The following is a 55,991-nucleotide window of genomic DNA, read 5'->3' as shown; positions in this document are numbered from 1 at the left end:
TTAAAATGATACATTATTTTAAATAGACCCTCACAGAGTGGTAGAAATGTCACAACCCTGCCCAGTACGCCCACAGTCCCTGGCCCCTGTTGTTCCTCACTGCCTTGTGTTCGGCTGCTGCTGCTGCTGCTGCACAGGGACAGGCAGGAGAGGGGTGGTAACTGATGAAATGCCAGGGAATCCCGTGATGTCCGTAGGGACCCAGAGGAATAATGTGGCCCTTGGTTATGGCAACTCAAGCAGCTCTGCAAAGTGCAGTCATTTCTTCTCTCTAAGAGCTGTACCAGCGGTCAGCTCGAGCCACGGGTCTCCTCCGAAACCCCGCTGGACTCCTGAGGTGCAGCGCCGGGATGAGGCTGGGATCGCTGAGCATCCCTCCTCCTCCCAGGCCAACAGTCCTCAGGGCAGCCGGTGGTAGTATCTCACGGACCTGCCTGTTTCAGTAATGGGTCTTCAACTCTTCAGCCCTCCTCTGGATGACTGTGGACCTCCTCTGCTCACAGCAAGCTGCTCTTTAAGACTTTAAATTCTTGTTATTTAATCAAAGCTCTCTCTATGAAAAGATACAGGAAAACCCCTTCCTAGCTGTTTCTCCTACTTTCCCTTCCCATATTTCCTAAGTCCATGATTTCTCACTGTTTTGCTGGGAAGAGCTCATGTTTTCCAGGCAGTGCTACTTGTCTGTTGGAAAATTCTGAGCCTGCACATCCCATGCTCACTAATCACTGCGCTGCAGTCTCACTGTCTTAACTGTTTACACAAAGGATTGAACCTCTCTCCCGTACTCCACGCAAGTCTTGGGAGCTAATCAAACAGGAGCCTTTGTCCAAAGGTGTCCTTCTCTCGTGCCAAATAATCAAAATCCTCTTTCCTTGCCTCGCCAACAGGGTATGTCCAAGCGTGTCGAGCACTGATGATCGCTGCCTCTGTCCTGGGTCTTCCCGCTATCTTCTTGCTGATAACGGTCTTGCCCTGCATCCGGATGGGTCATGAGCCTGGAGCTGCCAAGTACCGGCGTTCCCAGCTGGGAGGGATCCTCATCATCCTCCTGGGTAAGGCGCCCGCCGCGTGTGGAGAGCTGGAGCTCTTCCTCTGCTCCAGGACGGCACGGTGCAGGCTGGTTGAACACCTTCACCTGAAAGGACGGTTGTCGAGGCTGGGCTGATCCTGACGATCTCCAGCATCGCTGCGGTCTGTGGGGTGAACAAAAGGCACGAACAGGAGTGGGAGGACAAAGACAGGAGGCAGGGAGTGAAGCAGGGCGAAGAGGGGGGGGCTGCGAAACCCTACTGTGCATCGTCTTGTGGAGTCCATGGGCACGACCACCGCCTGTGTCTGCAGGAGAGTGATAGCCTGCAGGCACTGGTTTTGCTGGTTTGCCGTGGAAGCGACGCTATTTTTGGAAAAGGGTCTAAACTTACAGGGAACAGATAGCCTCCGAATTTTCCCTGGGTTTGCTGTGGAAGCGATGCTGTTTTTGGAAAAGGGTCTAAACTTACAGGGAACAGATAGCCTCTGAATTTTCCCTGGGCATCGCGGATGCAGCTGGATCAAAGTAAGCTGAAGGCTGTGGGAAGGGAAGCCCGTGGCTGAGGGGGTGCTGGTCCTGCGGGGACAACAGGGGAGGGAGCAAGGAGGTGGCATGGACCTGGGAAGAGGGCTGGCATGTCCCCTGTGCCTCCCAACCCCCTCTGGCCAGCCTTGCCCTTGGCCTCCAAGTTCCCCTGGGAATTTCTTCCCGTCCCCAGTGCCTGCGGAGGAGATTGTTTTGAGCAGCGCAGACTGTGGAGCTCATTGTCCCCAGTCCAACACCTGCATGTTCTTGAAGCCTCGTCATCTCAGCAACAGGCTGCGGTGCCTTGTTTTTACCCGTCTGTGCGGCAGAGGAGGAGGGGTGAGGGAAAGTGGCCTCTTTGTGTGGCTCTGCTGGTCGCTGGCAGCCCGCGCTGACATCATGCCCATCTTCTTCTTCTCCTTATGTTTTTTTCAAGTGGGCACTGGATATAGCTGCACGCTCGGTGGGGCTGTCCTCTGGACGCTCCTTCCTTGCAAGCGGTCCCTCCTCCAGCGCCTTGGTGAGAAGCAGATAGTACGAGTCGGTACGTCCGAAATCTCAGGGACTGAGACCGAGGGGCCCTTTCAATGTCTGCAGGGTTTAAGGGCACGTTGCCACAGCTGGAAGTCCTAAAATCAGATTTATAGGGCCCGTTCAGGACATCCCGATCATGAACAGCCACGTTAAAGAGCTGTTGGAACGTGGCCTTCGTCCCTCTCCTGAAACCTTGAGTCACGTATTTGGGCTTGGCAAAATGAAAGAAAAAGTGTTTTTTTCTGCCTGTGAATGAAATCTTGGTGCCAGAGGAGTCTGCTCTGCCGGATTTCCCCTGCCCAGGATGGGGGAGGCCCAGCAGAGCTGCACTTTGTGGCAAACAAACACGAGTTTTTGGTTGCAGTGAGGGAGAACAGTGCTGTAGATCAACCCTGTTTGCATGGCTGCAGACAGGGAGGCGAGAGTATTGCCCCTAAATCCCAAAGGGCAACAGCATTACAGGGCTCAGCACACAGGCGGCAAACAAATTGCAGTGACAGTATTGGGTAACGCTGCATTAGAATAAGTGAAATCCCGTATCTTGCAGTGTTGCACCAGGGTTTGGGTCTAGCGTGCCCCTCTCCCATCCTGGTCTTGCTGCAGTGTGACACCAGGGAGGAGAATAGATGTTAGAGATGGAGGAGATGAGTGGTGGTGGTCCAAAAGCCAGGCTCCTCTCTGCCTCAGAACATGGTTTTCCCACTAAGTAGATCCTGTGAAAAAAGGAAATATATATTTATAGGGACATTGGCAGACGAATGCTCTTTGGGTCAGATTTGGACTTCTTACTGGTTTTTACCCCTGTGAGTTTTGAAGTATCTGCAGGTGAAGAGGTTTGCTCATGTCGGTGATGTCTGGGAACAGCAGCCTGGTCACAATGTTTTAGTCACAATTACAATAATGCTCTTTTTGTCAGATCACAAATAAAGAATAAATAAGCAACTTCTGCTCTTAAGTTTGGGGGGGGGTTTGAAAAAAAAAAAAAAAAAAAAAAAAAGGCAACCCACATGTATTTTTACAAACCCCAATTTTTTCCAGGCTGATCAGTAAGACAGTCCCTTTGGAAGGAGAATAATGTACAGAACTTGGGACTTCAACATTCTTTAACATGATTAATGATCCATTATTTGCAAAACAAGGTGTTACTGTTCCAGAGCATTTAATAAGCATGAATCAGGGCTCAAAAGTCATAATACTGACTTAAAATTCATTACATTCTTGAAGTGATATGCCCTGGACTGTTCTTATTTACCCTCTGGCCACTGAAGTCTCGTTCGTGGTTTTCCCCAACCGCACGGGTTCCAGCCTTTTCCTCTAAGTGGAGACCAACTCCCAGAGCTCTGGTTAAAAGAAAACAACCCCCAAAACACTCACTAACATAGCAGAAATAGAGAGTGGAGATGTGGTCAGGGGAGGTGGCCCCATGGCAAACTTCACTTCTTGCTCGGGGAAGGGATGGCTGTTTGTCACTGAAATTTATTAAAAAGGAAAACAGGGGTTGAAACACAGTGCGGAGCCAAAAAAAAAAAAAAAAAGAAAAAGCTGAAAACTTGCCAGGAAAACAATGGGCTCAGATATTCCATTGATTTTTCTGTCCACTGATAATAGCAGGCTGCAGAGTGCAACCTATGTGCACACCCTCCTATCCTGCCTGCTGATGTATTTATGTCTCTGCTTGATCCTATCTGTCCGAGAGAATTGATTTATTGCCGAAAACAACCGTCAGCAGAGGTCCGCTCTGAGCCAGTATGAAAACATTGCATACGCTGGTGTTGATGGAAAAACCCTGGCCCATCCTGTGTTGTTGATACTAATTTGGGGGACCCCTTGCTGGTAACCAAGCGGGCATTTTCCTAATGGAGGTGAGGGACCCGAGACACGGGAAAACACAGATGAGAAATAAGTTAGTTTTTGGGAATTACTACTGCAAAATGACCGTATTAGGTATTGTATACTAAATAAAAGATATTAGTAAGGTTTTCTGGACACTGCCTGAGATTTACTTGTAAAACAATAGATATCAAGATAAGAAGATTGCCTTGAAGAGAGAAAAAAAAAAAATCATGGATATCTATTATTTCAACCAAATGCTTTGAAAGAGAAATCTGTGTGACTTTGAGTCATAATTAAATTTAGCTGTGAAAGAAAAGTATTCTTTCTTCTGCAGAAAGCCTTTAACTTACTGTTAAGGAGTTTGGCAGGGACTCACTGTCCCTTGAGTTACAGTAATTCTCTTCTATCTCCCCCACGTCCCCAAGCACCTCCTGTGCTTCTTGTCTATGTGTACTTCTATCTATCTGATTAAATTATGCCTGTAACATAGAATAATGCAGAATTAACTTATGCCTGTAATGAGTTTCAGCTCAGCGGATTGAGCTACTGCAAGTCCATAGTCAAAAAGGACTTAGAAATGCTGGGAGCCTGGGATGTGTCCTTATGGATTTACAGCGATCTGACGGAGCAAGGACAACCATACCAAGTATTACTGAGATGACTTTTGCAGGATCGCCTACTCTAGCTGCAAAAAGCAGGCAAGCTTTCCAGTATGTGTGTGCCCCAACACATGCCTGTTTCTCCATCTAACTTAGTTGGTCTAATAGAAAAAATTCCTTCTGTTTGCAGACTTTCTTTTACTTTTCTGCTAGATTATATTGACTACAACAGCTCTACTATCTGAAGACATTCGTATTTAGGGAGAGGCAAAGAGTGTCTCAGAGTCAGCACAAAAGAGAAAGGGTAATAATTTCTATTCGAAGAGTTCTTCCTTGTAGGCAGCTATTTTAGTCCTTGAAACTTGCCCTAAAACGCCTTTTCCAATCCCTTCGGGTTTCTCAGCAAATCAGTTTTCTCCCAGCCTTTCACTGTGATACAGCTAGAACAAAATTTGAGTTCACCAAGAAATATTGCAATTGCAGACCATCCTTTTCACATCTTCTCGGAGGATTTACAACCCAATCTAATCTATGCAGAGCTATGAAATTCAGTCCTGTTTCAGGGAGTTCCTCTTGCTGAGCAACAGGGTCACTGGTGACTGATGGCAGCTGGTAGCCTCCGAAGACAGAGAGGTCAAACTAACCCATGCAAAGTCCTTGGCCTGTGTTTCACAGCTTTCTAGTATTGTCAGCATTAAAATAAGGTGGTTTTACATGTCGTTGAGCCACATGCACAAGAGATGCCTTTGTGTTAGCGTCCCTGAGAGCTCTTCTCACCCCAGTGCAAGTGTTTTCTTCGGTCCTGTGTTGTGGGGGAGGGTCTGGGTAGATAAGGCTCTTATAGTCCATGGACATAAATATATATATATGTATGTATTTACTGCTGACAGAAAAAGAAAAGATGATTGTGTCTTTTCGGACAACAAAGAAGCTTTTTTTCTGGGGCCCATTAGAATGCTTTGTGGATTCCCAACTGATACATTTTTGTTTTAAAGCTTTAGAGGCTCACGAGCTCTTTGCAGGACAGATCCCCACGCAGGAGAAATGCTGTTCTGCCCTCCCTGCCTTCTCCAAAAATTCCTTCCAAAGCCGCGGGGCCCTTGCTTTGAGGAGGCCCCAAATTATTACTGGCTTTATTAGCATCCTTCAAATGTTCTTCTCTTTTCCATAAGAAAATATTTTCTCTCACAATAACTGCAGCTATTGGGGATGGGTTTTCTGCTGTACCGGCCAGGAGCTATGGTTTGTTCTCTGCTTTAACTAAACAATTTTATTTTTAATCTCACCCCCTTTTTTTTTCCCTCTTGCAACCTTAACTTTTTGACACTGCCTCCAGATACCTTTTAACGCAGTCGGTGGAAATCTGTAACGCTGCCATGGTCCTGTTATTGTTTTGCTCTGATTCCCTGACAGCCACAAGGATGGAGTCCTGCACAGCTTGTCCCGGAGGCAAGTAAATATTGACAGATTAATTCCTCTCAGATGTACAGGCCATAAAGAAGTATTGTTTTAGGACCTGCTCCTGTGAGGTGATTAACACCATCAACTCCTGTTGCCCTCGGTGCGTGTGGGGGATTTTGCAGGGTGGAGGTAGGGCCCTTAGCGAGGGTAACGAGCGTGACCTTGTGTAGCACAAGGAGAACGCAGGGCACGTGTTTTCTCCCCGCTTGGAGCAAACCACGCGCGTGTGCCGCACACCGAAACACTCTGGTCCCTAGCCTGGCCGCCTGCAAAATGTTGAATTTGTACCCGTTTTACCGTCCTGAGGGTAGCTACTCCACGTGTCACCTGCCTAGCAGTCCTCGCAGCACCACCGCGGCAGCCTTCTTGCTTTTCATGGAAAAAAACCCTATGGAATTTCAAGCAAAATTTGAAGTCTGCAGTCATTTTTTGACCCACCGTAGACTCTAGGTAAAATACTCTTTTCCTTTCAGATGAGGTTCCATTTCTATTAAATTAATTAGGTTTCTAGAGAGCTTTGCTGGGTTTGTCCCCATCAGTTGATTAGAGAAATTTTCCACAGGGAAGTGGAATCTGCTTTCCAGAGTTGTGAGGCATTTCCTTCTCTAAAAAAAAAACCCCTAACAATGCTGTACTGCTGCTTATTTTGTCCCTGCCCATTTTCTGCTTGTATTTTATAAACCCTGTTCCGTCTTGCTAAGTGCTGGGATACTTCGTTAATGTTTATGTGACCTTTCAGTAGAGCAACTGCAGAGATGCTGATTGACATGGGCTGAGGACGTAGCACGTGAGTTCACGGCAGAAATAGTGATTTAAACCAGTTGACTCTGGGCCTCCGATTTTCCTGTCTCACCGATGCATATGGCTTTTGCGGTCTTGCTTCATATCTAATCTATTCCTAATTCCGCAGCTCTCCAGAGCATTGATTTCAGGGATGACTTCCGTTCTTCGCCCTTAAAGATATTTCTAGGGAACAAATCTGTTTCCTTCGTAATAAATATATCGGTGTCAAGCAGCGGTTGTTTTTTTCTTCTCGTTTGTTGGTGCCTGAGCGAGATGGCTGTTCTCTCTTGCTCGCTCTCCCCGCGAGGCTCCCACGCTGCCTCCTGCTCGGAGATCTCTCGGACCGAGCCCCGATGCTGATGCTCCTGGGTCCCACCGTAGGACTGCGAGGGAGGAGGGATGGGCTTCGTCCCCGTCCCCCGTCCTGCAGAGCCTTCCCTCCCCTTTGGCGTGCTTTGCGTCCCCGCGGTGGGGTTACGTGCTGGAGTTACCTTTCCTTTCCATCTCTCCCCAGCCATGTGCGGCGTCGTTGCGACGATCTGGTTTCCCGTGTGCGCCCACCGCGAGACCACCATTATGAGCTTCGGCTACTCCCTGTACACGGGCTGGATCGGCTCTGCCCTCTGCCTTTTCGGCGGCTGCGTCATCGTCTGCTGCTCGGGAGATGCCCAGACGTTCGGTGAAAACCGTTTCTACTACGCCTCGGGATCCAGCTCCCCTACCCACGCGAAGAGCGCTCACGTGTAAGCGTCCTGGGGATGTCCCACGGCTGCCGTCGGATGCTTTGGCTGGTGGGTTTGTGTGCCCTGGGTTTGCTTCTACTGACACGCACTGCTGTCAGGCTCCCCGGGGAAGGTTTAGAAAAGCAGCACAAATGTCTGGTAGTTTGAAGCGTTATTCTCCCCATCTGTTCCCCCCTTTCTCTAGAAAAGAAAGCTCCAGCCAGCCCTACCTCCTGGTCCTCCCCATTTTGTCCTGACCACCCGCCCCATCTTCTTGCAGCCAGGATGACTCGGATGGTTTGGGGTTGTCGTGTGGGTTTTAGGGATTTTATTTTATTTTCCAGCTCCCCTGATTATAGGAGAGTTTAAAGCAATAAAACAGAAATGAGAGACACACTTTCCCGTTGTTAGAAGGACTCTGGCAGCTCCTCCCACCACATCACTGTTTGCTTTCCCCTGCTCAAGGTCCCTGCCTTGGCACGGTTTGGGCGAGAGGGTAGGGAGGAAGGCTGTACACTCCAACCGGGCAAATGTTTCTCTTTTGGAACAAGAGTAGGGGAATTTTTTCTGCCTTTCTCTGTAAATACTTTTGTATGAGTTTGATCATTTTAGTAACAATATTTCCCCCGCCCTCCCCCAGTCATCAGTATGAAGGAAACAGAACCCAAAGGTCCTAATGACGTGGTAAATAACAGTGTCTTTTTGTATAGTTTTAAATGACTTTGGGGGCTCTAATCCCCACACTCTGGTTTGGTTTCTTTTGTTCCTTTGTACAGATCAGTTACTAAAAATGTATTTTTACATTTTTTTAAACTCCTTGCTTTCTTCCTCTAAATTTGTGTTCTGTCTCGCCTCATTAAAGTAGCATGTTTTAACATACAGTATAATGTACCTGTTACAATACAATTCTGGTGAATACTGATGATGCCTTTGTACTTTCAGTGAAATACTGTACAATAAATAACAGAGTACCTGCAACCACTGGCTTCTTTTTTTCCTTCCTTCCTGTGTGTTTCCATAGCTAGCTTTTCCATGACAGGGATTTCCCGATGATTTTGAAGAATTTTTTTTTTTTTTTATAGCAGTTCAGGATGAGAGATTGCCCTGTGCTGTGGAATTAAGTGGGCCTTTTGTTTTTTGGGGGAATATTTAAAATATGAGCAATCTTCCTACAGGGTACTGACCGCTGTCTAATCCATTTGTTCTTTCAATGTTCCTGATAGCAGCTTGCACCCGTGGTACCAACTCGTGGTACTTTTCATATCGGGGAGACTTAGAAACCTACTGAGGCGGTGGAGATATACCCCCAGCACTGCTTGGGCGTGCTGAAGTTAAGAAGTCATGTTGCTGGAAGTGCTCTCAACTAAAATAAGAGTCTGATCTGGGGTCATCGCTCTGATTAAAACCGTGTAAGATCACGATCTAACTCTGTCCTTACCAGAGGCTGTAGCAATTTAATTACGTTGATACAAAACCCCATCTGTTCCCAGAGATGTTAACTCAGTTCAAATAATTTGTGTAAGCCAGGCTTCAGGAGCAGGAGAAGAGGAATAGCTGCTCTTCAGGTGTGGACGCAGGGAAGAGCCAAGGTGTTGGGTGTGGGAAGAGAGGGGACTGAGCAAGCAGAGGAGAGGACCAGCCAAATTGTTTGGGATGAGGGAGAAGAATTTGAAAACAAGGCTGCTAGTCAAGCCTCGGTGGATTAGGGACTGTCCTTCCCTCTCGCTCTACTTCAGTTGGAGAAGCCGAACTGGGCGACGCAGCCACGGGCGAGGACGCTGCAGCTCCCACCCCTCGCCTCCTCCCTGTGGGAAACTGAGGCCAGAGCATTTAAAAGGAGTCAAGAGGAGGACTCCTGTGCTCCTCAACGACCCTTTGCCCGCACGGACAAGAGCCAGGCAGCAGCTCTAGCGTCTGCCTTTAATACCGAGCAGTCTTGAAGGCGTGAACTCTGCATCGCTGCCGTCCTATACGATGTACCCGAGGCGAGCGGCGGCGCGGGGGCCGGCGGCAGGACACTCGTGCCCATTACATCACAGGCAGGGCACAGGCAGTTGTTGTACGCGCCGGAGAGATGCTATAAGTGCTGCCATTGATGCGCGGGTGCCACGGGCGAAGGGACGGCGCACAGACGTGCCAGCTTGTGCAGGCTGACCCCGGGGGATTGTGGATTGTACGCCGCTGCCCGCGGCTTCAGCCCAGCCGGCGGCTCGGCCGGTTAACCCCGGGACCGATGGCGGCGTGGGAGACCTCAGAGCAGAAAGCTGCTGGAACGCTGCCCTGCAAACGGCCCTGGAGCGAACCGGGAGGGAAAAGCACGGGAAAACCTCTCCGAGATGCTCGGGGGGTGTTTTTTGGCAAGGTGTTGGTGTTGCTGGAGGGGCTCGGGTAGCAGTGCATGACCGACGAGGAACGAGCGCTGCCAGGCAGCGCTTACGGGGTTTTTGCTGCCCACACCATTGGGCTGCAACTTGACATCTTCAGGCACGTGGGGCTGGGGACCCTCGGCAGAAGCTGGTGCTGGGATTCTGCTCACCCTGCCCACGGTTACAGGTTACTGGCGGCCCATCCCAAATCCGAGGCTTAAAAGGCCCTGGGCAAGCTGCTCGGAGGAAGGAAGAAGCTTTATTTCGGGGAAGGGAAGAAAAATGCAAACAAAGCAAAACAACTCCGGAGCAGTCGCAGGGAAAACGGACATCTGCAACCGTGGGATGCGAGGAGATGGGGCCAAGTATGGGACGGGATATTAGTGCTGGCACCGCAGAGGGGAAGGGTTTGGAAGAAGCACAAAGAACATTAAACTTTTCTAGTTTTTTTAAAGGATCAAAGCTGAAATACCTGCTTTGTGCCCTCCCAAAACACTCCGCTCCCCTGTGGGGTTCTTCCAGGCTGGTCTGGCTGCAGTGCTGTTGGCTCTTGAAGGCATTTGGTGCTCATGTGCTGACCTGAAGCCTCAAAATAGAGTCAAACATAATTCTCCTGAATGGAAAAACTGCTCCACGCCGTGCCTAATATGAGCTGTGGAGTGGTGGGTGTGAGCTCTGGTGGTCACCCCAATGTGAAGGTGGTGGTCCCCGATGCCCCAGCAGAGTCGTCCCCAGCTCCACCAGGACCAGCTATAGCTCCCCATCACGGGGAGGGCACCTGGCAGCCTCCCCATTCCCCAAATAAGTGGAGAAAGCCCGTGGTGGGGACACCGGTACAGGGGGGTGACGGTGCCGTGACACCCCAGTTAAGGTGGGTGCTGGCAGCACCGCGAGCAGACGGGAGGACGTTGGCACTCCCCGGGGCTTTGCACTGCAATAGTCAACCTGCGGTCATTTGCTTTAGTTTTTTGTTGTTTTTTTTTTTTATTGTGTAAACTGATAACCATTTTTATTTTTCACAACAGTGCAAGTAAATACCAAAGTCAGCCTACTGAAATGGATCTTCTACAAAGGAAATTTAGAAGCAATTAAGGCAAGACTTGTTCATCTCTAGCTTCAGTTTAGCACTGAAAAAATATCAGACCTTCAGGTACTGATTGGCTTAACAAAATTTATATGGGTAATTTTTTTTATTTTTATTTTTTGGTTTAGTCTTTCATTTAAAAGATTTACATTACTATGGGAACCGATACTAAGACACATTTGTCTCTGGCTTTCTTTAAAAATCCATTAGTTCCTGTTTGATTTTTAAATGTAAAGGCACACAATAAAGCTTTATGCATTTATTAAAATATACAGATTTTGGTAAATTTAGGGGTTTTTTCTTAGTATCTTGATAATATATATATATATATAATATATATAGTTGTCAACAACACAATCATCTGAAAATAAAAATCACTCCATAACATATCTGCATATTTTTTTCTTTCTCGTGACACACTACAAGATCCCATTGTACAATGCACCAATGGGCTTTTGGAAACCACAAAAAAAAAAAAAAATTAATAGAACAAACTTTTTTTAACAAATACACCAATTTCATACCAGAACTGCAGAGAATTGTTACACCAGAAATTACCATCTGCAAAAAAAGCAAGATATACATCAGAAAGACCAAACAAAACGAAGTGAAGATCATTTACAAGCTGGATTTACAACATCCCATGTCATTTGGGCTGTGATTTCTCTGCCGTGTGGAGGGTGCTGGCGTGCTGGGCCTCGTACCGAGCGGTCATAACTGTGTGGAGTGAATTTGTGGAGGGACTGAGATCTTATAGAGTCGGTCTGGAAGATTTGAGGTATTTATTCTCCGTCTGTAGCATGCATTGGGCCCCCCCAGGGCGCGTCCCCCGCGGAGGACGGTCAGGCGTGGGGGGGCTGCGTGCCTCTCACCGGTGGTGGGAACGGGATGGTACTGCTCTGCCTGCGTCCTCCTGATGGGTCAGGGGTGTGAGAACCTCCCCGAGGACACCCAGGGGGAAAGGCTGGATTTTAGGGTTACGGCAAAACAAGAACTTGCACCTCCTCCCAGCATCTGAAACCACGCCCGGGGCCAGCGGTGCCCAGAGGCGATGGACATGCCTGAAAGTTTTGGCCTTTGCAGCTTTTGCTTGTGCCCGTTGAAGAACCCAACGCCTGCTACAAGGGAAAACGCGTGAGCTCCCAAACGGAGGCTGGACCCGCGTGTCCCCCAGGCACCGCTGCCCGGAGCGGGGGGGGGACACCCCGCTGCAAACCAGCCTCTCTGGGCACCGGCAAACCCCGGTAAGACCCAACCTGCGGCTCGGCCGCCTTCTCCTTACGCGCCTTCGTTAGGTGGGATGTGGTGGGCTCGGGAGGAGGGTCCAGCTCCCACTCGCCCCGACGCGGCGAGGGCTGACGGCAGCCGGTCCGCATCAGACGGTGCCGTGGCATCAAATGCTGTTTCCCGGCGGTCCCCGGGACATGGTGCAGCCGTCCTGCCCCGGCCCTTCCCTGGGAATGGGAAGGAGGATGGGTGACCGGGAACAAGAGCAGCCCAAGGGCTTCACTCAATGCATGGATCCAATGGAGAGGTTCCTACCGATGCCAAATAGCAAGGGATCAAGCCCTCGTCAAATAGGGCATGACTAGAGCGGACAGGATGACAGACACTGGTACTGGTAACTGCTCTGTAGCGAGAGATTAAGGCTGCAAAAGGAATAACAGGCTTCGATTCGACAGGGTACTTGGGCATGAGTTTGCGGTTCGGCAGACGCCTAAATACCATGCGGAAGCAGGACGAAGACGACTGCCTCGGATGTGGTATAGTACAAGAGCTGGTAGGAAAATAGCATCAGTCTTTCTCCCTGAAAATGTAAAGCCAGACCTGCGAGGTGCCATCTCTCTTGAGTACTTCTAAGGCATCGAGGATGAGAGCAGCCAAGCGCGAGTGAGAGGTGACCTTTGCGAGAGGTGCTCAGCACCGCCGGGAAGGTTTCCCGAGCTGGCCCGTGAGGGGTGCACACATTGCAAACAGCTTTTCGGTGGGACACGCTCGGGATTTCTGCTTGTAAAAGCGTGGTGGGGCGGGTAGCGGGAGAGGATGCCAGAGCGAAGCTTACAGGTCCTTTTGCCAAATCCTCGCTCCCATCCTGAAGCCCTCGCAGAGGCCAAACCTCCCTTGGCTTGCCCGGGGCGTTCTGGTTTAAGATCTGCAGAATCGCATGCTCTTCTCCACTGGGAAAAGGACTGTAGTTTGTGACCGTTTGGGACAGGAGCTGCAGGGAAACTTTTGCAGCCATGGGCAGAGCCTCTCCATCGAGCCCTTGAGCCCCAGGAGCGATGGGGACAGGCGTGGGTCCAGGCACCCTCTGCACCCAGCAGCCCGCTTGCCCACAGAGGGTGCCAGGCAGGCTCTGCGCTGTGTTTTGGGGGGCTGAGCCTCATCCAATGAAACAAAGTGGCAGTCCTTCTCAGCATCACATGGTGGAAATCCTGCCTCATGCCCCTGTCGATGTTAAATTGTCCCCTGGGATGCCAGCAGCAGCCCCTGGTACTGGGAGTTGGTCTGGGCTGCTCCAGAGGAGCCCTGGGGATGGATCCAGCCGCAGCCTTCGGCAGCCGGGAGGAGGATGGGTGTCGCTGTCTGATGGCGTGCTTCCTCGGTTATTATTTATTCAAAAAGATGTTCCTCCGTTGCAGTGTGTTAAACTAAACATGGTGGTGATGGGCTCCAGAACTGGACCTGCTGCTAATCGCTGACTCAGCAGTGCCGCCGCTGCCTGTGCCAGGGGAGACGGTGCTTGCGACCAAACCCCATCACCGCCGACGGTGCTGCGGGAACGCTGGCGGCAGGGAACTTGATGGCACTGCTGGGGGTCATGGCCATGCTTGGGCCATACTGGAGGATTTAACTATGAGAAACGTCCACCTGCTGACCAACTCTGCCCTGCCAGCCACCAGCTCTGGTTGGTTTCAAATTGGAATACGGACACTTATAGAACGAGCAGCATTTCAGTGTTTTTTCATACAGCGTCCACCAAGCCAGGCTCAGAAACAGAGAAAATGGTACAAGGTGGAGACGGCAGCAGGGAGAGAGATTTCAGCAGCCGAGTCGTCTCCGCTTACCACGTGTGGCCCAGCCCTGCCAAGACATGGCTGACCCACAGACATCGCTGTTTGCGGGGGCATGGACATGTCCCTGAAGCACCGAGGCCAGAGCGAGCGCTGAAATGTGCCCACTGCGGTGAGGGAATTACGGTGCAGTCATTTTCGTAAAAGACACGACGTGGTGGAAACAGCACCCAGCCTCAGACCGGTGATGCTCAGAGAAATGGTGTGTGGTCCTCGTTGACCATTCGCACAAGGTGGGTTGAGCCAAGAGCGGGTCACAGCCCTCGCTGTGACCAGAAATGGGACCAGGCTCCCAACAGCAGATTTGGGATGTTTGGCCGTGCCGGGACTTCAAGGTTTGATTGAGACACGGACTAATTTTGAATCACAGTATTTGGGACGCTTGGATTTGGGGTGTGGGGATGGACACAGGGGTAGCACTGCTGCGTGCACCAAGTGCCTTTACGCCAGAATGGGCCGTGGAAATGCTGTGTGATGGGACCAACATTCCTGGATCCACCTCTGAGCTACTTCCTTGCAAGGGGTTTGTCCATCTCCATTTCATACCTACCCACCCGTCTGTCCCTCTGGCTCAGCTATTACTTCTGGGTGGTTCAAAGAAAAAAACACACGTGCTTAGAAAGTGCCAAAAACATAAGAGTGACATCTCACCGCTGCAGCCATCGGGTGGACATTCCCCAGGGACAACTCATCTTGTCCCCTTGTGCGGCTCCTTCTACCTCTCAATGCCCTCCCAGTTTGGCACATCTCTCACTCCACCGCCTCCACCAGTGCGGCTGGTGCCGGGAGATCAACCGGTGCCGGAGGATCAGCCGGCATTCACCAGAGCGAGACCCGACCGGTGGAGCCGGGACGGGCCACGAGTGTGTTTGGGTCAGGGTCAACGGCAATTGCAGAGCATGTCCCGAGGACCAGAGGTGAGCGGGGTGGTGGTGGAGGACCCGGGGAGGATGGGACAGGACGGGGGGGAGCCACGGGGACCCTTCCTCATCGGCTGGGCGGCACGACGCCCTGCTGCCCGCCCCGCTACTCGGGCGAGTAGTCCAACTCGTCGTTGGCGATGAGAGCCTCCGACGGCGGTTTGTGCCTGCCTTTGCTTTTCGACTTGCTACTTGTCCGATGGCTTTCCTTTGCTCCTGCCATTTGCTGGTACGAGAAGCTCTTGTCCTCAGAGGGACCCCAGCCCGGGTAGCCCTCGCCCTCAGCGGCGCAGGAGAAGCTGTCGTCCACGGAGAAGGGGTCGACGTCCACGTCGTAGCGCTGGTAGGTGCTCTGGTGGAGGGCCTCCTCCCGGGCGCTGATCTCCAGCGTGCTGTTCCACATCCCGTAGCCAAAGTAGATAAGCAGACCTGCGGCGGGCGAGAGGGAGAAGGTCGGACCCCAGCCACCTGCACCGGCCCCGCGCCCCTAGATAAAACGTCACTATAATGCCATGCCCCAAAATGGCACCTGTCCCCCAAAAACCACATCAGGGGTGGATTAGAGATCCAGCCCAGCTCCCCACCAGCCTCCACCCACCCAGAGCCAGGCTGGCTTCAGCTGATGGGGGTTAAGCATAAGTAAATATACCTATATTTTTTAAGCTAGTGTACGTTGTACGTGATATCTGCTCTTTGAAGCTGTCGAATTTGTGTTTTCGGGCTGCCAGCCGTGACCCGAGGGCTGTACGTTTTAAATATCAGCTGGGATCGCTGCTGGCCACGTGATTGTGCCATCTGCAGCGTCGGTGGGACAGCAGCTCCCAGCAGACGTGTGGAGGCTCCCAAGTGCCCAAAACCCGCATCTCTACCCTGTTACCCTCCCGGCTACCCTTTTCTCTCTGGAGTTTCTCATTCTCTCTGTCTCTCTCCTGCTGATGCTCACAGCCACGTAAGCCCCAGGGTTGTCAGGACGAGCGTATTTGGCATTAAACCAGCTCTGAAATCCTGTCCTTCTCCCCTCAGGACTTTCATGTCATCTTCTCCCTCTAGCCCTACCTGATTTCACCTTCCCGCACCAATGCTTTCCCCAGAAGCAAATGTACCTGGAGGTCTAATTTCTAGTAGATCCTGGGATAAACCTACCCCAGACATGCGCATAGAGAACCCAGAATTCTCCACATGCTGTGGACTGGCCACGGAGGACTGTTTGTGAGGTTAAATCCAGAGTCTGTGTGGCAGGACCACACACCTCTGCCAGAAAAACAAATAGGATGTGCCTCCTCCCAACAGGCAAGCAGCCGTGGATGGGTCTGGTGGAGTCCATCACACCTTAATGGAGTGGCTTAATTGACTCATTGCCATTGCTGGCAGCTGAAGAGGTATTAGATGTATCCATAGGGGAAAGTATTTAATCACAGCGGATTAAATTGATGCTTTGGAGTCAAGTTTGCTTCCAGGTAGAAGGGCTTGCCCTGGATTTGCAGCTTCACCTATTGCCTTTGAGGGCCAAAAAAGCACCAAGCATGTCTTCTCCAGCCCAAAAAGTGCAGGTAACAGCTACTGCCCAATGGCTCAGCTTGGGGTTAGGGGATTCTCAGAGATGGAGCTTTGCTATGGGACCTCAGTCGTGCAGGACTGACTCAGGATAACCAGAGTCCTCACCCCGAAGCAAAAGAGGGAATGGCAAAACGGAGCAAAAATGTGGTAGCAGCCTCCACCCAAAGGGTGGAAACCACGAGACTGCTCTAAACTCTCTGAGACACCAGAGGGAGATCCAAGGTCTGTTCATGTCGTCTCCTGGGTCTGCCAACTGAGCTCAAACATCTACAAATGTCAGGAGGCACCTGTGAAAAGCACGAAGGCTGGTGAGCCCGGTGTGGTGGCCTGTGCCTGCCCACCCCTCCTCCAGGAGGGGCAATTCCTGCCTTTATGGAAGGCGGCAGCTGACTATGACCTTTGCATCAATCCTCATTCTCTTTCCCCACCACTTTCTCCCTCTCAACCCAGGACCCTGAACCCTGCTCCCAAAGGAGAGGGCTGCTGGTGGGATAGCTGGCCAGGGACGGTCCTTTTGGGTGCTGGCAGCATGCTCAGGGTCTGTTGTCTGCACCTTGGGTTCCTGTGGGCTGCTACAATACATATGTTTACTCATAGGGTTATTATTTCTCTGTAAAGAGTCCTTGGCTCTGATATTGTCGTGTTCCTTTGGTTCTCTCTAGTCCAGGCTTGGGAGGCTTCAGGAGGAGTGATGAGAGCTGCTCTTTTTCTCCTGGGTTTGTGGAGTAAGTGGGTTGCAATGTAAAGCAGGGGAAACTATGGACATGCCAGGCTCCTGGCTATGTGCCAGGAAGCCTAAATTTGGCAAAAAAAGGTCCACGACAGAACGTGTGAGTCCTGAGATCCCCCTGCCACAAAGTTAAGGACTTAGACCAAGAAAAGGAGATACAGTCCACAGATCCCTTGGCTCTGTCTCTGCCAGGGCTGTTGGGGTTGGGCAGCTCTGGGTTTTGGAAACAGAGTGCTGAGATTTTGGTGTGGGCTGCTGAACAGCTCAAGTAGGTGAAATAGCAAGAAAGCAGGCAGATTTCTGTAGGAAACCTGCCTCCGAGGCAATTTCTAGAACCCACCTACTTTGCATCAAAAGGCTCATCAAAATAGTCACCTTTGCATGGAGCAGTTTACTTCCATCAAACTGACATTTTCTGGAGGTGTCATTTTCCATTTAGCTGTGGTTCGGGGGCTTGATAAACCGAGGTTTCTAAGAACTTCAGGATGACAAGGGCCAAATGCAAAGGACTGGGTATGTCCCAGCTGAAGAAGCATCAGCCTAAGCTTTCTAATTAAAGGAAGTTATTATTAACATCCTTTCAAAAGAATGTCAGTTAAAAAATTAGAATAAATGAATCTGGGACTCACCCACAAAACACCAGACGGCAAATCGGATCCATGTGACCGTGGAGAGCTTCAGCATGAGATAGATATTCACCAGCATAGCAAAGGCAGGGACGAAGGGGAGACAAGGTGCCATGTAGGGCAGCTTCTTGGGGTTTTCTGGCTGCTGCAAGATCACAAACACCAGCACGACGATGAGCAGGATCATCAGCACGACGAGGAGGACAGCCCACCAGCTCTGCTCGTAGATGTAGTCTGCCCCAAAAATGATGAAGGAGCAGAAGATGAACATCAGGACAAAGAGGAGGAGCACGCAGGTGGTGACCGTGTGGCCGGTGGCTGCCGTGGGGCGATCCATTTTCCCCGGCAGTCCGAGGTGGATCCTCATGGTGTAGTAGCGAGGGCCAATCAACTTCTTCAGCTTGATGAGGTAGATGTTCTCAGACTCATCTGCCTCTATCCCCGAGGTCATGTCAACCGTGCCGTAATTGGGGTGATTCACGTTGTAGGTGGATTTATCAGATTTCCCAATTAGCATCTCGTTATCCCCCAGCGACGGCAGATTTTTTGCCCCGCACGTGTTGGTCGGTGGGCCAGCGAACTCTTCTCCTTCGCTCCCAGGGGAGCAAGCTTCCTTCTCGCAGTCGGCCAGGATGCCCTCCTTCTTCTTGGTGTGCTCCTCGGAGAGGAATTTGACGAAGCCATCGATGTCGCTCTCGGGCTGGTATCGGAGGAGCAGGACACAGACGGAGACCAACGTGTAGGCGAGCAGCGTGCCGATGGACATCATTTCTATCAGGTCCCTCAGGCTGACCAGCAAGGAGAGCAGTGCTGCAAGGAATCCGGAGACGATACAAGCCACTACGGGTGTTTCCGTGTAAGAACTGATGTGGGACAAAAATCTGGAGTGCGAAACAGTTGCGGAAGGTTAAAATTGCAGATGGCAGTGGTTCCCTGTTGTAGTAACTCTTACTCAGCTGGAGGGGCCAGGCTCAGAGCTGTGATCCCTTCAGCTCTTGTTGCGTTTTGCTGCTTAGGCTCCAGACAGCCAGGGACTGGAAATACTGCTGAGACTGGATCTGGAGTTAGATCTAGGTCTAACCAGCTCTGAAATGGGCATTTGGACACTTGCAAATAAGTGCCAAGTTTTTATGTGTATAAGCTGCTCTCCTTTGCAAGTAACTCTGGAATTAAATGCTCATCTTCCCATAAGCTGAATCTCTAGGTACCAGCAGCAAATGAGAAACTTTTGCGTAGATATCTCCTGATTTTTTTTGCCCAGGATTTTGCTTTGGTGTGCACCCTGTTCTGCAAGCACCGAGTCTGTGCATGCCTGCTGCTCCCTGCAGTGATGGCAGTGGGCTGTCGGGGTGCAGGACAGTCCCCGTCCCTCCCAGCACACTTCCCCTCTGGGTCCCAAGGGGGAAAAAATAAATGCCAGCATGGGCATGACTGACCTGAAGAGCAGCCCATCACCAGCCATGGCATAAATGACTCTCGGCATTGGGAAGAGGGAGCCCAGCAAGCTGACGGTCAGGCCAGCCACGGACCCAATGGCAACGATGAACTTGGCTGCGTAGAAGCCATGGGCCACAAACATTTCCATCAGCGGGGACTCGGTGTCGATGGCATCGTAGGGCACCATCAGCGTGAGGATGATGCTTACCTGGGGAAGGTGAGAGGAACAAGACATGGGTGTCAGCTGGGGACTCGCAGGGAACGGGGGCTGCTTCTCAAGGGTGGAAAGCCAAAAAATTTCAAGTCTGATTGGGATTATATCCCTATGTACCCTGTGGGAGGGGTATAAAATGCTAGATGGAAGGTCTCTGAAGGCAACACCTTGACCCATACCGCAGTGGTGATGTAGGAGGCTGGTGGGACTCGGTGGGGTTAGTAACACTCACATTGGCCACATTCCTGTGTGGGGACAGTGCTGCCCGAGTTACACACTCCCCATGGGACAGACCCAAAATCCAAGATAACGTTGCTTGGGGCAACACTCTGACCCTATTTGAGCCAAAGAGAAATTGGTTTCGAGGGAAGCCCACCATGCTGCAGGAGAGGCAGTGGGTGAGTTTCTTTGAGACGATGAGAACAATATTTTTTTCTCCTTTGTGACTCAGTTTTGCTCTTTTACAGGGAAAATCTGTGAGTACAGACATGCATTTATTGGGGTGCAGAGCAACTGGATATCTTTCACATGGCCATCCCTGCCCATCCTCCCCCTCACTTGGACCCTCTCCCTTATCTCCAGCAGAAGCAGTGCTGCTTTTCCCAAAACGATGGAGAAAGGCTGCTGCAACACTGCCGCTCCTTTTGTTTTGCTGCACTTTTGGATGCAAAAATAGCTGCGGATGGGGATGAACTGTGAGGAAAACGGCTGCCACCATCTCCCTGCAGCCGGCAGAGGGATCTCGGCAGGGTGACGGGAGCCTGGGAACAAACCGGGCTGGGGCCGAGGGGAGCCTCGGCAGGACACCACAGTCACATGGAAACACAGCTGATGTCTCCGTTCTCACCGAAGAAAGGGCCCTTGTCCGAGGGTCAGACCGGCACCCTGGCTCATGGGGAGGGGAGCCGCGCAGATGCCCAGAAGGGACGCGCTATTTTTTTTTTTTTATATATATATATTTATGCATACCTATATATTTATGTACATTTATGTATGTATAGCTAGTACTTACAGACACATATGCTGTCAAGCATGTGACGAGAGAGGCCGTGATGGCGTAGGGGATGGAGGTGTTGGGACTCTTCGCTTCTTCTCCCGTGGTAGCAATGATGTCGAAGCCGATGAAGGCATAGAAACACGTCGCAGCCCCTTTGAGTACCTGCGTGGAGGATCGAGCATCTGAGCGCGAGGCACCCAACCAGGGAGAGGGAACTGAGCGAAAACGAAGGAGCCCAGTTCTGCCTTGGCTGAGCTGAAGGGTGAGTGGGGGCAGATCAGGGGGTGCACGCATAGATAGAGCTGGGCATTCCCATCTGGGGACTGACCCTGGGAGCACCCATAACCCAGTGATCTGCTGTAGGGAAAGGATTTCAACATGCGCCCCGAGTCACTGGAGGCATCTGCAGCTCGCTTGTGGTGCACCACGAACCTGTGCCCACGCAGTGCTCGAATCTGCTGGGAGATCCTGGCAGCGACAGAGGAGGCAATTAACCAATTTCAGGTTTACTTTCACAATCCTCCACCCCAAATCCGTTTATATTAGTAGGGATTTGGAACATGTTTACACGTTCTATCTTAGCACGATGTCTCATGTGGCAGCAAGATCTGCTAGCAGAGGAAGCAGAAGAGAGCAGCACAGTCAGATGTGCACCGCTTTCCAAACAACCTCTGTTTTGCTTGGAAGCTGCAGACAGGTTAGGAGCACACGTTGGAGCGCTTGGATGAGGAATTATTTGTACTGTTGAGTTATTTTTTTAATGTGATTTTTAAAAATATACAATATTAGCAAGGACATTTACAGGAAAGAAACGCTGAAGCAGGCTAAAGACTGTGTGGCTGTGAGTGAGCTAATTTGCAGTTGTAAAACCCTCGCGTACATCTAGCTAGCTAGCTGGGTACCACGTGTCCATCACATCTCTGTCATCTCAGCTGTCTAGTGGTGGAGCACACAGTAAAACTCACCTCTTTCAGGGGACTACCTGTAATTACCTTTTTAAAGTATCCCCTATGCTCCTGGTGATCTCATGCTTGTGCTGCCATGGATTTACTTTTACAAACAATGTGGGAGACAAACAACCAGCTGAAAATGATGGGAAGACCCTATCGGGTTTGGTATCTTTTGTATATGTATCTTTTAAAATAAATCTTAAAAAATTTTGTATATGTATCTTTTGAATTGGAGCAAACCAGCTATTTTCTATTTTCTCTTTTTCGTTCCTATTGTATGGCATAAAAAGCCAAGCACGATCCAGAGGTAAATATGACATCTGCTCTCAAATGGGCCTCAGTGCTCTTCTCCTCGCTGTTGTTCTCTGGCAGAGAGGTATTGATTTACTGAAGGGAGGTGCAGGGACTGTATGGCAGCTTGAGACCCTTTCAATAATCAAGATTCTTAGTTTACTTTACTTTCTTGCTTATTTTTCTGCACAAAACCCTGATGGAGTTGAGCAGTGTAAATCTGAGAAATTATCTTGGGTTTAGGCCAGCTAAGATATTTTCAGTCCCTGTTCATCCTTGGATAAAAACCAGTGCAAGCAAGCTAAAAAAGCCAAATATGTCCAAATTCGCAGTAAGCTTTGAGGGAACATCCATAAAATAAGTACTGGCAGGTGGCATTATGAAGTGCTCAAAACAAATGCTTGAGAACATTGTTGTTGAAAACCAGCCAACACAAGTATCTCCCCCTCCGCAGAGGCTGAGCCAGCTCCTCCCGAGCGCCCTGTCTCGGACAGCCACTGCATTTGCATTTTGCTCCATTGCCTGGCAATTAGCGGCATTTCCTGGTGTATACTTTCACATGGGGTCTGGCTCTCCAGAACGACATTTTGGAAAAGTTCTGGCTTTATTCTAAGAGGTGGCAGGAGACACGAGCAGAGCATTGCTGTACCATTTGGGTTTGGCGGAGCGAGGAGGTCTGGATCCAAGCCTGCAGCGGTGGAAGTTGGAGGTCCCTGGCCAAAGTATAGGTGGGTTTGGCAGGGTTGAGATTTGGAGAGTGCAGTGGAAGTAGGGTACGTATACCACGAGCAAAGCTGAGCTTGTGGCGGGTGGGTGGCACCACTTGGGTGCTGCGTGTGCCTCCGCGCGCCCAGGACTTACCCCCGGCCATCCAAACGGCAGGAATTGCCCTTCAGACCAGTTGTCACCTTTGACGTAGAAGAGACCAGCAATCATGATGAAGATCCAGACTGCCAGGTTAATGACGTTGAGCACGTTGTTCAGCCCCACCGAGTTCTTCACCCCCATGGCCACGATGATGGTGACAATGACAGCAATGACCAGAGCAAGAAGGTCAGGGTACGACTCCTCTCCTTTCCCTGGGTAAAAGAAAAGAGTTGTGTAAGTCTCCATCCACAGCTGTGGACAACATCTCCAGAAACTCTGTGGGGGCTTTTCAGACCCTGAGGCTTTGCAGAACTCCTTGGTCTCATTGCAGATGTGGTCTCCAGATGCCCCTGCCTCCGCTAGCTGAAGTTGTTTTATTAAGGTGATTAATCTTGATGCCTCAAGACGCTGTTAGGAGTTTCGGGAGGGCAGCAAACAAATGATCAGGTTCCAGTTTGCATAACATGTATCTGCCAAATACTAATTAAACATCAATCAAATGTTAAGTTTTCATAACAGGTACAGGACAGCTAGCCGGTTTACTTACTGGTAGGAACTACGCACTGTTGCTGGAAGCGCTGGTCACACAGAACCACCACAGCCCTGAGTTTCTCCGTGGCAGTACTGCAGACACCAGCTTGTACCCTCTAACAAGGCTCCGCAGGTGCCTTCACGGGACCGAGCAGAGTGCTTGCACTGGGTGAAGTGCTCCTGTGCTGTTGTTAGCCTCTGACATTCAACTAATTTTTCTGAGTGCTTATTCTGCTAAATGTCAGCTCATCCCGAAGGGGCTCAAAATATCGTGTATCCCCCCCCACCCCCGAATCCCGCCTGTGAACCAGACTGCAAAGGCAAAGTACCAGAGGCAGACAGATGGTAAATGTCTGACTTCTGATGAGCTTCCAATTACTTTTCAGGCCCTAATTAATGCAGGTAGCAAAGCACGGCGTGACGCACCTAGTCCATTCAACGTCCCGACGCTGTTGATCATCCATCGGCTGATGGTGTGGTTGGCCAGCGAGTCGAACATGCTGCTGAGGGCGCTGGCGCCCGCGGCCGTGCCGATCAGGTATTCCAGGATGAGGTTCCAGCCGATAAAGAACGCCACGAACTCCCCCACCGTCACGTAGCTGTAGGTGTAAGCGGAGCCCGTGGTCTTGGGGACCCGCACGCCAAACTCAGCGTAGCAAACGCCTGTTTAGAAAAATATGAAGCGACATAAGGAAAACGTGCTTGGAAAAGGAAAAGGTAAAATTGTCTTGGTCCCAACTATCTGTAGGTGCCAGGAGGTACCCAGGGCTGTAGTCAGCACCAGGAGCCCAGAGACATTGCAGGGGGTCATGGTGACCTTCCCTCCCTCCCCAATTGCTTGGCTGAAAAAGCAGCCCATTTTCCTATTAAAATCAAGCTGTGAGGGATTTTTTTTTAAATTTTTTTGGAGGATACACAGTTCAAGCTAGCCAAACCTTTATTGGCCACTGTAGAATACCCTTCTCACAGGTGTGTGTCTCTGATATGGGACCCTCCAGCATGGCCAACTGCAGCCCCTGCAGACACAAAACCAAAGCTGGGGGGGGAACTCATGCAGAGGGAGCAGAACTGGGCAGCGTTGGTAGTGCGGTCCTTGGAGCCCTGTTTGCCTGCAGTAGCTTTGAAGGTGATAGATATCTCTTCTTCCCCATCCAACAGTGACACCATAATATGATTTTTGCCATTTTTCCTGGGATTTCATCAGATGTTTTATTTGTGGTATCAATATTCTGACAAGCTCCCAGCACTTTTGGCTGCAGAAACCATCATAGCCCTGGGGTTTGCCAGGAAAAGCTGGTTACATTGAAACCTGCCAGAGACAGTGTTTGGGTTTCTCCAAAGCACTGTGGGGCACAAAGAGGTCAGGGATGGTTATAGCTGTTGCATGGGATCCTGGAACCATGTTGCCCAGCCTCATCCTAGAGCAAGATGCCACAGGAGGGCTCACACAAGGCTACAAGTCTCCCTGCCCCGACTGTGCAAACTCCAAATGCCTATCTTGGGTTATTGCTATGCAGATCCAGGCACGAGCACTGTCCTGATGATCCCTGCTGTCATTCGTACCCATGCAAGAGGAGTTTGAAGCCACCTTAGATAGAGAATGTAAGTTATTTTGACCCTTAAAAATGTTACATGTAAGTCCCGTTCTGAAGAATAGTTGCAAAATTGACTTTGTAGAAGAAGAAAAGAAAAGCAAAGAGAAATATTTAACTGGAACTGTTTGGGAAGGGATTTCAATGGACTTTAATACTTTCCAAACCCCTTGTGTACTTACTACGTCAGGATACTTTTCAATAAAAACCTGACCCTGACACATTGCTGTCTTAAAATAACCATTAGGTTTTATTTAAAAGGAATAGATGGACTTAGTCATAAATTCACCAAATATTAGTCAGAACAAGCACTGGAAGTGCGCACTGCATCCCGTATGTTTAACACTGATTAAGCCCCTGCCCCGAAGACCCCAGTTCAGCTTGCACAGGTTAATGGGTTAGGACCGTTATTATCATTGTGTAAACCCATAGTAATTATTGAGTTCTTTATCAACTACTATTCTCTATTTAGAAGATAATAATTGCTTCAAATTTGCAATCAGTTCAGTAGAGAGAGAGGAATGAATAATTTATACAAACGTTATGAGGTTGCTGCTCTTGCTGCAAGTGCAGTTTTTACACAGTACAAACACAGAATTATTGAATCCCTAAGCTGAATTTGGTGGTGCTTCTTTTCTTGGTGTTGGAGGATTTGTATATTCCATTCACTGTTTAACTTGTATGCACGATGCTGGCAGTGCTTTGCAAAGGGACTCTTCAAAACTTGATTTCTGTAAAGCAGGCCCAACTGCAGGAGCAGCAAGACATCCCCATCATCCAGCCCTACAGACAGTCATTATTCAAAGCTGATGAAAAATGCATGCCCTCAGCAAAGCTAAGACATTCACAGGTAACTACAGGCCTGAATGATTTATGAAACAGGTACTCTGACGGGGACAAGTATCTAGTTTCTCTCTTTGATGGCCTTAAAAATCATATAATCTTTCTTGGAGGCAGCTCTACTTTTAGCCAATGACAAGATAAGGCCTAAAGAGGATTGTTATTGATACAGAATGATAATGGCAAAGCAAAGACATTAATATGTTTTAAAATGTTTGAGTTTTCAATTACTCTACTAGGACCCCAAAATAGAAGAGTAACGTTTCACTGTGCATTGGGCACAGCAACATGTTGTGGATATCTGCATTAGGTATCAGCATATATTAAGAAAATAAACTACTTTTTATCATAGTATGCAGTATCCAGTCTGGGGAATATGCGATGCAAGATCTGCCATCCATCCCTGACTGCTGGTGGCTGTATCGGGTGGCATTAATCAAATCACTTTGCTTTGCGGCGCTGCAGGACCTCCATCAGAAATGGGGTTCACAGCACTTCCTTCTCTGCTTAAAAAGGAAGATAATATCATAGATTATTAGGGTGCAGATTTTATCTGGGTGCAGATAATATCATAGATTATTAGGGTGCAGATTTTATCTCACTAATCTCTGCTGCATCAGTAGTGTATTATTATTATTATTATTATTATTATTATTATTATTATTGTTATTATTATTGTAATACAACTGCATAATGAAACTGTTAGTTACTCCTTGGCAGCCCCGGCTATTCGGCATTTCATCCCCCGGTACCCAGAGAGATGCAGCTCTCCCGGTGCCCCCGCGCAGCCAGCCTGGCTCTGGGGCTGCAGGCAGAGGCTGGGCACACTCTCCCCACCATGACTTTCTAAATCTGCAGACAGATTTCTTTTCTTCCCCCCAGTCAAGAGTGATTGCAAGTTTCTGCAGAAAGCAAACCAACACACTGGTTGTTTGGAAGAGTAGTCGTTTTACAGAAGACCATTTCTTTTCCTTGAATATCAGCTACACTGTGTAATTGGTGTGACAGTCATTACGCTGGTGTAATTATACAGTTATTGACATTATTCAGAAGGACATAACCACAGCTGAGCGGTTTGGTCCATGACATTGTCCTTCCAAGATCCCCCATTTTTCAGATTTAATTGACTTCTCCATTCCCTGGTTTATCTTGTTGAGGGTAGGAGGTGAGGCAGCCAGCAGCTTCGCATAGAGCGCCGGTGTAGAGGTTAGGTGTTTCTGTGTTAGCGGTAACTTGGGGTCACACTGGGCAACTTGACCTGCCCGGTGAGGACTTTTTCTGGTGGGTGATGCCTCGGTGGGGCAGGAGGACGGACCACGAAGTCCCTGTTGGCTTCAGACCCCAAACCCCAGCGCTGCAACAGCCTCTGGGCAGCACAACTGGGGACACGAGGAACTGGTGCAAGCACCGCAGCTCAGTTCACCCTCTTGGCTGCTGCCTTGCTTTTGGTGTGCCAGGGTGGTGGTGGCCGTGGTGTGGATGCTGGCCCTCCCGCTGCTGCCTGGCACAAGGCCACACAGGGACCATGAGACATCCCACAGGGCACCGGCACAGTGGGAGTGATGTTTCAGGTGAAACAAGGAGGAGGGAGGAATCTTTCAGCAGTGCTGGAGGTAACACCAATTAATTCATGCTACCATGCAAGAAATCCAGAGGGACCATCCTTCGTTAACCAAGAGCAGCCAATTTATTGAGGTAGGTAGACAGCAAAATCCTATTTTCAACAAGCCACTGAGCCTGTCCATTGTGTTTCATGATCACTGTGGGCAGATCTATAAAAGGCAGCTCCATAAAGAAAGCTTCCTTAGAATAAAGGACTCTCATCTCTCCAGTGCCACCCAAGAAGCTCATGATCAGCTTCAGCTGGAGCCCCTCATCCCAGCCCTTGTCCTGCAACCAGGCAGCACCTGAGGCACATGCTCAGCTCTCCCCTGCTCCCTCATCTGCCACGGCTGCTGTTGAGCCTGCTCCCCCATGGCTACCAGGTAAGAGCATGGCAACGTGTTCCAAAACTTTGTGGCTTGGTGCTTGAAATCCCCATCAAGGGTTGCTGGGGTTGCAGAGCAGCTCCCGTGGGAGAAAGAGTCTCTTCTTGCCTTGCGCAGCCCGACACCAAAGCCTGTGGGGTTGTGTGGCAGGGAGAACTATCCCACACCAGTAACCATCCTGGGGGATGACCTGACCCTGGCCTGAGCTCGCGATAAGGGGTTTGCACGATGTGATCGGCAAGGTCGTACTGCTTTAGGGAAGGAGACCACTAAAGGGACAAGCAATGGCTGGTGGAAAAGACTGTGGAGAGGGTAATGGGGCTGGGTAAGATGCAAACTGCTGGTTTTTGCCAAGAAGGGGCTTTGGTTAGGCACAGGGGTGAGCGTGGGGAATCCCGGCGGTCACAGCTGATGGAGGGAGCCTGCGGTGTCCCCTGTACTGGAGGCTTTGTGGAGGGAAGTTGGGCGAATGCTTCTGTTTGACAGCTGACTAAAAGGCCTTCCAATGAGAGAATGAAAGAGATTGATTTCATTTAATTTATCAGTTCAATCGATTATACTATGTCTGTAAGTACCCTGATGCGACACATGTTGCTTAAATCTAGGGGAAGGCATAAATGGAATTTGTCGGGCGGATGAAATTAGAAAAATCCCTATCTGACACCAGGCTAAATGGTGCGGAGGGATTTCCCATCGGTGGGACCTGCTCGGGAGGGCTTCCCCGTGGCTGTCTCCCAGGGGAGCCAAATGGCTTTCTGGAAGGTGCTTTTTTAGCCAAAACCCTCTTGGGTTCACTGTGTAGGCAGTGGGATCTGACTCTGTGATCTTCAATACATCAAGGGAAGGCAGGTGATCTAGTGGTCCTACCTGGCCTTAAAACTGTGAGAAACTCCTTAAAATCTGTCCATGCACGCTTGCCTGAGCTCAGTGCCCGGTACACCGGCAGGGACCGTGATGTGAGAGCTGAAATCACGTCCCTTGTGAGCCCAATAACCCGTCCGGCCCCCGAACCCTTGCTTGGTTTTGCTTGCCAGAGACATGTTGCTGTTACAAACAGCAGCAGCGTCAACCATAAAGTGAGGAAGCGGCCAAGGAGACTATCAAAACACCGCATCCTTCGCAAAATGCTTTCCCAGGGCTACAAAAGCAAGGGGAGATGAAAGCTGAGTGGGAAGCGGCGCGGGCTCCTGTGGGCAAAGGCAGGAGGAGCTCCCTGCTGCGGGGCAGGGCTCGTGTCTGGGGTAAAAAAGCCCGTTTTTGGAGAACAGTGTGTTTTTGTTAGATGAGACCCACCCAAGCTCCGTTTGCTCTTGGTTTGCATCACAGCCAGCAAAACCTTCACAGAGGAAAGCAAGCAGGCAGTGGGAAAGGATAAAGATGCTGATGCTATCTACTGCCTCGGTTAAAAAAAAATGGGCTTTTTGGTTCATTTTTTGTCTTGGGATCCCAAATAAGCATTGGATCTCATTGCATGCTCTCAGCTCTTGTTCTGGGCTGAAGCAGCATTAAATGTGTCCGAGCTGCCTTGTCACTGGGGTCCAACCGGGGAACGGGGAGGCAGGACAGTCTGTGTGGTGGTCCCCGGCCAGCACGGCTGGGATCTTTTCCTGGCGCGGCTTTGGAGGGAGCGTGACGCTCCTCCTGGTGCTGTGCCAGGGTTATACCTCTGGGCTGCAGGGGTGTAGGGGGCTCAAACTCGCACGGACTTTGGCGGGATCTCCATGGAGCAGCACTGCAACCTCCAGGGAAAGAGCATGATGTGCTTCCACCTCCTCCTACAAAAATCCAGTGACTTGAAAAGCTGAGGCGGGTCATTTTGTTGTGTTTGCTGTTCCTGTCTTCTTTCAAAGCCCTTTGCCATTTACTCAAGTTTCTTTATCCAATCCGCGGATAAAAGCTGGATACCAGACTGACACAGCATGCAAAGTCCTCTGAGCAGGGAGAGGAGGAACATCACATCATCGTGTTAGCACTGATCTGGAAAGGACAAATGCCAGCAGTACTGGCTTCATGTGGAAACCGCAGCTCGAGCCATATGCTCAGCTGGGTTCCTACAGAGGAGACGGAATTCACCAGCTTTTCACTAAAATACATAATTCCTCTCTCTCTGCGCATTTGTTTGTTGGGGTTTTTGTTTGGAAATTCAAAGAGTGATCCTGCGTGAATAGGAGCCAATAAAATCAACTCCAAAACTAATTGAGGAATTTTTAGACCGTTAGCAATGTCCACAACAAAAGAAGCTGGTCCTGGCGCTACCCAAGCCACCGATATCCTTCCTGTTGAAACAGGGTTTCCCACAAGCCACGTTGTGCTCTTGCTCCAATGCTGTGGCTTGGCCGCTCTCTCCGCCTGGGACACGCGCTGCAAAACTCTCAAATGTTTCAAAAAAACATTGACCACAGGCTCCATCCTTGGGGAAGCCGTCAGCAGCCCATCGGGGTAATTACGCTTGGGCTGCTGGCTCCCAGTACAAGGTTTGGTCTGAGATTTGGGCAATGCGAGACAGTGTGCGCCATGAGCTGGGTAAGCCCAGCGTGAAAGGGTTTTTTAGTCTGTGGGGAAGTCACTACCTCCTCGTAGCTTGTGCTGCTGAGCATGGGTCCTGCCAGGAGTCCGTGAACGGAGCCAGGGGATGCACGAGATGGCACGTTACTCAAAAACCCACCCGCGTGACTCACCTGACAAGATGGAGGCGACGGCGGCGATGATGAAGGAAACAATGACCCCGGGCCCCGCCATCTCCTTGGCCACCAAGCCGGACACCACGTACATGCCAGTGCCCACGCAGCTCCCGACGCCGAGGGAGATGAGGTCGAGGGTGGTGAGGACCTTGGCCAGCCTGGCGCCCTGGCTGGCGGCGGTCCCCGTGCCCTCCAGCATCGACTCCACGGGCTTGGTCCGCAGGACGCGGGCGCGCAGGGCATGGCCCGCCGCCCCCCACGGCACCCGCCGTGGGTCCAGGCGTGAGAAGAAGCCGCTCATGGCTGGTGCTGGGCTCAGCGGAGGTGGGTCACGGACGGTTTCAGCAGTACCCGCTCAAGGCTGCGGCTGCATCTCCCTCCCGCACTGGCGGCCTGGCTGCAAGAGAGGGGAACGCAGTTTTTAACTGAAATAGCAAAGAGAGGGATGTGTTCCATATGGAGGAACTGAAAGGGGCCCCCGAGCTGGTTTCTGGCTGGGGTCCAGTGCTGGGAGAGCCCTGGGGGCCGGGGGGAGCTTTGCTTTTGCCAGTGCTGCTGCTCTGGAGAAACCTCTTTTCTCCATCCCAATTGTTTTGTACAACAGAGATGCTCTGCCCCCCTTTACGTTTGTCTGCACGGTTTGAGCCCCAGTTATTAATACAGCCCCATAAACAGCAGGAACCTGATACCCTCCAAGTGCCCGTTACGTGGCTGAATCGCTACCAAAAGCGATGATGGCTATGTAAAACCGCGAGGTGCTGGTGGCCACCGTGGCATGTTGGGTCCTGCTGGGGACCAAGCCTGACTCCGAGCTCGGCAGCACCGCAGTGTGTTCCGGCAGCGGGGATGCTCCTGCCGGCACCACGTGTCAGCCCACCGTCTCTATGCCAGGCCACGCGGGGACCTTCTGTGGGCCATCACCGTGCTCCACCTGCACTGCAAAAAGAGTCTGGGACCGTAGCTTTGCTCCTATATCCAGCATGTTGTGCCTGCTGCCTGCCTGTGCCAGGCAGTGGCTGGCTATGGGGCTTGATCACCACAAATTGGCTTTTACAGGGACAGATGATTTTTTTTTTTTTTTTTTTTTTGTGCTATAAAAGTTGACTCTTACAGCTCTTTGGCTATACTGGTTGTTTTATCTTTTTGCACGCTACTGTCATCCTGGTAAATCCTAAAGGGGAAAGTTTTAAAAGGTGCTGCTTGTTCAGGTCCTGGTGAATCCTGTGGTTAAAAAAAGTCCTTAATGTGGTTTCTTCATTCAATTTATTACTTCTTTTTTGTAGTTATTTAAATACTCTTTTTAGGAATCTTTTTTTTTAAATTAAGAGATGTTGCTTTTCTGGAGTAACTGCACCAAGCTTTGGGGTCCAGCTTCTGCATAGGTAAGACAAGCTGAGAGAGGAGGTCAGCAGAAGATTTAAGACTGTCTTAAAATTGTCTTATGATTCCAAATCATGAGATTGTCTTAAAAATCATGAAATTATCTTGTTTTGCTCTTTCTCTGTGCTTTTTCATCTTGGGTCATATTTTTGAGAGCTATTCAGCAACTGCCATTTTCCAACCCCCCTCCCTTTCTGCTTGTTTTTTAGCAAACTGCATAGTTCTCAGGGGAGCTCCTAATATCAGCAGCAATGACTTCCTAGTGACACGTGATGACTTCTTGACTTTGAGGAAAATAACGAGAATTGCCAATCTCTGCATGCTAATATAAGGGAACAGCAAAGCAAAAATAGTTTATTAAATATGAATTTTAGCCTGGCAGCTTCTTTCCTGTTAATACAGAAATCTTTTTTTTTTTTTTTTTAATTGCCTTGAAGACAAAACAATTATTTTCTCCATCTTTACATCCAAAACAAATTACATTGTGTCTACCAGGCAGCCTTGTGTTGCTGGAGTTTATTAAATAAAACACAGAATTCATTTCATGTTTTGGTTGATCACAGTTCAAACTGTGTTGACTTTTTTACCTCGAGCTGAAAGGCTGGATGTTCTAGCTAAGAATAATAATAAGGAAAAATTGTTACGGCTCTTGAGCAAATATGCATCTTTGGGTTGAGAATAAAAACTGGGTTTGGCTTTGGGGTTGCTCAAGGAGTCAGCTGGTTTGCGGCATGGGCCGGATCTCAGGTTAGGTTTTACTTTTTGGTTTAAATGAAGGTTTGTGTTGGAAGGGGCAGCAGAACCAGAGCTCAGTGGGTCTGCTCCAGCTGGGATGAAGCAGAGCAGTCCTCAGGGCAGCGTGCCCATGTGCTGGCACCTCCAGGGTGGCTCTGCTTTGCCAGGGCTGTGTTTCAGCCATGGGGAAAGTGACTCCTCCAAGTGAAGTGATCACCACCTAAAATTCATCCTCCTATCCAAAGCACAGCGTCTCTGAAGCACGGGCTGGCGAAGAGGTCTTGCTGTACTTGACCCAACCGCTTCCCATCCTTTATTTAATTATTTTCCTTGGACTTTACGGAGGCTCCTAGGTGAGTTTGAAAGACTCAGGTTGCCATGCTTAGGTTTGCACCAGATTGACTTAAACTAGCCAAGAAACTGGGCAGAAGTATCTGTCTGGTTTTTGAACTGTTACAACTTAGACGTTCTTATCTCTGTGCAATTTTCTCATGTACTTTGTACTGTAAGAAATCACCTTTCCCAAGTGAACCCGTCCTTGGTTTACTCGTGCCAAAAACCCGCTGCGAGGTGAAAATAATAGATACTGCAAAGGCAGCTCTTAACTCTTGTAAGGAAAAGCATACTGAGAATCAATGGCTGGAAGTTGAGGCTGGACAAATTAAAGTTGGGCGATTAACTATGGGAAGAGCCAATTTGTGCCTCTTGATGTCTTTATACCACTTCTGGATGCTTTAGTGAAGGCTGTGCTTGTCACGGAGGAGCCGCTGGGCCCCCAGAAGTGGTCGGATGGTGCGGGATGGAGGTGCTGAGGCTGCGGGCTGGTACTTGGTCCCATCACCAGCTTTGTGCTTTGGCATGGGAAGACCTGCCCTGTGTTTTAAGGGGGTTGGGACTGATGTGGTTGGAGATGAGCAATTTTTCATCATCTCGTCTGCGGTGTCTGTGGGTGGCTGCTGAAGGGTTTGGGAAGGGTGGCATACGCTCAGGTCTTGCTGGAGGGATCCACACTGGAAAAATTAGTGCGTCCCCCAAACTGAAGAAGATTCAGACAGCCCAGTTCACTCTCAAGGCACATCAAGGATACAGAAATTACTTTCTCACCAGCATTGCAAAGAACCTCAAGGGAAGACATGGCGGCCTTCTCCAGGAATAATTTCAAACTGCTAAAATAATAAAAAAAAAATTAAATATTTTAAATGGTTTAAATTTAAAGCAGGAACTGGCTGGTGGATCTGTGATGTGCCCAGATTTAGGCTGCTGAGCTGTTCCAGCTGCCTGGGGCTGGGCTGCTACTGGGTCCTCCTGCATGGCAGCCCAACATAGCTCTGCAATTCATATGGACCCTCCTAAGTCACCAAGGGGAGGGAAAAAAAAAAAAGCACCTCCAAAACATCTGAAATGAAATAACTCTATAATTGCCGCTTTATTCAATTAAAGCGATCATTCGAAACTATTCCAGATGTTTAAGCGAGATCAGCATATTGCTGCTCTGTAGCTTGGAAAACATCCTTTCACTCCATTTGAAACTATAAAAAAATATCTCATGGATGGTAACCATTTACATGAGGCAGAGACAGCTTGCTTCTGCTCTGCTCCACTAACCCTGGCTAGCTAGAAGCACACAGTGAGAAGGAAAGAGAGTTTTCACTTGTGGGGTTTTTTTATCTGTTCTCGTCCTTATAAACCTGGGAAGATGAAGGGAGCTGTGGCTCGGAGGGGGCAAGCCCGACTCGGGGAGCTGCAGTCAGTCGGGTTTTGGAGCTGCAGTTGGGTTTTGGAGCTGCACAGCTCTCCATCATCAGGCAGTCTGGGTCCGTTTTCCCTGGCTGCCGTCTCGGTGGCTGGCGCTTGCTGCTGCCACCACGCGCTTGTTAGCAACCGCTGTTTGTACCGAAACACTCTTCTTCATTAGGGTAAATTAACTCAAACAGCAATCAAGTCAGAAGGAGAGGCCTAGGTATTTACAGGCATGGATCTTTCTTAGTGTGTGGGTCGGTGCTGAATTATTCCTGGTGTAAAGGTCCTTTCTGCTGGCTGCCCTGTGCTGGTGAGATGCAGCACGGTACCCCCCCAGCATCGCCCATCCTCGTCACCCCCTGCAGCTCCGGCTTCCCCAAACGAGCTTCCCCATACCTTGTCTGTGCTTTGGGATGGCCTGCTTGATTTTTCTGTTAATGACTCCCTTCCATCCAGGCGTCCATAGGGGTATCCTTAAGCAAAGACCTCTATTAAAAAATGCTGGGAGTGCAACAAGAAACAGAACGGTGATGGGGATAAATGAAAAAAGCGAGTTCCTGTTGGTGTATTGATGGAAAGACAGGCAGGGGCACTCACTAAGACAAAAAGGTTGGATTTCCTCTGGCTTTCGTGGCTCACAGAAGTAATTATTACAGAGAAAAACTTGCTGATGCTCCAGCAGCAGCTGGGTCAGCATGGTCCTGGCTTCGGCATGCAGGACAGCAGCGCCCAGTTTGCTGCAGGGGTTTTTATGGGGAAAGCCCCTTCCTCCTTGCCCGGGGGAGATGTGCCCCAGAAATGCAGGATCGAAGCAGGTTCCTATCAAACCCCGAGGCGGTCCCTGCTGTGGACCTTAGAAATAGTAACACAGATGTTTACAGTACAGGAGCAAGAGCCCTCAGACCCCCTCCCGGCTCTGCAGAGGGGCTGCGTGCTGAGCTGGGCTGCAGCGTTGCCCTTGGGGAAAAGGAGTCCCAAAGGCTCGAGGGGATGCGAGAGGTGGCTCAACATGATGCGAGAGGCGGCTCCTGGCAGCAAACCCACTGTAATCCCAGACGAAGGACAAGAGAATAAGGAAAAAAAGGTGCTAGCTTGACTTCCCTGCTCCCCCTCCCCTTTTTCTTTTAATTACTAGCTCGGTAACGGTGAGGCTGACTTGTACGAAGAGACACAAGATACTGAATTTCATTAGAGCTCCTACAACAGGGAGAGAAATGACGTCAGTGGTGTGATGCGGCGCGGCGGGAGTCAGGCAGCAGCTCCGGCGGCCGCCAACCAGAGGGATGCCTTCTGCCGGGGCTGCTCGTCATCTTAATGTTTTCATTGCGAATGCAATTTGATTTGGAGTTTTATGTGCTTGTTTTACAGTGTTGATCCCCAGCTGGGCTGCCACTGTAAAAGCTGGCTCCGTCTCCATCATCAGCCCTCCTTAAAGGGATTTAAAAGCCAGGCACAGAGCCGAGAGCAGGGGCTGGTCCCTGCTGGTCCTGGCGCCGTTCACGTGGGTCCAGCTTCAGCGATCTGGCCTTGTGCCTTTGCTGTTAATTTTGGGCTCTTTTTACTTTTAAACTTTCCATTTTTACCTCTGCTTGAGCAATTCAAGTGAAGCTGTGGTTAATTTAAACTAAAATTCTCGCTAAATTAAACTAGTGATATATTTCAGGCTTAAGACCAACTTTCTATGTTGCATCAACTAAAAAAATATGTTCAGGGATTTTGTTTTTTTTTTTTTGCACCTTCATAGCAAAATGGAACTGGAGGGCTTGAACAGCACTTCTCTGTGTTATTTCCATCTCTGTTACTTTAAGTGCTTTACCAGCGTTAGCACTGCTGTAAAATGGCTAAGCATCATTATTTAATTTTGGCAAATAAGCAAAATAAAAGAGGAAATATTGAACTTGACCAAAGACATAAGGCAAGGGTGCCACGCATCCAGAGCCAGCCCCCAGGAGTCCTTAAATTTTATTTTCTAGTCTCTAGTGCAAAAAAGAGTCAAAAGAGCATAGAAATGTAATCCAATAAAATAATTAGCAGGTACATAGAGATTACCCTTTTTGCCCCTCTCCAGCCTTCAGAGGGGTGATAGGGTGTGCTGGTTTACCTGCTGTCCTCTCTGGGGAGAGACTGGGCTGCCTGAATAATCAGGGGAAAGGTGGAGGGAAGGATGGGAGAGATGTCAAAACTCCTTTTTGTCTTGCAGCCGGTGGGTTCCGATTCCTAAGCTAAATAGCTAATTCAGTATTTGAGCACTCATCTTTGGGCAGCGTGTCCATGAAGGTGATCAACGAGGAGGTTTAGGTGGCTGAGTGCTCATCTTCCTGCCTGGATGAGGAATAGGTGGGAGCTGAAGTAACACACTCAGAGGTGAAATCAAAGCCGGTCGCGGTGAAGGCCAGCAGATCCCTTGATATTGGGTTTTTCTAAACTTTGCCGGGGTTAATTACATGCCAGCATCACAAGCAATTGGTCCAGGTGGTCAGGGTCCTTTGGGATCCTCTGGAGCTTCAGACTAGTGAGAAACAGCTCTGGGGCTGGAGGAATTGGTGTTTTCCTCCTTCCTAGAGGCTGGATGCATTTGGAGGTAGCACCTATAGCTCTTATAGCCTGCAGGGGATGGAAACCCACAGGCACCATTTGCCCTTTCCGAGATGCTCACGGGCATCCCTGCAGGCACATCCCCTCCCCATAGGCAGTAAATCCACCTCCCCAAGACATCAGGTTTTCTGCTGTCCTTCTCCCTTGTGCCTATAGAAAGCAGTCCTATGCCTGGCATTTTGTATTTCCACTTGTTTTCTGCCCTTTTTGTCCACGTACCGATGATTCCTCATGGTGCAGAGTGGCGTAGGACTGAGTGCAGGGTACTTATGACAGGTACAACAGTCTGTGAGTGCCGAGCTGTAAGTAATGCAATATGCATGAAGTGCTCCATTTGTGTTTGCAAAAAACCTATTTAATCACCAGGGAAAAAAAAAAGAAAAAAGAGAATTACAGAGAAAGAGGTATAATCAATTTGCACATTTTCAAAAAGGTCTAGTTTGCCATGGTTGTCTTGAGATGGCAAAGTAAAAGCCTTAAAAAAGTAGTGATACTGCTAATGCAGGGAAATGATAAATCAATAGCTGGGTGAGCTGAGCAGGAGATGGGGAAACGGGAACTTCTTGGAACTGCTCTGACAGGCTCCCTCTACGAGAGTGATGAAACCACATGAAATTAGTAAATTTGCTTCTCCATCAGTAAAATGGAGAAAGTAGCTACCTTAGAAGTGCATGAGTGGTTAATTCAGTTGGGTTTTCTAAGAAGGTGGAAGAGAAGCCATGCTAAAAACTATCAACGCTCCTCTAGCCGTACCTTATCAAAAACAACGTTGCTTTTGTACCTGCCCATGGGCATCTGCAGAAGGACCCTTGTTGCTCTATGCACCTTCAAAGGCTCACTTGTGGCAGCTGCGTGATTTTGCATTTGAAGTGCAGGTATCGATACCAACGCTTACGGTTATCGCATACGGCCTCCCCCATCCTTTTGCAGTCACTAGCCATGGCACGGTCGAACAAATGAAGCTCCTAAAGGAAGCTGTGCTCACAGGTCTGGGTGCTTAGACCGTTTCAATGACTAATGTGCTGACCTCTGAAATTCAGGCATTTAAAACGCTGCGAGCCGGGTGCCTGGGAACCGAGATTCATCTCATATGCTGGCACGTACTTCTGCAATCTTCCCTCTGGTTTTGATAGTAGCAGCTCCAGACTCTGAGCTGTCACAAGAGGAAAAAGCATCTTCCTGGTAGTATGGTTTCTTCTCCGGAGCGTAGTGATTTGCCTGCTTGCAATGCTAGGTAGATATTGTTCTAGCAGGACGATTGCCATCGGCATCAGCGGGGTGGTTGCAGCTTGTGTTTGCAACTCTGGGCTTTTTCCTGTTTTGGGGTAATGAGTTATACTTTCAGTAATTACTGCTTTGATGAAATACACATTTTCTGTAACGAATCTCGCTGTCGGAGTGGACAAGGGCTGCCTTTGTATCACTAAAATGTTTAGACCTGGGTTACCAGACAGTCACTTCTAGAATTATACTCATTTAAAAACTGTCTTTGCTTTAACAACATGCAGGAGGAAATCTGTGTAATTACTGGGTTGTGCTTTCTTTTTCTTTTCTCTGTGGATCCATACTTTTACACTGCAGAATGAAAGTCATTGTGGTTTGCTCCAAGCCAGCCATGAGAGCTTTTTTCATTAGACATAATTCACAGAATGGGTTATTTATTAATGTGTGAGGCTCTCTAAACAAAATGGATTTTTACTGTTGTGAGACACTGGCTGATGCATCATTATGACAACTTATTTCATTTCTGGGTAGCATTTTGAATTTCAGTGGCAAAACCACAAATCTTACAGTAAAGTACTGATTTAACACTTTGGCTTTGTCATCCAAACCAGGGGAAAAAAAAAAAAATTACCTGTGCATCAAATAGAGGATCTGAAAGTTCCCTATTTTTAAGCCTCTACTTCTATTTTGGAGATTGCTGTTTTTATAGAGATTCTTTTATTCCCCACTAAGAAACTGTGTTTTGTTTGTTTGTTTGTTTTTTCCTCTCACTGCTGACTCTCACTTACCAGCAGTCTTTCCAGCATTCTCTAATAATTTAGCAACACTCTGAACTGGTCTTTTACACTGTAAACACATCAGGCTTACAAACATGGTTCAGCTCTTGCTGGTTTTCAAATGCATTTCTCTTTTGTATGTGCACACGGTCTCATTAATTAGTTATCGTGTTCCATCAGCGGTTATACAAGTGTAATTGATTATGCCTCACTGCCCCGTTTCCATGATTTTGGCTATCAGCTAATTAATGCAGGAGATGTTCTCAGAGAACGACTTTCCTCAGAAGAAGCTGGAAAGACACATTCTTCAATCCTGAGCCTACTAAAGCCCCCAGAAGAAGCAATAGTAGTAAATGCAAATCAATGGGGGAGGTTTTTGTGTATGAAAAAGGGAGCCTAGAGCTGCAGGGTAATTTGGCTAGTTGTAGCCTGTGTCACTAAATTCCTCAACAGAAGTGTGAGGTAGTTTCAACTCGCTTCCAAGGAAGTGAATAGCAGCTCCTGCTGCTTTTATTACGTGTTTGGCTGCTTATTCTTATTATTCACTAGGACAAAAAATCCTTGCCTTACATGAGTAATCCTCCTGCATTTCAACACAACCGATTACATGAGTAATGTGAGCACAAGTTGATCAAAGATGATTTAGAATAGATTTTCTGTGTTTAGTCATTTATCATCATCAGTCAGGCAAATGCACCACAACACCTAAGCGGCATGTAGTGTGAGTAATACCTGGTGTTGTAGTATGAGGGGTTTTTGACATTTCCCAGTAAATGAGTTACGAATGCACATCTAAGACTAAATCAGCATCTAGGCTGGTACTAGTGAAGCAGAATTAAATGAAGAATTATATGTTCTGAAAAATGCTAATAGCAGAAAAATTAGGGTATTATAATATTTCTGAGTGATGCGCACACACTGCCCGGAGATGTCCTTCTATAGCAAGGGAATCAGCATGAGCCAACGTGATTACCTTTAGCTTAAAATCTGCTTGCCATTGAAGCCCTGGTAGCTAATTGCATACTTGCTCTTAGCCTCCCTTACCGGTGAAACCCCCAAACCCAAACTCTGTCACTGAAGGCGACATATTTTGTGTCCCAGCTACACTAAGTAGGGTCTCCCCATGGTGTGCTGCCCTGCCTGGCGAGCGTAACTCAACTGGTGTGCCCGTACGCAATTAAAAGCCGAGACTAGACTTGCTGAAATATTCTTGCTGCAGTTCTTGTTTGTGCTGGAGTCTCAGCCACGGGAACTTGACGTATTCCTTCTTTCTGTCTTAATTTACTTTGTGCAGAGCTGGTGACCCTAGTTATTAATTGCACATGTCCTGGTCCCCGTTGCTTCCACAGCCGGTTAATGAGTGGAACACACCTGACGTTGCCCAGGTGCCTTAGACAAGGCACTGGCGTACCCAGATGCTTCCCGAGCACCTCGCTGCGGGCCTGCTGGGAGCAGCACAAGACCTGTCGCCAATGCTTTCTGCCTGTTCTCAGCCGAGGATGAAGGACAGACAGGAGAAGCGTACGTTTCCTTCACCAGCAGACTAGGGTGTCCATATCCTACTTGGAGGCCACCCAGGTGGGCTGAGCACCACGAAGCAGTTGGTCATTTAATACGACTCAATGGGTCGGTCATGAAGACCTGGTTCAATAATGCTCAAGCACATGTTTAAAGCTAGGTTTTAATCGTGCTGCTGTGGGTGGAACGTGCCCAGATGTGCAAGTGGTGTCTCAGCACAAGGGGGTGTCTCCATCCTCAGGTTTAAAAAACTTCATTGAGTAAGACCCAGCCTGCACTCAGGGAGCTGAGGACCTGCAGGAGGAGTGGACCAAACCACCAACTTAGGTCACAGTCACCAACAAGCAAGAGTCAGTGGCTGCTGAGAGGGGCTGCCCTCAAAACCACACGTTCGGTTTCATAGACATTTACCTAAAGTTTCGACACAGATACCCCCATAGACACTTGTAGCATGGCAGCAGTAACCCATTTCCCTATAGGCAGCAAACCACCTGATCCTGTAACTCTGTCCTCTTAGAATTAGGACGTGGTGCTCGAAAAACCTGCGCTGCAAAAGCTCTTCTTCTGTTCACCTGCCAGGTAAATTTAATTTATGGTATCATGTATTTCAGTGAATTATTGATACTGTCTCCGTGCAGAGGAACAGAAACAATAGAGTCACGTGCTGCGTGGCTCCATCTCACTGGTTTTGTTTCATAAGTGCCTGGGCTTCACTCTGACAGTTTTATTGTGGGGAAAAATAGTTTTCTCCTAGGGATGTTCCAGCCTGGTGGCAGTGTCAACGCTACCTGGAGCACCCAGCCCCGTGCCGATGACCATGTAGCCTAAAGGCAGGGTTGCTACTCGGTGAGCCAAGGAAACACATACAAGAGAAAAATTGCTCAGTCCTAGAAGGCAGTTTCCAGTTGACAACCACAGCACAGCTACATCTCATTGCTTGTGAATGAAAAATGTTTTAGGAATCTCTGTGGCTTGTGGGTCTAAGCTAGAATCTGCTCCTGTTTACATCATGGGTGGCTTAATGAGTTCAGCAGACTCACCCTGGGCCAAGGTGAGACTCTGGCCAGGTTTTCATATCCATAGGAAGTAGCTTAAAAAAGCCTACTATATTTCTTGACTCTGGATCTTTTTGCATCCCTAGATCTACTGTCTCTCACAAGAATGACAAGTTCAGGCCCAACCATGGCTTTATATTTTATAGACAGCACTAATCTGAGAGTGATTTTTTTTTTTTTAAATATTCTTTTCTTAATCAATGTGAAAGACACAAATGTTACCCACCTGCTAATGTTTTTTTTGTGTGACACAGGGATCCCTCTACCACATACGGATGTAGAAGTATTTGATTCTTTTTTTACATTCTTGTTTTTAGAATGTCTTAATAATCCAAACAACAACATGTTGCTTAAACATGTACATTATGATGATCTTAATAGGTCAGGTGCTGTGAAAGCAAAGTTTTGATTTTTGGGGGGCTAAGAAGTCTGAGGGACTAAGTATATTCTGTTACAGACTATTCTGTTATCCTCTTTATTATTTTTTTTCATGAAGAAAAGGATTGTATTTATGTTTGTGTAAGTTCTTGCCATCCTATTCGCTTGAATGTTGCAGGGCTTCACAGGAAAACCATGAATTTAGCCATTGAGAGGTTATCCTGTTCCCAGTGAATTTTCTAGAAAAACTCCTGTTGCCTTCAAGGGAAAATGGATGAAATCTTATATGTGTGTGATTTCAGAACTGAGAAAACAGACTGTCTTATGCTCAAGAAGGAAGTAGTGTCAAGTCAGCCTATAAATATGTTCTTTAAAATATTTTGGGCTGGAATCCTTTCTGATACAATCCTATCTGAGACTCTGAAGTTCCATAAAAAGTGAATTTTCATCATTTTCAAATGATCCTAAAAAATTAGAGAAGGGTAAGATATGTCTTGACTTGGGAGTCATGACTGACTCCCTAAGGAGAATGATGTATGTTTTAAATTGCTTCACTTCACAGCAATATGCCCAAAGAAAGAGATTCTTTTTAGGGAGAGTTAATGAAAAAAGTTGGAAAATTGGGGGATTCAAAATATAAGTTGGTCAGTCATTTGTTCTGCTTTTGGTATGTGGTCAAAAATCCCACCTGCTGGGAATGTTGTACTTGTCTAGAGGGGAGGCTGGGGCACCTGGGAGCAAAGTTGTACGTCTCTGTGCCTAACTTGGGGAATTAAGGATCAAAGGTACCATTAAGTCCACCAAGTTCATTTTGTCTGAATTGCAGGCCATTAGCTTCCAGGCAATTACTCCTGCAGGGAGCCCAATGACTTGCTTTGGCTCAGTTGTGTCTTTTGGGAGGACATCAAGTCTTGACATAAACAGATGGAGAATCCAGCAGGTTTTCTGATGGCTCCTTCATCAGGTCATCAGCCCTCCACTGTTCAAAAATGTGATCCTTCACTTAAACCAGAATGTTTTGGCTTTAGCATCTCGGCACTAGTTTGTGTTGTGCCTTTCTTTGGCAGACAGAGGAATAACTCAGCGCCTAGTAATTTCTTTCTGTAGAGGCTCTTAGATTTAAGAATCAAGTCACCTCCCACCCTTCTTTTTAATCAAGTGAGTTGCTCGGGTGCTGTAGTTCCTCCATTGTAAGGGCCTTTCTCCCATCCTTGACAGGCTTTGGCTTTTTTTACTTCCCATTTTATTGTCATTTTTGTTGATGTCTATTGTATTCTAGCAGTCTCAGTTTCCAAGGGCTGAGGTAAAATTTCCTTCCTCCATCTCCCCTTACTGAGCAGCAATTGAATGAGGCTCTTTTTTCCTTGGTCTTGTTCAATGGCTTGTCCTATTGCAGATATTGCCTCCGTCCTGTCTTCTCAGATATGTACTGTACATTTGACTTTGAGAGGACCTAAGATTCTTTGTTGGCATCATTCACTACTCATCAGTCTCTGTTTTGTTGGCAAAGTCCAGCACCTTTGACAGATGAAAATGGGAAACAGCACTTGGGCCTTGGATCTCTGCAAGAACCCCTTACTTTTCTGTTCTCACGCAACAAGGATTCCCCATGGAGCAGTATGTTTTAAGAACAGATAATTATTCAGTTTAAGCTAGGCAACATTTCACTCTAGTATTGTTTTCGGCTTGTTTGAGCTTTTTTGTTTGTTTACAGTATGTTGTTCAACTACGGTAAGTCATATGCCTTAGCGATGTGTACCAGTAAAATTAACACACGTAAACATCTTTAGCAATCAAACTTTCAGTCTCATGACACTTTTTGGGCAATTAAACAAATGCCTTGGCATGTTAAAATGTACTTGCCTACTACTTAGGGACACTGGGAGGATTAATTAGTTAATATGCTAGATTAAATCAGACATGGCCCTTTTGAGACAAAAGTCTTCTCTGGGGTCGACCAGAGCAATACTGTTTCCTACTCCTCCCCAGAGTCTGCATTGATTTAGGAAGCCCTATATTAGAGGTCTCTCCGTACAGTCTGTGACAGGCAGCCGCTAAGTCGATCTGTACAAACTAGCATTTAATAGGCCACAAAACCTGAGCTGGAAAGCCGTTCTGAGAAAAGAGATCAGGATTTTCAACGGAGTGATGCTGAAGCACACCTACCCGGGGCTGAGGCGGCCAGACGGTTGGTATTAGGCAGTTCGAAAATACCCGTGTGGAATCAATAAACAGCACCCAGTCGGGGGTGACGTAAAAAGGAAGCTAACTCCATTATTGCCAGGATCTAAGTCAGAGCGAGTTTTGCAGGCGCCGGCGGGAGGACGGAGCCGTAAATCGGGGCCGTCTGCGTGGGCCGGCCGTGTCCGTGGGCGGGCGCCGGGGGGGGGGGGAGGCTTTGGTGGGGGCCGCCCCGTCGGGGCTTCAGCACCACGGACAGCGCCCGCCCGCCGCTGCCCGGCCCCACGCGTGACCCGGCTCCAGCCCGCGGCCACCGGTTCCCCCCCCTCCCCCGGCGGGTCTAACCTGCCCCCGCGTCCTTGCCCGCCTCCCTCTCGGTTTCTCTTCTGCTCGGCTTGCTTTCCTGCCTCCTGCCCCCCTGCCCGCAGCGTCCCGACCTTCCCCTCGCGTGTTTTGTGCGGTAACCTGTAGCGAGAGCTGTCGCTTCGGTCAGCGCCCCCCCCCCCCCCCCCCCCCCCCGGTATTTCTCCTCTCATTCTGTTTGTTTTCCCTTGTTTTCCTCTCAATCCCGTGCTGTCAGCCCTGACGCCCCCCCCCCCTCCTCCCCTCCGCTGAGTGCCCCGACACTTTGTAAACACGGGGGGCCGCAGCCTGACCGGAGCAAGGGGAATGCCCAAACGGGTCGGGGTCGGTCCCCCGTGGCCAGGAGGAACCGGGGGGGGGGGGGTCTCCCCTTGCCAAGCCGGCCCCGTCTGCGACGTGGGGGAGGGTGGGGAGCAGGGCCAGACCTCCCACCCGGGCTCGCAGCCATGCCCCCCCCCCCAGCTTCCCCGAACCCCAAGACTCTCCGACCCCCCCCCCCCGCACACACCCCGGGCAGGAGGGTGGCAAAACTGGGAAGCGCCTTCCCCGCCTCCCTCCATCCCCCTTCCCCTCCCCGGTGGTGCGGGGCACTCACCGCCGGGCGCGGAGGGCAGCGGGCGGGCGATGCTGCGGAACGGCCGCGGGCGCGCACCCCGGCGGGGGCGGCTGCGCTGCTGCAGCCGGCGGGGGGGGGGGTGGTGGTGGGGGTGGTGGGTGGGTGGAAGAAGATGGGGCGGGGGGGGCTGCGCTGGGCACCGCCGGCCCCGGCTCCCCGCCGCGAACGGAGGGAGGAGGGAGGGATGGAGGGAGGGAGGAGGGAGGGATGGAGGGATGGAAGGAGGAGGGAGCTGCAGCTCCTCAATTATTCAGCGCTTCCCCCTCTCTGCGCTCTCCCCGCCCGCCGCATGTGACCGCCCGGCAATACCCACGGGTGGAGGCGAGCCCGGCAGAGCTCCCTGCGCGGAGCTGGCATCCCCCCGCGGCCGCGTCCCCAGCCATCGGGTCCTCTCTGCCTGCCCGAGTGTCCTGAGGGCTGCGGGCTGCCCTGCCGAAAAATAACTCTTCTGGCTGTCTCCTCCAGAGCAGGGTTTTCCTCAGCCCGGGGACAGAGGGTGGGGAACCCCCCCTTTGTTTTCTCCTTCAGCCACACTGTGAGATTTGGGGGCTAATACTGTAATCCCAGAACAGGCAGAATTAGGGCTAAAATAATGCCTCATGCGTTGCAGCGCACCGTGGTGTCCAGCCCTCTCCACGGCCTGGCTGGGAGGAGTTAGGTATCAGGTACAGGGCATATTTTATATTTTATATCGAGAGCTGCTTTGGAGGATAGCTGGAAATTCATGTTCAAGATTATTCCTTATTGCAGTTTTATTTCCTGATTCTTGCTCTTCGGTTCCCTCCAGAAACACTCCCTCTCTGTATCTGTATTCTTACCTTTTTGACATGAAATCCAAAATGGTTTCATCTCCAGTGATGTCTGGTGAGGATCACATTTCAGCCCCTGTTACAGCTGCATGCTGTGACTTCTAACAGGACCCATTCCCAGATGCAGGGTGTGCCTCAGGCAGGGAGAAGCTATTCATTCTCAAAACACTGAAATAAATGTCTGCTGGTAAAAATGAAAGATGTGATCCTTCAGTTTCAGGTCAGTTCGGGAAGCCAATGTTTGCCTAATGTGACTGACCCCGACAAGAGCTGCATCAATGGCAGTGACCTTCTGGGGACACGCAAACAGCAACGCTGCACAGATAAACCTAGCCAGGATGTCCATGATGCTGCCTTTGGGCAGGACAGTGGACCGCATGTCATCTCTGATTTCCTTTCCAGCTTTGATTTCTGTGGGGTTTTTTTGTGGCTTTCCAGACGAGTGCCATCATTTTCCCCGTTTCTTACGAGACTCCTTCCTCTCTCCAGCTTAGCTTTACTTCCCTCTCTTCCCTCCTTCGCAGCACTCTCTTTGCAGCCCCTCTCTTCCCAAACAAGACCAGCAAAGACCTCTCCCAGGTTACTGCTGGTCAGCAGGAGGTGTCATCACAGGATGACACGATGCTCTGTTCCCTTCCTGCAGCTCTGGCCAGCACACATCACACCATACAGCACACAGCAGAAAAAACCTCGCCGGAGCCAAAGTGCAGCCAGCTGATTACCCTCCTCACAACCGGCAGTTTTGGAACCTCTGTTTTTATTCTCTCCCTTATTTTTTGATTGCCTGAAAGCAACACTCAGAGCTGCAGCTGCTCTCCTGTCCCTGTCTGTAGTGCCCATGCTTCCCATTTGGTTGTTGTCTCTCTTCTCGTTCACTGGCTTCCCCCAGCTGCTTTTGCTCAGTCCGTGGACACTAGACGCAGCTGTGGATAGCTGATCTTGGGAGCTTCCCTTTGACTAAATCTCAACAAAAGAGAAAAGCTTCTCCATTTGCTATTGCATCTTGTTTCGCAGCACTTCTAAGACCGTGGTGGACTCTAGCTGACAGCACCACCAGCCTTTTGTGCTCACATCTGACTCCTTTGTGGTTGTAGAGTGTGTGAGTAAAGGACACGGCGGGGTGTGTTTCTGAAATGATTGTCAGTGTGGCCAAGTTTTAAAGGGACTTATCTGGGTGTGTGGGTTCAGAGGCACCCGAGCCGTATTTACTCCTTGGGACTGGCGTACCACAGCGTGGGACTGCACGCTCTGAGGGCTGACCCACAGGCTGGTGCTATCAGCACATCTGGCCCGTCGCAGTTTGGTTGGAATCAGCAGAGGGGCTTTTGCGTCCTCTTTAGTACTTACTTGTAGCACCCAAGTTTGTACAAATCATTCTGTGGTACCACGATACCACTGCTGCCTTCCACCTTCCCTCTACTGCTCAGACCTCTTGCTCCTGCAGATTTTGCTGTATAAAAATTTTCCAGATCCTGTTGCAGTTCAGCTTTGACCTACTTTTTATATATTTGCCTCTGTTTCATCCTGTGATACCTACCCAAAACAACCTGCCACCACCTTGAGTAATAAAAGGCGCAAATGTTTTGTCAGAGGCTCACTTAAGCTCTTTCTCATTAATCCTTACCCAGTTCTCTTGAGTTTTGTAACTTCCAGTCTTGCAGGAAGATTAATTTCTACAGCTGCCCCTCTAATGGTGCCCTTCGAGTTGATTAAATGCAAGTCTGTCATCTAGATAAAGAACTGGATGAGGCTAAGGTACCCTCTAGACAAATCCCATCAGTGAGATCACCCTCAGATTTGGGTGAAATTTCCCATAACAGCCAAGTACACGATAATTTCCTCTGTCTCTAGGCACTGCCTAGTTTCTAGATCAAAATAATTTCTGCCCATTTTTCTGTAACAGCAAGTGGCCGTCTGACTAGTCATTTAAATACTTAATCCTATTTTGAATTTGACCAAGGCTTTGGCATCAATAACACGTTATAGCAGGGATCTCTACCAGCTGCTATCTCATTATCTCAGTCATTCTGCTTATCAGCATCAAATATGGCCTTTCCAATTTCGTGGGACATAACTTTTTTTGTTGTGACTCTGAACACACACGGGCAGAAGCCACCCGATTGATTTTTCCTTCTTCCTTTTATTAAAATGTTTGTTTACTTCTCTCATAATCCCCTCATAGTTGTCTCACCCATGACTAATTAGTTGTGCCATTCAAATACCATGGTTCCTGCGGTTTTCTGGGCTATTTCTTTGTCTACAGAGCTTTTTATTAGGACAGTCAACATACTCTTGGCCTGCTCGCCTCCAAGTCCCTCTAGGGCATCCAGCATCCTCACCCTGTGGGCTGTCTTTCCCTTCATGGAACCTCCTCAGAAAGGAAAGGCTTATCTCTAACTCCTTTATTTTGATGAGTTTTCCTTAATGCTGTTTCTTAAAACATTTTGACATCATCAAAAATGGCTAATGGGCTGTTTGAGAGAAATAGCTTGGGTTCCCCTTGGATTTACATTGGGCTCCCAACATGTGTGCTTGGTTACCCCATCATATATTTGTGGGTTTTGCAAGACACACTGGTTTGGGTTATGTTTCCAAAGAAAAAGCTACTTGAAACAAATGAAGTTGTAGGAGGAAAAAACTATTTTGGAAGAAAATCAAATTCCAGTCAGAAATTGCATTTGAAATCGGCATAAGAATTGGAAATTATTATGTATTTTCAAATATTCGCTCCTGAACTCCACTGGGCACCAACAGGGAGAAGCCACAGCATCTTTGCCTCGCCATTCCCACATCCGTGTGCGTTGGCTGTTGTCCCTCCAGCAGCTCCTGTTAGACGAGCGGGGCTGAAGGCACAGTCTCCGTCACACACTTATAATTTAGTGAAGGCAGTTGGAGGGTGTCAGCTGGCTCTTAGGAAAGATTGGTATTTCGTAGAAAAGCACTACTTTTGTCTGCAAGCACCAGGCTGCTTACAGGGACATCCTATTAAGCAGCCATTGGGATGCAGCGACGGGAGGTGGTTAGACGTCCACCTGCTCGCTCCCCGTGTCCGATAACTCATGTCCACAGCTTTGGCAAGCGTTCTTGCTCTGATTTGGTCCAGGGCATCACAAGATAACTCACTGAACAGCAGTAGCTCCTGGACATCCACTGCAAAGTTCAGTTGACAGTGTCTCTGAGCAGAGACCAGACGGAGCCCTGCAGGAGCACCAGTATTTTTAGAAATGCGACCAGGATGCTTGGCCACTCTCTTTCTTTCTTTTGCATCAGCATGAGTTGAAAACTCAGTGAGTACCCTGTAGGGGTCAAAGTGACGGAGGCATTAATGTAGGAGGATAAGAAGAGGGATTAATCTTGCTGTCTTATTTCCTGTTGATGGCTGGTGGCATGATGAATACCAGCGTGAGGAAGGATAGTCCTGTAATTAAAGACCCAACTCAAGACTTAGAAAACCTCACTCAAGTTACTGGCTCTGCGACAAGTTTCCTGGGCGAGCTTTGTTGTTCTTTGCAGCCCTAATGCTGTGAAATGATAGTGAAAATACTGCCTAGTCTCAGTGGGTGTGTTGGCTGCACAGGCTGTAATTTCTTTGGGTGAGGGACTGTCTCTACATGCTTTATGGGACCCTGACTTCGCCGGGAGGGTTCAGCTGGGCGGATGCAATTAGCTGGGCAGATGAAAACAAGTCTCTTGCGTGGCGAGCTGTACCTCCCTCCTCCCTGACCCCATGAAGTCTCACCCTGATGCACAGGGTCTGCAGCCCTGACGCAGCTGGGCAGGGAATGAGCCCAGGGCTTACGGGGCACCCTCTTCATCACTTAAATTATTTGTCTATGGTGGAACTGGCCATGGACTTAATTTCTGCTTCGGTCACGGGAAAGGGTTAATCTGCCCTGGCAAGCGGAATCTTGGACAGGTTAAAATAAAACAGCCATGTGGGTGTTTCTTATAGACCCATATCAGGGCGCTTCCCCCCTGCATGGGAAGGGAATGTCAGTGGTGTGGGGGTATAAACAGAAATTGGGGTAAAATCCCAGCACAGTGAAGCCCGGGGATGCTTTGCCACTTGATTTTATCCAGCTAAGATTTCTCTCAGCCTCCCTCTTTCTTGCTCCATATCCTCCATGCCAGGTTGAGCGGAGAAGACAGGTAATGCGTCCATCAGACAAGTTCCCCGTTCAGACAGAGACGGGGTGACGGAGCATTAAAGAAATCCCTTTCAAAGCCGTATGCGAACGTACAGCCCGAGTCTAGCTCCAGCACGAGCTGTGGCCTCTCCCCTGGCTGGAGGCTGTCGCCGGTGCCCGCAAAAGAAGCGATGCCCGTTGGTCGTGCCATCACCGTCCCCAGCGGGGAGCTCCCACCGGCACCAAAACAGTTGCGTTAACCTCGGCCACGGGCAGATAAAGACCCATATGATGGGGCTGGGGGCTTCATGGGGTGGGGACACATGTGGGGACACCCCACCTTGGGGGCCGGGGAGCTGCAGTCCCCTTCCCGCACTGGGATAGGGGCTGCAATGGGGCTGCAGACGTGCCTTTGGGGGAGGCTGGGATAAAGCAGCCGGCAGCGAGAGGGGATTAAATGATTCAGTGTTTGGAGGCTGCTGCGTTATTTAAAGGACCACACGCTATTTTTTTCTTATCCAGAGAAGACTGCTTTTAACAACAAAACCAGGCAGAAGTGCTTTTGTTGCCTTCTCGTTTTCTTCATCCCATGTTTAACGTTAATGTTTTGGGCCACTGGGTAGCCGCTAAGTGCGACCTGTCCATCCAGGTCACACCACGTATGCCGTGATGATTATGTCTTAATCAAGCGAAACTTGATACATTGCTGAGTATCAGTTCCCGCTGTCCTGCAGGTGGGTTTAGCTCTTCTGGATTTCAGTTAAAGTAACAGGGGTGTAGGTGGTGGCAGGATTTGGTCTTGGTTATCTATTCTGAGAGTAACAAGTAAAGTATCATAGCACAAAAATGATACCAGCTCAGGGATGTTTAATGGATTTGTTGGCAGATCGCATGCAGGACGTGACTCTGGATGTAGAGTCACCACAGGGTAAGATCTCTGACTGTGTTAGGCATGAGTTTGACTCCCATTGGGTGCTCTCCAGAAGAGCAGCACCTACTTGATGTCTTCAAGCTCTCCAAAAGCTGCCAGCCACCTTGGGTTTGATGCGATGTACAACATGTAGTCTGTACCTGTCAGCATTGACCCATTCTGGTGGTTCAGTTCTTAGTCCAGAGCGTTGGGTCGTGGTGTTTGCCACCCTCATGTGCCCTGTAAAGACATGTCTCTCAAGCTGAAGAGGATTGCTTGGCTTAGCCATCCACTCATCTCAATAAAGCTGTGGTTCTAGCAGGAGCCATGCTGGGCTAGTTTTAGGCAGAAACTCACTCTGTCAGTAAAGAGCTCAGAGAGAACATTTTTTCTTTGCTATAGGAGCAAGTGCTGTAAATGATTCTGTTAAAAGAGTGGTAATGCTTTGAGGACAAGGCTTTGGCAAGAGGACACGTAGCCCGATTCACCTGCAGTGAGCAGGGGGCAGGAAAGATGTGTTGCTGCAGGGCTGCTTCTTCTGGGAGGCTATCGGGGTCTGATTTGCTCTATCGTGACGTTGCACGCACCAGGCTGCGTTTCATCTCCATTGCTTTCCCCTGTTGCCTCTCACGGCCCCTGTTGTGGACACACTTCAGCTCCCCATCACCTGCATCTTGTCATACCTGGCTGGCAGAGCCGGGCTCTGGGTGGGCAGTGGTACCTGCCGTGCTGTACACAGGGCTGGGGAGCATCCACAAGCTGTTTGTCCCCATCCCCACTACGGTCACAGGTCCAGCTCGCTCTCTGCTGGGCTGCCCACGCACGGGAGAAGCTGTTTCTGTTGTCCTCAGTAAAAGCAGCATTAGGCCACAGTATTTGTTTGGGGGTTGTACACAAATAGCTTGCTCGCTACCGCTGAGAGCGCCAGGTTAAATTAGTGGTCTTCAGAGTATTTTAGCATTTACTTACCAAATTTTACCTAGAGGCTGAACTATTTCTGCTTGAATAAAAAAAATAAAACCACCCAACCTTTTTTTTCAGGAGGGAAGAAAAAGATGTGAATGCTTCCTGGGCATTTTAACTGGCTGCTTGATTTATCCATCTTGCTGCTAATAATGGGTGGGGCTTTGCCCATCCCAGGGTTCGAAGAGAGGCTGCTGTTTGCACGAGTGCATTTGCTTTGCATGCAAATAAGTGGGTTTATTGTCTGTTGTTTGTTTTTCCACAAAAGTGTAGCTTTTTGCGTGTCCAGAATAACTGCTGTTGTCCCAAGAGCAGGCCTTGCAGGAAAGGAAAGGTTTGTGAACATCCCACGGACTGAAGCTAAGTAGCATCAGCTATTCAGCAGGAGAGCACTGCACATCTGCTCCAAAACCAGTGGCACTGCAGAAGAAAAAAGGACTATATTGATCTGATAGTTTGTTGTCATTGACATTTCTATTGATCTACTATTCCCCGATGCCTTCTTACTGCTAAAGCCAAAGGGCAGTGTTGGGAAGGGTCAGCACTGAAGGTGAAAATGTTATCCAGATGAAATCATAGTGCAGTTTTCCTTGGACTGAACACAATTTGTCAGTTGAAGCTCAGCCAAGATATGTCGGCTAGGTCATTCCAGGTCTGTTCAACCTGATTTTGTATCTCAGCTGAAGGACGATGAGCCAAAGCCTACACCTCTGAAGTCACCATGGATTTAATATCATAATGCAGCCTTGGCCGAGTGCTGCTTGTAAGAGCAGAGTTGCACGGATTGAATTACCTGCGGCATATTAGTTGAAATCTCCTATTCAAGAACCGCAGCGCCTGATGCAGCTCAGCTTTCAGGGGAGGTTGATAAGATCGTAGCCTGTGGTAGCATAGTTTTAGGTTTTAATCTGGTATTCATTACATCATTATCAGCGATCAGGGTCCCGGCTCGCTTACGAGCTGCTAATGGGATCTCAAGCCACGTGGGTGCCGGCTCGGCTGGCTTTAGCGCGAGGACTTGCCACATGTCAGGTCTCTGGTGTAGGCATAGGGCAACCATCCTTTAATGACCCTCCTTTGATCCGTGGGGTGTGCTGTCCACAAGAGTACCCCAAAGATGCTTTAAAATTAATGCAAAAGAAGGAACATGAGCCAGATGGCTTCTCTATAAAACGAAGATTGGATTTTTGGTTAGTTTGTGTATCTTCTAGTAACTTAAAATAGCCTCCTTTCTGTTTGTTGAGGCAAATAAGACAAGACATTAATATGCACATCCTAGCAGTAAATAGGTTTCAAGCAAGCTTCTGCAGTGCTGGGGGAGGATATTAGGACAGCGTGTTTTTCATCACTGATGTGCCAGCTAGTATGCAAAAAGATTCTGCTCTTACAATGCAGGGAAAGAATTGGAAAGTTGAGGAAAAAATAAGTTTTTCTACTACTATGTAGACAGAAAAAAAGGTTGATCCAGAATGCAAAACAAATAATAATATAGTTTCTAATTCGGTCAGATCTAATACTAAAAAATACACATTTTGAAGTATGGGGTTTGGAGTGGGCCAGGTATAGACATGATGTAGCTCTTGAAATCAAGTGTCTTGTACATAAATGAAATGCTCTTTACGTTGACCCATTCTGCTTTTTTTTTTAAAAATTTATCGTTATTTTCCTGGCCCTTAACTTTGCACATTTATAAAGACAGGCTTTTAGAAATTACATCTCATGGAAAAATCCACTGAGCTTTTCCACAGAGGAGTTAATGGCTTTTATGAAAAGGTTTACCTAATCTGAGGCGATGTTTTCAGTCTCATGAAACCAGTGCTGAACAGAGCTGGAAACGAGTGCTGAAGAAGGAGCTGGTGCCATCTCCTCTGTGCAGAGCACACGGGGAAAATGAAGAGTTTTCTTTTGTTTCTTGCTTTTGGGTACAATAAAGTAGATTTCAATTAAAAACCAGGAGGAGTGAATGAGTAATTTCTTAACGTATCCAGTCAGCAAAAGAGAAACCAACACATCAATTAGACAAACCAGATTAATGTTAGGGGTACGTCCTCGCTGTCCACATAAAGCATCGACAGCATGGCTTCTGCTCAAATATACCCTGATAAACCCAGGCAATAACTGATCTATATTTACCTTCTTGATTTATGAGAACAGAGATTAGCAAGGACTCTGAAGCATATGATTCAATCATGTTTCTTGTGGCTTATACAACTCCTGGTTATAAAATTATCCCTGTAAGCAAGGGAAAGCCCCCCCCTTCCATCCCCTCTCCAGCTCCTTGAGGAGGGTGTAAGTCTCCTGTGGTTCTCACCACCCAGCACTGGAGATGGCATTTACGTCCCGGATCCACTGACCGTGGTCACCCTCATCCACAGTCTTCTTGTTTGGGTATTGTGTTTGACTTGGCCTGCAGAAAATACAATACTTGAACTGTGTTTTGATAACCTGAATCGAGCCACGGCTGTGGGCTCGCTGCCTTGCTGCAGGGAAAGGAGATGTGCCGCAGCTCAGTGACCTGCCTGGGGGACTGCAGGGACCCCAGGTGCCCCAGCCAGGCTCAGGACACAAAACACGTGCTGGGGGCTTGGCAGGGTGGGCAAAGCTAACAGCAGGTAGTTTTGTACCGTCCAGGAGCATGAGAAAGCAAGCAAACAAACTTAAGCAGCAGAGGAATCATGTAGCACTTCAAAGGCAAGGAGGAAAAGCCCTCTGCTTAGCGTTCATCGTCATCTCTTACGTACGCAGTATTACAAGCAATTAAAAAATGCTAATGCTTCAGTGTTTTCCCACCGGCCTAATAAAAATGGTTTTAATCCCCAGTTTCTTATTGCCATTCCCTTTGCGCTGGTGGACAGCTAGGTGCTGAGCTGATGAGTGCAGCCGCTGCCTTTTCTGCAGCCTGGATAACTGGGGCTGCCCACCAAATCCTTCCCGCTGGGAAGCATCGAAGCTGAGGGACCGGGGATGAAAGCTGCTCTGTGCTTCATGGAAATGGCAACCGGTTGCTGCTGACCCAGAAGCCGCTTCTGTGCGGTGGCACCCGTCACCCCAGGGGACAGCGGGGACCTGCCCGGCTTTCACTGCTACCCTCTGCCTACACAGAAGCAGGCAGGCAGGGGGAACAGGAGTACCGATGGCAGCGGGAGGGATTAAAACCAATATGCTTTTCATAGCAGACCTATGCTTTAAGGAGAAATTAAAATCGGCCTTCTATTAACAACCTTATTGTGCTGATACGGGATTATTTCTGGTTCGAGATCTGAATGGAGACTTGGCTGCTAATTTTAGCATTACGGGATTTCATGGGGTGTTTTTATTGCACAGATAGGAGTAAGGAGAGTTATGCATAATGAAATTTTGCTATAGAATAGCACATATTATAGTGTGTAACAGTTATTTAACCCCCCCTCCCACCCTGCTGACTAATGTATGTATAAACAGGCTTAACCCAGCTTGAAATCCCGCTTTCCTTTCCCGTTCACCGGGGAGCACGAGCTGCCTGATGCTCCATGCCGCACACAGGGCACGCGGTGCCTGACAACACCAGTTCCTTAAATACATTATAGATGTGTGTGCCTGCAGGCAATTTTTATCCTCTTGTGCCCCCACCAAATCACAAAGCCAATTTATCCTGGGGTTTCTACGAAGTTTCTGCTGTTGAAGCATACAGGAGGGGATGCAGGAAGATGCAGTTTGCTGGGTGTTTCACTCTTTCCACTGTCCGCTCTGGAAATAGCTGTTTAACAGAGCAATTTCCCTTTTCTGGCTGGGCACTAGTCTCAAGGTGTGTTACGCTTCGACACAGTTGGTGCGGAGCATTACCGGCTGCCACCGGGTCACTTGTCCCAGGCTGGCCTCCACCAGCTGGTCTTCGGAGAGAGGGATGGTGAACAAGGAACATTGGCTTGACAAGACATGTATTTTCCTTTTTTTTTTTTTTTTAAGCAAGAAATGCGGTGTTTTGTTGACACAGAGCAAGTAACAGTTCATTTGCAACTCCCCAAATGAAGCTAAATTACTCTGAATAAATTGAACGTTAAAGCAACATCTGAGCAAACCCAATCTCCTGATGGATGGTTTAGCTCTGTTTGGAAATGCAGACACTCAGCCTAATGGGTTCCTCAAAGATAACCAGTGGCAGCCCCTACCCACCCTCCCAATTCCCTATTTGTAGCGCTTATCCAAGTCTATCCTCCATTTTTTCTGGGTTTTCCATGACTTATAAGATGATATTTCCTGCTGGCAGTGGATTGTCTGGGTATTCCCAAGTCTGATCATATTCACAAGTGGAATACTACCAGTCAGACTCATCGCACAGCAGCGCAGCAGCTTGGCTCTGGATTGATGAAAACAAACGAGTGCTTAAATTGAAGAGTCATTTGACATTGT

General features: G+C 49.0%; 2 protein-coding genes across 5 annotated transcripts in view; one reads left to right on the top strand and one right to left on the bottom strand.

The window, feature by feature from the left end:
• CLDN11 (claudin 11) overlaps positions 1 to 8,465 on the top strand; it is a 10,768-nt gene extending 2,303 nt beyond the window's left edge. The window contains exons 2-3 of the mRNA XM_052804759.1: positions 888 to 1,052; positions 7,280 to 8,465. Coding sequence (XP_052660719.1) covers positions 888 to 1,052; positions 7,280 to 7,512 — 398 coding nt within the window. The 3' untranslated portion in view covers positions 7,513 to 8,465. The remainder of the gene's footprint in view (positions 1 to 887; positions 1,053 to 7,279) is intronic.
• A 2,545-nt stretch (positions 8,466 to 11,010) lies between these two features.
• Positions 11,011 to 45,711, bottom strand: SLC7A14 (solute carrier family 7 member 14). 4 transcript variants are annotated; one of them, XM_052804502.1, is made up of 8 exons: positions 45,612 to 45,711; positions 30,230 to 30,629; positions 23,558 to 23,794; positions 22,595 to 22,812; positions 20,508 to 20,654; positions 19,281 to 19,489; positions 17,848 to 18,725; positions 11,011 to 15,360 (listed from the first exon to the last, which is right to left on the bottom strand). In XM_052804502.1, exons 2-8 carry the CDS (start codon positions 30,531 to 30,533, stop codon positions 15,038 to 15,040), a joined length of 2,316 nt encoding a protein of 771 aa, XP_052660462.1. In that variant the 5' UTR covers positions 30,534 to 30,629; positions 45,612 to 45,711; the 3' UTR covers positions 11,011 to 15,037. The 4 variants fall into 4 exon arrangements, with proteins under 4 accessions (XP_052660462.1, XP_052660459.1, XP_052660461.1 ...); XM_052804499.1 differs by lacking the exon at positions 45,612 to 45,711 and adding an exon at positions 44,773 to 44,891; XM_052804501.1 differs by lacking the exon at positions 45,612 to 45,711 and adding an exon at positions 44,773 to 44,877 and having other exon boundaries at positions 30,230 to 30,625.
• Between the last annotated feature and the right edge of the window lie 10,280 nt (positions 45,712 to 55,991).

Source organism: Harpia harpyja, chromosome 12 (genome assembly GCF_026419915.1).
Source record: "Harpia harpyja isolate bHarHar1 chromosome 12, bHarHar1 primary haplotype, whole genome shotgun sequence".
In the NCBI taxonomy this organism is placed as follows: Eukaryota; Metazoa; Chordata; class Aves; order Accipitriformes; family Accipitridae; genus Harpia; species Harpia harpyja.
Note: the sequence above shows the minus strand (reverse complement) of the source record. Positions and strands in the feature narration are given on the sequence as shown.

Excerpts from the sequence above, each read along its gene's own strand:
- SLC7A14 (XM_052804502.1), bottom strand. The coding sequence starts at position 30,533 with ATGAGCGGCTTCTTCTCACGCCTGGACCCACGGCGGGTGCCGTGGGGG. Across the intron at positions 22,813-23,557 it reads CGGGACGTTGAATGGACTAG|GGAAAGGAGAGGAGTCGTAC; the intron begins GTGCGTCACGCC and ends TCTTTTACCCAG. Across the intron at positions 15,361-17,847 it reads TGCCGTCTGGTGTTTTGTGG|GTCTGCTTATCTACTTTGGC; the intron begins GTGAGTCCCAGA and ends CGCCCGCCGCAG.